The sequence below is a fragment of the Astyanax mexicanus genome, chromosome 6 (genome assembly GCF_023375975.1).
Source record: "Astyanax mexicanus isolate ESR-SI-001 chromosome 6, AstMex3_surface, whole genome shotgun sequence".
Classification (NCBI taxonomy): domain Eukaryota; kingdom Metazoa; phylum Chordata; class Actinopteri; order Characiformes; family Acestrorhamphidae; genus Astyanax; species Astyanax mexicanus.
Genome location: NC_064413.1, coordinates 28,508,097 through 28,580,185, shown reverse-complemented (window position 1 = coordinate 28,580,185; position 72,089 = coordinate 28,508,097). Strand labels below are relative to the sequence as shown.

The following is a 72,089-nucleotide window of genomic DNA, read 5'->3' as shown; positions in this document are numbered from 1 at the left end:
GCCGGTCAGGAGCCTGATAGTGCATGCAAAAAAAAAAAAAACGAGGGAGCGAAACCAATAGTCAAATGTAATTAATGGCTTTCCCATATGCATTTGGAGGATAATTAACTATTCACAGGTGAGAGGGGCTGATAGGAGTGGTCTTCCTGCACAAATCGAATGAGTCATGATAGCATCAGTGGATCCACACCCCCCCTCCCTTTTTTTTGTTCCCTCCTTTTCCTTTTCTTCCCATTTTCCCACCAGTGTCCTTTGGTTATCAAATTATCAACAAAATTTGTCCACCGTCCCTCTCTGAGAAGTCGGGGGGGGGGGGGGGGGGGGGACTTTAATTACTGGCCTCGTCCAGTGGCAGGTCATTAATAAAACCTAGTTATCTTGGCCCTGGAGATGGGGGTAGCCTCTCTCTCTTATCCTACTTATCTCATATATATATATATATTTTATTTTTTTGGTTCCATGAAAATAATTCAAGATCATATCAGGCCAGATATTCAAAATGCAGCAACAAGGTATTGGGTGTGACGGAGAGCTTGCATGTGTGTGTTCTGAGGACAAATGTTGCCGGATTACACGGCCTGGCTTCATAAACATTGATGGATCTTACCAACCTGCGAATGCAGATAAGGGCCGAGTCACGGCCAGCCTCGGCTCTGCCAAATGTATATTTAAAGGCCTATAGGTTACATATGCATTACTTATTCCTTTTGCCACATACATCAATGCCAAGGTGGAGAAAAATGAATAGGCAGTAATAATGTGCCGGCTTGGCCAGTGCACTCTGACCGTGCATAGATTACTCTGTGGTGTATCACACAGAAATAGTGGGTAATACCAGCTTCATTTCCTAGAGTGTAACCCCAACGGCCCGGACGCTGCGGCGAACCTGAGATAGAGAGGCTAGCTGTGTACTGCATCAGCGGCCTGGACACGAACATACTGTTTAACCAGCTCCCATCTATCTCTCCCAGCTGGGGCTCAGCAGGCCAGCGGCAGACACAGCATTTCTCTTAACTGCTGCTAAAGGCCCAGACATCAAGAGGCACAGCCTCACGTCTGTATCTAGTTTTGTTACAGCATGACAGAAATCACCACCTGTGTGTCTTTTTTTTCTGCATTTACTACGTGGCAGTTTGGCATCTGACAGAGAGATAAAAATCTTAAAAATCTTTTAAACACATTTTAAATACACTTAAAGTATATTATAAATGTACTACTTTGCATATTAATGCTACTGGGGAAAAATGCACATTAAGCAGTATTTAATGCCACCATATAAATATATATGTTTTTTTACCAGCACAACATATAAATTAAAGCATTGCTTAAAAATACATTTTATGGAAATACAGAAAAAGTATATTTAATGTGTATTTATTTTCATAAAGTATATTAAATAGAAAATACACGTTTAGTATTCTTTACCTAATTTGAACATACTAATAATGCTCTTATGTATACTTCCTTTTCAAAAGGATAATCTTAGTAGCCACTTAAAAATAATTTCAATTCAATGATCTGTTCTGTGTCAATCTTCAATTTTCAACTTTAACATCTTCAGCTAAAGCTGTTATTGTTTTGACAATTGCCTTTTCTTTACTCTGCCCCCCAAATCATCTCAGACAATCTTAAATTTAGGGATTGTTTGGGTGATTTTGGAGGCCCTCAGCTCTGTAAAAAAAATAAGAGACCACTTCAGTTTCTAAATCAGTTTCTCTGATTTTACTATTTTACTATTTATAGGTATATGTTAAAAAAAAATAACATTGTATTTTTATTCTACAAACTACGGACAACATTTCTCCCAAATTCCAAATAAAAATATTGTCATTAAAAGCATTTATTTGCAGAAAATGAGAAATGGCTGAAATATAAAAAATGATGCAGAGCTTTCAGACCTCAAATAATGCAAAGAAAACAAGTTCATGTTCATAAAGTTTTCAGAAGAGTTCAGAAATTAATATTTGGTGGAATAACCCTGTTTTTTAATTACAGTTTTCATGCATCTTGGCATGTTCTCCTCCACCTGTCTTACACACTGCTTTTGGAACTTTATGCCATTCCTAGAGCAAATATTTAAGTAGTTCAGTTTGGTTTGACGGCTTATGATCATCCAGCTTCCTCTTGATTATATTCCAGAGGTTTTCAATTTGATAAAATCAAAGAAACTCATCATTTTAAGTGCCCTCTTATTTTTTTAACAGAGCTGTATATGCTTCAGTTTTGATGCATAAAAATGTATCTACAATATACAAAAATATATAATACAGAAAAAAACTTGGATTGTGACACTTGTGTAGCTCATAAGCTAAAAAATATATATATATATATATATATGAGATCGGGTTCCACCAATTGAAATGAATACTGTAGGAATGCTGTGATACACACCTTATCACTTTCCTGTGCATGAATTTATTACACCGAGCCACTATAAAATATGTGGCTCATAATCCTATCTGCAATCATAACGCAATACAAATACACTGTTCTAATAGACTCGTCAGCTTGATTTATAAGGTCCGGGTGAGAGATAGGGTGGAAGTGGTGCTGGGTTGCAGTTGGCTGCTGCTGACCTAGGAGTGGTCTTGAAGGGGGAGAGAAACCTGATCCCACATTTGCAGCATGAAGATGCACTCCCGTTCCACTCTTCTCTGCCTCTGCTTACTCAGTACAGGCCCTCTCCAAATTTGCTACAAATTAAAGATACTGTACATTAGAAGGCCTAAACATCAGTGAAGTAGCTGCAGGACCAGTGCAGCTAGACTATGCAGATTAACCCTACGATTATGTTCATTTTTCAGGAACAGCAATGGTGTTCCAGGGTTATTTTGAACTGGTGCATGTTTAATTATACATAAGATGTCTAAAACCCCCCAAAAAATCATACAAGCAGTGTAAATATATATTTTACTAACTCCATTACTAATTATTCTATCAATATTTAGTGCAATAGTGTTCCTTACCTCTAACAGGTAGTGTTTCAATTAGGATAATTCCCTTATTTTTCATAAAACAAAATGTATGTTCCAACTTTTTTAATATTTCTCTACTTTATTACTTTGAAAAGACTGACAGATAAAACAACAGTTTTACACAACATTGAAACATAACCTTGCAATTTTTGTATTAGTTTTGTTTTTGCAGGGGGTGGTTGCAAATATGTGAGATGAGCCATTTTAATATTATATGTTGATTACACTAATTAAGGCAAGCAGAAAAAGTTTCTATTACTATTTTTCCTAGATCTTCAAACTTTAGAACGGGTCAAACTGACCCGGAACATAACAGAAGATGCCTGATGTTCTAAATTCTTGATCTATAGCAATGCTAGCACTTTCACATACAGATGCAAATGAATTTGTAATACAGTTTATGACACTACTGCGTTGGTAATGGTGCACCAGCCAACAAAGTGGCTTTCTTTTTTGACAAGTTTTTTTTATTTTTTTTTATATATATATATATATATATATATATATATATATATATATATATATATATATATAAATATGATTAATTTTACACTTATCCCAGGTGTAGATGTTTGAGAAGACATGTTTTGTGTCCACATTGTGCTTCCTTAAGGCCAATTTATAATTCATACTTACAGTTACATTAAATTACATTACAGCTTTGATTTAAGAAATAATTCAACAATTCATAAAAATAGCAAGATTTACAATAAAATAATTTAATTCTATTGCTTTGTTATAATTACAAATTAAAAAGAAGAAAAGTTTTAGAAAATATTTGAGCCACAATAACATTTTAAATAAAAACAGCATTTACATTTCTGAAAAACGTAAAAATATTTTAATAACATCAACCACTGACAAACAAATCAACAATAAGTGATATTGTGTGGAAATGCTGCAACTATGACGGGATTACCCATTGTAAAAGAAATTAGTATTAAGTACATTTTTAAAAGTATACTCTACATGGGAAAGTAAAAACTGTACTTTGTTTGTACTCAAATGCATACTAAATATGCTATTTTGGAACAACTTATGGCAACTTAGGTATATTTCAGTTGTAATTAAGCTATATTTAAACATTAAAATTTTGAGTGCTTTTTTCGTACAACTTCTGTGAACTTAAGTATATTTAAGTATGTGTTTTTAACCACATTTTTTATACACTTGAAGTACATTGTGAATGCACTACTTTGCGTATTGATGCACAAATTGTGTACAGCATAATGCTACTGGGAAAAAAATACACTAAAGTGCAGTAAGCAGAATTTAATGCCACTTCAATATTTATTTTGTTATCAACACAATCAAATTTATATAATGTTACACTTATACCTAGTGTAGATGTTCTCTAAAACATGTCCATATTGTGCTTCTTTAAGGCCAATTTAGACTTTGCGTCAAACCTTCGCAGTAGCCTGCGCGTATCCAGCGAGAGTGCGCTTTGAGCGGAGCGTGTTTATACTTCTGCATGCGCGTATCAGCAGTTCTGAGTCGCTCTGCAGTTTAAACCGTAAAGACGGGAATGTTTGGGAGATAATTGGGATATAATTGGTCTTTAATTTATAACACTGGAACTGCGGGACAGACTGCCTTATAAAAAGTCCTGTACCTCTTGGTGAGAAATCCCTAAATCCTGCTAAACATGCCTCTTTGATGCACAGCTACCATCTTGGCCATCAACCGGTCAGCCACTATTGCCATATTTTGCAGTGATGTCAGGAACAAGAAACCTGGACTGCTTCAGACTACATCAACTTCAGCGTCCAATCCACAGCTTCGGATTTAAGAATGGAGGTCTTATGGTGAGCACTACTACCCTACTGTTGAGCAACATACTGACTCAACTGCTGGTGTAATGACCTGGGAATCCATTGCATACAACAGTCAGTCACCCACAGCACTACTGTTTTCCACAATAGTCGATGAGTATATATTACACATGTGTATCAGAATATTTTGCCCATCCTCCCATTATGACACAAGTAAAAAATTATGTTAAAATGCATGTAATCACATAACCAGTACAACTGTAATAAATCTGTACAATAAATACATACTTCACTAGTACCCTGTTATTATATGATTGTTAACATATAACGGCACAGTTATTAGAGACACTATAAACTGTGATCTGATGTGGCCATCACACCAGGCTGAACTGCTTGAATTTTTGCACCAGGAGTGGCATAAAGTTATCCAAAAGCAGTGTGTAAAACTGGTGGAGGAGAACATGCCAAGATGCATGAAAACTGTGCATTAAAAACCAGGGTTATTCCACCAAATATTGATTTATGAACTCTTTCTTTGCATTATTTGAGGTCTGAAAGCTCTGCATCTTTTTTTGCTATTTCAGACATTTCTTCTTTTCTGCAAATAAATGCTCTAAATTACATTGTTTTTTGGAATTTAGAAGAACTCTTGTCCGTAGTATAGAATAAAACAACAATGTTCATTTTACTCAATCACATACCTATAAATAGCTAAATGAAAGAAACTGATTCAGGAACTGAAGTGGTCTCTTCATTTTTTTTCAGAGCTGTATATACTACACTCTACCTAAATCTCATAGTCTGTCCTGTGGACACTGTACTAATCCAAATGCAGGACAGAAGCCTGATAAAACACATTCATTCACTGAGAAGAGGTTGAAAGAATAGTCAGCTTTTCAGAAGAGACACTTGATGATTAGCATCTCTGACTGTGGGAAAGCGGACAGTGTGTGGCTAGTAGAGATTATCGTCAGAGAGAGAGACAGAGAGAGAGAGAGAGAAATTGAGAGAGTCATGGAACCCCAATCGCTTCCTCTTTTCTGACTAACAAATACACAGAGCAGCCTTGTAGCCTTTTGTCTTGTGGGCTTGGTAATCTGTAAGAAGTGGACACAGCCAAATCCCCCATGTCACAGCCTTAGACTTGTACGAGGGAGTCAGATACAAGCCAGCATGACACGAGGAAAGACACTGAGAGAGTGAGTGAGAGAGAAAAATAAAGAGAGAAGAGTGTTTACTGTTATCTCTGCCTTCAGGTTGTTGCTCCTATTAGTGGATTGTTTATAAAGGCACACATTCACAACAGCTTTCACAACAGCAGTCTTCTTCATTCAGCCATGCAACCATTTGTACGCTGTTGTATTAAAATATTCTTATTCTTTTTCCTTTTTCAATAAATAGTAAAAGACAACTTTAATTAAAGCCTCAAAAACACTTAAATCATTTTTTATCTCTGTTCTATATTTTACTGTGAAAAGTGCGTGTGCGTGTGAACATTACTCTACCATAACGAGCCATAATTGTATCATTGTCCAGGACTTCTGTAATGTTCTACACAGACTTTTAAGATGACATTTACTTTGCTGTGGAATTTCTGCTGGATGTACTCCTAGGAGGTCTATCTGGTTAGTGGTGAGTAGTGAGTCAGATTTGGTTAAAAAACAAACTATTTAGTTTCATTAACACACAGAGTGCATTTAGATTTTTGGTTTTGCTGCAGATATCCAGTGAGGGGCCTGTATCTTTATTGTGTATTTAAATTACAAGCGTTTTTCTTTTTTTTTCCATGGGGGAAAACACCCTCAGATATGGGCCTATCACAAGGTACAGGCCGAAAATATAGTTGATATGACCTGATTGGCCCTCAGAATCTGCTGAGGCAAAGAAAATCATCTGGTATTGATACATAGCTTATCTACCCAACCCTATCTTCTTCTTTCACCCTTAGTGATGATTCTGTATCTCTCAGCTTGTCCAGAAATGCATGTGTAAAATGTGTCCTTAAAGGGTGGCTCACCCTCACCCTAGGCTCCACCTACACTTCCTGGCTGCAGGTGGAGCTTAGGTGCAAGAAAAATCAATACTAGCAAAATTAGAGTAGATCAGCTACAATTTATACCTGTATCCACTCATAGACTATAAATCACTATAATCTAAAACACAAATATCACACAATGAATGTCCAAAGTATTCACCTAATAAGACCCACAAGAATGGCATTTGCTAAAATATATGATTGGTGCTTGAAGGTGACCCTTCAAGTCTAAAACATAGAAATATATGGATTTTGAATACTGAGAATATATGGAGTCCCTTTATATCCATCAAAAAACAGAATATATTATAAACTTACTGTTTATAAGATTTGTATTTAAAGAACCACCAATTGTCACAGATTTGGTTATATATCAGATTTCTAAACAGACAACAAGAAAACTGTACAGAAGAAAGATGAAAGTTCAATTGGATAACACTGGATATACCGTTATAAAAAAAGTATATTGTTTGTGTGCTTTGGATCATTGTCCTGCTGCAGAACCCAAGTACGCCTGAGCTTGAGATAATGACCAGTTGGCCGGACATTTTCATTCAGAACTGTCTGGTAAACAGCAGAATTCATCTGTTACAGCAAGTTGTCCAGACCCTGAAGCAGCAAAGCAGCCCCAGACCATCACACTACCACCACCATGTTTAACGTTCAGTATGACGTTCCTGGGGATCATCAAGAAGTTTTTTGCCAAATGTGTCATTCTTATTATTAAATCATTAACACTGACCTTAACTGATGTGAGACCGGCAGTTCTTTAAATGTTGTGTTGGGTTCTTTTGTGACTTCCTGGATGAGTTGTCCATGCCCTTTAAATAATTTTGGTCGGCCAGCCACTCCTGGGAAGGTTCACCAGTGTCCCATGTTTTCTCCATTTGTGAAGAATAGCTTTTAGTGTGGTCCAGGAAAGTCTCAAAGCTTTAGACAACTTTGATTTTGTAAGTTTTTCCAGACTGATAGATGATAAATGACTTTTGTTTTCTGTTCCTCTGTTTTTGAATTTCTTCAGATCATTTTTTGAGATATTTAAGCTGCTTCATGTTGTCAGAAAGGTTCTATTTAAGTGATTTCATGATTCTACAGGTCTGGTAGTAATCAGGCCTGGTTGTGGTTAGTAGTGAAATTGAACTCCGCTTTCCAAAAAGTCTGATTAATCACAGAGTCAGTTGGTTTGGATAGCTTTTTTGTTGCTTAATAAATGAAATCACTATTTTAAAAGTGCTTTTATATGTACTCAGGTTAAATTTGTCTGATATTAAAGTTAAAATGATATTAAAAACAAAAATGCAAAAACAAAATAAATCTGTAGTGGGAAAATTCAGTTTTTCATGTCAATTTATGTACAGCTTACTAAACAATGAAGAATTTAAAACAATGAAAATATATCACTCTCCGCATAAAGTTTAGTCAAGAACTTTTTAATCACACTTTTGTCTTGTCAGCTTGGACAGACTGTGATGCGTGATAGATGTCATGCCGTCCCATGAGTTTTGGTATAACATGTATCAGTGAAATCAGTGTGTATCAGTACAATCTTCATTATTGTCCCAGTGCAGGTTACCTGAAGTGAACCGTCTCTGACATACAGGCACACAGAGGCCTACACCGATACACACTCACGGGTTCATCCGTCCTGAGGGGTGACAGAGGAAAGGAAGCAACGGCTCCAGTTATCAAGGAGTGTAGCATATCCACTGTTCCAACCATGAGGCTCTTTCTACAGCACAGAGCAGCAACAGCGTTGATCTGGGGTGCCTGAGCCTGGCTAGTTACTGTCAGCCACAAACACACACACTCTCTCTCACCCTCCATGCTTTCTGCTCCGGCTGAAAGAACATCACTAGAGCTCCTCCAGCTGGCTACAGTCAGTACTGAACCTCCTGTTCACCACTGGGAACTAGTTTCTTTATTATATATATTTTAAAAGTCATTTAAAGTTGATTTTCCCAGCTTTATTCAGTATTTAGTCATTGCATTATTCCTGTTGCTATTTATTGTAATAATGATCAGGTCATAGGTGAAGCATCACATGGTGGTATACGTTTTTCTGCATGCAGTACAAAATAAAATTACATTTTATAATGTTTTCACCTGTATATTGTGGAACTTTTCATTTGTTGGAGTTTAGTGTCTAATTTGTAAGTAACTTTGCATGTATGTAGCCAACACTTCATTTGTTCACTGTCATAACTATATAGTACTACACAATAAGGCTGTTAAATGATAAAAAAATAATAATAATTAATTAATAACACAATTTGCTGGGATTAAACGTAAAAATCAGTAAAATAAAAATATCAATGTAAGATTATAACAATGAGATTTTACAACAGTATATGTTTGTTTAGTTGTATCTTTTTAACTTTGAACACTAATTGTACTTTGTGTCCTATGTTGCTGGGATTTGCTGATATTAAACGTGAAACTGTAAAATAAAAGTATCAATATAAGATTATTACAATGGAATTTCATGTGTAATCAAATATGTTTGTTTAATTGTATCTTTTTAACTAAAAAGGAAGTATAGTTAAGAGTTAAAAGCATTAAAAGTATTTTCAAATCAGGTAAAGAATACTAAAAGTGCATTTTCAATTTAATACACTTTATAAAAATACACATTAAATACACGTTCTCAGTTTTTTTCATAAAATGTTAGATTATATTATATGTTGTGTTGATAGAAAACACATGTAGTGGCATTATATACAGCTAAATTGCACTTTAGCGTATATATATATATTTTCCGGTAGTATTAAGGTGTATACAATATGTGCACCAGTATGCAGTAAAGTAGTACATTTTTAAAACAAGTGTTTTAAAAATGTGTTGAAATAACATACACTTAGATCTACTTAAGTTCACAGAAGTTCACAGAAGAAAAAGCACTTAAAAGCACAACCTAATGCTTTTATGTTGTGTTTTTAAATATAGCTTAATTACTTAATTAATACGTTTTTTTTTATAGTACATTTATTATGTATTTAAGTACATACATATATTTTTTAAGTATGTACTTTTCCATGTTAAGTATATGTTAAAAAATTTACTTAATACACTTTTCTTTTACAAGGGTTTAAACACCGATTGTCCTTTGTGTCCTATGTTGAAGTAAGTAAGTAGAATTCTACTGAAAAACATTGATTTAAAACACGCGCGTGTGTGTGTGTGTGTGTGTGTGTGTATGTGTAAAAGAGAGACAGAGAGACAGAGAGAGAGAGAGAGAGAGAGGGGGAGAGAAAGAGAGAGAGACAAAGAGACAGAGCTCTAGTGAGGTTTAAGTACATGAGTGTTAGTTATTAGATTTAATCTATATTAATATTTTCTGCATAAATAAAAATGATCTATTTTCTGAACTTGACAAGTTGATGTTTGTTAAATTAAAACACTAAAACATCACACGTAAAAACTGAAACCACAATTAGTAAAATCGTCAAACATTCCAAATTTCCAAATAGTGTTAGATTAATCAAGTGCATTAACTCATAAAACAGACAGCACTACTAGAACTGTTAACATCAGTTTAATAGGCCCTGCAATAGAACCCTGTTTGAATGCCACAAGATAAAGTAATGCAATATATAGTTAATACATTAGGACTTTATTTATTTTCTTTTGTCTCTGGCTTTCTGAAATATCTCAGTAGGCACATTGCACTGACCAGAAACAATAATCAAACATCCCACTGTGTTAGATTACAGATACAAAAATAGGGCAAAACGTTTCACACAACTGGTAAGGAATCATGGACAAAAGGAGGCAACAATCAGCCTACTGTGTGTTGGTGTGGAAGTTTTGGGTTTAACATGGGTTGTGTGTGGTCCAAAATGTTTGAGAACTACTGATTATTAGAGCATTAATGGAATTCTATTCATGTTAGAAGTTTAATTCAACCTGATTTACTCAAAAAAGCATAACCGTCTACAGACTAGCTACCTTTTCATATCAGACTAAACAACTGTATGTTAAGACAAAACATATCCTTGTTTCCTGCTCTGAACATTAGTTTAATCCATGTAACAGGCTCACTCAACACCCACAAACACACATGATATAACTGAATAACTCCCATAAAGCTCCAAGCAGCTGGTCTTAAACTCAAGAGCTTTTTTTAAGGCCTTGTTGAATCCACCCATGTCTGTTTAACATTGTTCTGCAATTGTCCGGGGCTCAACTGGCATTTCAAAGTGCTCCCATGTCACCAAACTCCACCAAAATACATTTGTTGGAGCAGCAGAGAGGAGGTAGAAGTCAGTGGCCCCACAGTGCAGCATAACAGGGGGCTTTTGTCCACTATGTTCGACACCTCCTGCAGGAAATGTGAGAGGAATTTCTGCACTTTGATATCGCCGTCATCACCACAGATGCTCGCTGCATTAGACCGAAACGCTCCTGCGTCTCCTCGGCATCGTCTGTACAACAAAAGGGCCCCATTTGTTGCAGCGTTGACAGACTAGAAGACGATGAAGGGCACCTCCCTGCGTCTCAGCGAAAGGATCGGGCAGGCTGGGGCGGACCACTCCGGACTACACCGGACCCTGAGCCCTATCAAAGCTCACCATTTTGTTTTTGGCTTCAGGGGTTTTTTGATCTGCCTTGTCAAGCAAGCGCAGCCGCTTTCTTCAGCCATGTTTGACATTGGGCCGTCCGCTGACAAACGCTGGGGCCGACCCTTTAATTTAGGCTTTTTAATTGTGGAAAAAACACGGCTCCGATTGACCGACTGGCCCTGTTCTCTCTGCCCCTGTTAATTGCACCCACAGATGAAGGCCTACAGTGGATTTGATCTGGAACACTTGTCTTACAAATCGGCTGCTGACCACAAGGTCACTCCAACCAGCGGAGAGTAACAGAACGCATTAGCTGAAGACTTAAAGGCAGTAACAGATCTTGAGTGATAAAGGTTTGATTTCATTCCCTTTGTTCCCAAACTGCTCTCGCTCTCATCTTTAGAAACTGAACACTACAGGGACACACAGTTGCAATAAGAACTTCCCATTAACTCTAATGCAGCAATTTCATTAAACATAATCATACACTGCAAAAAAAATCCGATTTTCAGGGGGACTTAAAAAAACGTAAAAAAAACGTTTGCATCTGGATTGCAATTGAAAAAACAGGAGGACCAGTGAGTTTATTTTGGATTTCTCGGTCACGACATCATGTTCAGTAGCTCCTCCATTTCCACTCGCTGTTATTTTTAAGTGAATCTCCGTGGAAACACGAGGTGATGAAAATCAGAGATGTGCATCCGGACAGGACTAAAATTACTGGAGGACCACGAAGTGTAGGAAAACCAGTAGGAAATTCAGTCTGTAATTTTCTCAGAGGACATCTGAGAAAAACACATACATGGTCGTTCCGGACGGGAATTAAATCACAGAGGACCTCCCATAAAAGAGAAAATTATCCCAGGACCCCGTGAGAAACTAATCCGGTCTGGATAGGTTTTTTACAAATGTTTGAATGTTTTTTGAATGAGTTAATTGAGTAAAGAGCCTCAAAAGAAGTCTGAACCAAAATATGTATAAGTTAAATTTGGTATCAATCTGCAAGAAAACGTTAGGAGAACTATTGTCACATTTTTTTTGTTATTGTGGTTGTTGTGCATTGTACTTTTGTTACAGTGTAACTATTTCTTGAAATTACAGCTTTAAAAATTTTGCAAATAATGTGCCGGAAACAAAACAACCTGTAAATCAAACTCATAATGTAGCAATATATTGGCATTCCAAAACTCATGGGACAGTAGTGTGTAAGGTGATTAGGAAGTGTTACTTTGGAGAAAAGTCTGGGAATGCCAACACCATTATATAGTAAGTTGTGAGGTGTTATCTTGTGAGTGAGGTTGAACGCTGGCCAGTTCAAATTCCATCCATAAAGTCTGTGTGAAACTGGAATACGTTCAGTCACAGAAGGCATTACCACTCAATAGAGGTGTGCCATATCCAGGAGCATAACTACATACTTTTGGGGTGTATGCAAACGTAGTATCTGCGCCCACGAGGGCGGAGAGAAACGTTTTAAAGTCGTCAGCGGGGGGGTGGGGGGATGTATACGTTTTAAAAAACAGACAGAATATATCTGACTAATATATATATTTTTTTTACATAATTCCAAGAGTGCATTATAAATATCATGACATGTTGGATCATTGACTTCTGTTAGAATCTGGTGAAAATGTTTAATATGGGTGTGCCATATCATATCGTACACAATTATATTTCATAATAAAATATAATATTCATTTTGACTACCTTCACATTACAAGCCAAACTGATTTTGATCTTGATGATTCACATTCACAAATGACCTGTATCTCTTTTTAATGTGAACAAATCTGTCCCTGAAACATTTCACATGCGCACATTGATACCTGTATAAGCGTCGCCTTCTTTACCAACAACAAAAAACGTCATAATTGAGAGATGACTCAAAGTTTTATAAAGGGAAATGGATGCATATGTGAAGCATCTTTTGCTGGAGTGGAGAGTAAACAGCTGGTATAAAGTACTTGTTCAGGTCGAGGAGTTGAAAAACGCCAGGCGGTTTGCTTTGCTGTTTTTAAAGCTATAGCTGCACAGTTGCACCAAGAGACATAGGTATGAGAGAGAAGCACGCAGCACATGCATAAAAGAAAAAAGACACATAAATTCTGATTTGGCCGCTCATATTTATATCGCATGTCCATGGTTCAGATATGTATTTGATTTAGGACCACATATGAAAGTGACTCATGTGATTTGAAAAAATCGAATTTGGCACATTCGCACAGTCATAAAAAAAATCTGATTTGAGTCACTTCTGCCTTTGTTTCAGTAACATATTCTTGAAATAAATGTAAAAAAAAATCAATGTTTTGTCATATCACTAAGAATATTGTTATCACAAAAATACCCTGAAATACTATTGTGTGATATTATTTTAGTGCCATATCACCCAACCCTACCATCGAAAAGTGGTCAGTTTAGTTGGTGAAATAATTGTGACCTGCTATCTTGCTCAAACTGTTCAAATTACAATTATCAACATTCAATATATCAATGTTTCGGTCTTTAACTTACAAGGAATATGACAAAAATCATGGGACCTGATACAAGTTCCTGTTCCTTAACACCTTAATTCTGCATTTCAGTGTATAATTACTGTAGATGTAAAGTAAATTAAATAAAAAGAGCATAATGGCAATAATAACTCTAGACTCTTAAGGGTTTAGCTCAGTAAAGTGTCTGAATCTGAGGTGAAAGGAGATGGAGAGGCTGTGCTCTGGTGCTCACTTGAGGCCTGTGAGTCTGGATAACCTTAAAATAACAAATGATGCCAGGGTCAATAGCCTGAGCTCTTATCTGGCTTTAAACGCAAGCGGAGCTCAGAGCGCACTCAGCTAACACTCAGCTCTGTCGATACACAGCACTCGTTTTCCCTCCTGCATCACTTCCACTCGCATTCTCAACTCATGAGCCAGTAGACTGAAGAAAGCACTGATGTGTCCAGCGTGCTGCTGTTGGGAAAGCAAGGGGGAGAGGACAGAAATGTCATATAAATACGTGTAAAGAAAAATGTGAAAAAATTAAGAGACCACTTCAGTTTAAGAGACCATCAATCAGTTTCTCTAATTGTGCTATTTATTTATATTTAAGTAAAATGAACATTGTTGTTTTATTCTATAAACTACAGACAACATTTCTCCCAAATTCCAAATAAAATATTGTCATTTAGAGCATTTATTTGCACAAAATGAAAAATGGCTGAAATAACAAAAAAGATGCAGAGCTTTAAGACCTCAAATAATGCAAAGAAAACAAGTTCATATTCATAAAGTTTTACGAGTTCAGAAATCAATATTTGGTGGAATAACCCTGTTTTTTAATCACAGTTTTCATTAATCTTGGCATGTTCTCCTCCACCAGTCTTACACACTGCTTTTGAATAACTTTATCCCACTCCTGGTGCAAAAAATCAAAAGCAGTTCAGTTTGGTTTGATGGCTTGGGATCTTCCATCTTCCTCTTGATTATATCCCAGCGGTTTTTAATTAGGTAAAATCAAAGAAACTTTCATCATTTTTTAAGTGGTCTATATTTAATCCAGAGCTGTATATGGATGCATATACAGTCTACAACATGGTAAAGGTATTGGGACACATACCCATTCAGTGTTTTTGCTGAAATCAAGTATCATAAAAGAGTTTATTCAGCTTTTGTTGGAGTAATTGTCTATACAGAGAAGGCTTTCTATTTTCTATCTTAGGCTTTTCCAAAGGGCGGAGACTTGTGGAGTAAATTAACCAACTGTCATTGTATAAATAAGTGTTTAAATGAATGGTCTTTTGATTATAATAGTTAGTAGTAGTAGTGTAGAGATTATGTGTGCAGTTATTAATTACAGTATGGAAACTGTGCTGTATGTAATTATTATGAATAGTGTGGAAATAGTGTGTAATGATGAGGTTGTTGGAAAAAGACAGGTCAATCGTCCATTCTATAGGTGCGCTATGTGCGCTGCGTGCGGCCAGCGCCTATAAACCCCCACTCGTTACATACACTCAGACTCTCTGCAGAGCACTAACATGACTTTTAACTCAACAATAAACAGAATAAAGAATAAAATAACATTGCTGTTTCAGCATGAACGCACAGGTGAGTATCCTCTGCTTAGACGCACAAAGCGCCATGCTGTTAAGATACGAACGTGCCAAAGTCAGAGTGCACCTCGCTCTTAAAGTGTATGACAACGGCACACTAATTGGTTCATTTTACTTTACGCCCAAAACACACCCTTGAATAATTAAAGAAATGACTCCATGCCTTTTGTGCATTTTGAGCTGCACAAGGTATATTTTTGCGCCTTTGCGATACCAAAGACAAACTGACACACCCTAAATCCAGCTGCACCCTACGCAATTGACTGATGTGCTAAAGATCGCTAAAATAGAGCCCAATTTGTGTTAGTCATCCTCTCGACTCCCCCCTGTTGAAAAAGTTCAATGTCCGGCTGAAGCTGGTTGGCCAAACTTGGATCATGCTGTATGACCAATGTGACTATGCTAGTTGACCAGCTTCACCAGCAAAACCAAGCATAAACAAATTGATATACATACCTTATGTTGGTCAAGAGCTAGTTAAGTATATAGATACCAACGTATGGTGTGTTTTTGAATTGATAAACAGCATTTCAAACAACTTGATCATCAAAAAGCAGCTTAGAATAACCAAAACCAGCTACCAGAAAAAGCTGCTGTAGAACTAGATTTTTCAGCAGGGCCAACCTAAATGGTCAAAATTCCAAAATTTGGGAAAAAAATATTTTAGTTGACTTTGGAACTTATGTATGTGAAGGACAGTTGCTGTGTTTAAATTATATTAAATAAAAAGAAGGAGATACATGTTTTTGTGATACATGTGATTGCTTGTCTTAGGCTTTTTCCAAAGGGCTTGACTCAAAGTTAACTGTCATTGTAAAAAAAAAGCATTTATTTAAATGGGATTATCATTATAGTGATTAGTAGTAGTGTGGACATTTATTTGTGTAGTTTTTAATAAATATAAATAGTATGACCTTTTAAAAACACCATGCTGTTCTGATATTTTACACTTTCACATCCAAAGCATCTAAATACAGCCTCCAGTCTCTAAGCAGGCTTTGCCAGGGTCAGCGAGTGAACCCCTGCAGACAGCTACATCAAAAAGTATGCAAGCACATTCGCGGCTGACACAAGGCCTCGCTCTGGGTGTAGAAATGTGTTGGAAACGTCCGCCCTGACCCCGAGCTAGGCCTTCTCCGTCTGAGCCGCTTTTCCGTGACACCTGCAGAGAGCAAAAGGAGCAACCTGTCGCACTGTGTAATCCGACTAAGCAGTTATCCATTTCTGCTCCGTTTAAAATTACAGCGTACAGGTGTTTTTCGGGGAGGCCGGCCCTGACAGACAGGCATGTTAGAGGACAGCCAAGCACTTGTGTTCACCACAAAGATGCCTCTTGTCTAACAACAGCCTGGCCGGCGCGCGCCGGGGTTCGGGTTACCCTCTATCGCTCTCATCTCTCTTTGAGGACGTCGAAGGTGCTCTTCCAAAGGATCGACTGAGTTTCAAAGAGCAGGACGTGCGCTTTTTCCCTTTGCCTTTTTTTGTGTGTGTGTGGGTCTGCTGTCTGCTGTACGCCGCACCTGTCACTGACATACAGAGCGCTCGGCTTTGCTGCCAGCAAGAGCTGGCTTCAAAAACCAGCGCAGATAAACGCGAAACGGTCTCATCTCATGAGAACATCCATCGAGCCGAAGCGCTCGCTGAATCCCAAAGCACATGAAAAGGGCTCGGCGCAGTGTTTGCCCTTCAGATGACTTTCATGCGAAAGCTAATCGCTAATGAGAGGCCTTCTTTTCAAATGAACCACAGCAATTTAAGGTATGGAAAAAAACCCTGCACATAAACATTTGAGTATAGTTATATTTAGACTTTAGACAAAGAATAGCCTGTCGTTTTTTATTTATTTATTTATTTATTTATTTTTAATTTGCGTCGGTGGTTTGTGAAATTGTAAGCCAGTAAAGGACAAAAGAACAAATACAGTCTAGGCATACCTAGACTGTACATATAGTTTTAGGCCATTTTCAGCCAATATGTGATACAGAACATGCGATTAAAATCCAGATACTAATCATATGAAGAGACCAGGTGTAAACAGGGTCCAAAAATAAAAAATAAAACACAATACAAATAAACAAAAACATGAATAAATATGTTGCAGCTAAAGTGACTTATATTAGCATTATAATAAGTTAAAATTGTTTTGCAAGGTTTTATCCAGGGTGTCCCCCTCCCAAACTTAGCTTGTTCACTGCTGATCTGTGCATTACTATTCCAGCCATAACATGCTGTTTCCAGGCTTATTCTCAGACTCTTTTTTCTTCTTAAAGATTTGCATGTGTGATAAAAGACATTTTAAGCCAGTAAAGGACAAAATAATAAATACAATCTAGGCATACTATGGCTTACAGTAGTTTTATGCAATTTTTAGCCAATATGTGATACAGTACCGTAAACCAGTATATTTTATAATATAACTATATTTAAGATGATTATATGATTTCATTACCTTGTAAAAACATAAAAAAATAATATATTATAATTATTATTATTCTTATAATAAAGTCCTTCTTTGTTTAATTTCTAACTAAATATGTGATGTGTTTTTCACCTGTTTACTTCTTGTGTCTTGAGTATTAGGATCATTTCTGGATGTGACCAATCCACATAAAAATGCAATTAAAAATACGCAGAATACATATTTAACATTTATTTTATTTTCAAATCATGGAAAGGCCTCCTTGAGTTTTCCAGTCAGTCTGTGGTTAGAAAAGTCAAGTTATATCTTACAGATGAGAATAGGCAGTAATCAAAATGAAAAGATGACATGCACGCAAGTGATTTTTTTTTGTTGTATTGTTTTGTTTTTGTTTATTGTTGATTTAGAACTAAAAAATTGAGTTAATCTAACTAACTACAGTTCATTAAAAACAATACTCTGTATATATATATATATATATATATATATATATATATATATATATATATATATTTTTTTTTTTTTTTTTTTTTTTTGATCTATTTTATTTCAGGTTGTCCTGACCCAATACATTTTCTGTGAAATCTAATAGGAGAGTACTAAATAGCTTAAGGTTTATTAGGTAACTTTTTTTTTAATCCGTTAATTGATTAAACGAAATGTGCTGCAAATCATGTACACAAATGTACCTGTACAAAAAAATTGGAGTTTGTAAGTATGAAAACAGATGTATCGAGTGCAACCCGGAGATTGTGTTTCCTAGAGCTAATGCATGTTCGCATGTTCGTGTTTGTTGTTGACTACGTTTGGAGCAGGTCTGCATTTGATTGACAGCCAGCTGCGCTGGTAAAACACAATATTCTCTGAAACAACAGCCAGTCTGTCGCTGGCCATTCATTCCTGCCCCAAGGGGGGAAGCGTAATGTGGCAGAAAGCGTGGACCTCGCAGTTTCTCTCGCAAAACTTACCAGAGGTTTAGTATTACTTTCAAATATCCTGCTGCTGTTGAAGCTTAAAGGTGAGGGGCACTGCCCTTTGCACGCCACCTTTTACCAGCAATTGTTGTTGGCGGTGCACAAAAAACAGTGGGATCGGAGCTAGGATTTCATACATTTCATAAACGGAGGGCCTACAAAGTGAATTGTGAATTGATTGTGGTATTTGTTTTTTTTTTTTTTTAAATAAATGTATCCTATCATGAAACAGTGGTCTAAAATGATTTTGAAGTGTTTGAATTCCATACACATGTTGACAATTCAGCCTGTCATGTAGAACATCCAAGCTTGTGTCTGTTTACTTCTAATTCATGGGAGATTTTAATGTGCAATGAAATGTACAGAGGTAAAGAGGCCAGCTAGCAGAGATAAACATTGTATTACTGAGATCGTATATCTGTTATCTATTGCTTTACAACTAAAACTAGTCCTGTAAGTTGTTGGGAGACGATTCGCCTGTCGCCGCACTTGCAGAAAATAGCTTGTCATTTTCTGACTTTTTCCTGTGTTGGGAAACGGGTGGCTCGCTGGTGGTGTATAAAGCCCCTGATGTTTCATTCTCCGAAATGTCATATGGATTGATTTTACACTTGAATTACAATTCTAATCAGTGGTGTAGAACCACATGTTAAAATGCGCTGGCCCCTGGGCTATGAAGGAATTGGACAAGGCCCAGGAAATTGTGTCCACGGCAGAAACAAGTGTTAGGTGATTGTTTACTTCATGTCTTTAAATTGCATTTCTTCCGTTTTAATTTCAGCGGTGGCGAGCAGGGAAAGGGAGGCCTGTTTTTTTTTTTTTCTTTCGCCAGCTTTCCCCCTTTTCCCTTGCCATTAATCCAGCCTCACCGATGCTCACCGTATGCAAATGTCACGACCCGATCTGAGCGGCCTCAGGCTAGCTTTGACAGCACTGTCTCCGCACAAAACTCAGGGCCAAGCTGAGGGACACTCGGCGGCAGGTGAGTCGCTTTTGACACTTTGCAATTACGAAACACAGCCTCCTATAATGTGGACGCAGAGGACTGTGAAAATGAGGAGGGTTAGTGGGCCGCTCTGGTTTGTTGTAGGAAAGGATGTATGATATTATAACTCAATACACCACCATGTTTTCCACTCCAGTAGGCAAAGACACAGGTTTAGCAAGGCTGCTCCAGCTTTCCCTGTGCTGAATGTGTGCATGGATGAAGCGAATAAAGTAATCTGCAAACATAATAAAGTCAACATATTTTACAATCATACCTCAGACTTGTCCCCATTATTTTTTTTAAATCAAACCTTGACAAAACATCCTTGACAGTAGACAGCCTACTATACCTTTCTAAAGAGGCCTAAAGAGCCTGATAAATGTCTCACATGCTACTGTATATTTTGAATGAGCTAAAAAGTTAAAATGGGCATGTAAAGTACTTCTATGTTCAACCTCATAAGCTATCACTTTAAAATGCAAAAAAAAAAAGACTGAAAACAATAAAAACGAACAAAGTGACAAATGTTTGCTTCTTATATTGGCCATCTTAAACATGTTCCATGCAGTCCACGCTCAGGGGGTTGCATAACATACTGTATACAAAAATATCAAGCAAACATCCTGACATGAAAAAAACAGAAGAAACAGTCTATTTTGTATTTATTTTGCTATTCACTGTATTGACTTTTATTTGTCTGTTAGCAGTTTATGTTCACTAAATATTCAACATCATAATTTTGTGGTAAATATATATATATTTTTATTCTTTATTGTGGTCCATTAATAATTTTACAAATTCAGGGGTAATACTATAATATTTTTAAATATTTCATATTATTTTGTTGTAATAGTATGTTCCACCTCAAATATGGTTAATATGGGTGTCTTGTCTTGACTTATGTGGGTGACAATTCCGAAACCACCACTGGGGGAAGAAGACAATAATGAATCCATTCCATTCATTAATTTGTTCAATTTGTAATTTCAAGTATAAAATAAAGATATATGTATTTCCCCCTTCAGTGTAGGTGCTGTTAGCTTATCATGATTCTGTAAAAAGTGTCCCTGGGTCAATAAAAGAGGAGCTTTAAGTGTACCATTGAGAAAGGACAAGGGGATTCCTTGGAACTGAAGTAGAGAGTGAGTGCCAAAGGAAAGAGGATTGGTTTGGTGCACTCAGGTGACAACATGTCCTAAAATGAAAGAATAAATCTAGTATTTTATATGATTAAAAATGTAAAACATTAATATACATGATACGTTCTAATTTCGAACATCCTTCCAAATTAAGGGATCAGATCAGTAACGTCCAAGAAATAATTCTAAGATACCTAATTTGCCTTAATAAGTCATGGCCATGCCTTAAGTATCTCGTTCCTGTGCATTACATTTCTTTTCTCCACGCCTTAATAAGTAATGGCCATGCACTATTTTTCTTTTAATGATGTCACCTTTGGGGCTCCATAGAACACAGCAAAAGAGTGCAAACAGAATCCTTTGCTACTGCTTGTTTCACCTCTCTTCTTACTGCTTTCTTCTACCCTGGAGGAAAGTTGGATAAATGGAGGACAGGAAAGAAGCAGAAGGAGACAAGAGAATAAGTAGTATCCAATCCAGCTGCAAAAGAAATCTGCATAAATACGTAAACCAATGTACTACAGTACATCCATACATATTGCCTATACATGCTTTTAAATATCATAAATAATTTAAATATAAATGGGTATCTGTGGTTATCATTTAATGAGATATGCGCAACATGATTTACATGTTTTATATGTATATCAGTTCAGTCCAACATTAATGTTAAGTTCCATCATCTCTTAAAAGAGCTTGATAATGTTATTAGTTTACTCATGCTCTAGAAGTGCTCAGAATCACTAATAAAAAATACAACTTAGAAGCCATTAGTATGTTTGTAAGTTTGTTACTTGCTTACTTACCTGCCTATGTATGATTCAGTCGTTTCTATACAGTGTTCCAAAAGGGCAGTAATTTAATAATCCCAATTATTCTAACTAATTTTTTATGCGTTAGCAAGATTTATGTAAAAATCATAGATTACCTTTATATTTTGAGCAAATACATGGTATGTAAAAATACAACATTGCTGAATGATAGTTGACAGTTCATCTGTGCACCATAAGAGGGCTCTCCAGTCCCTGTTTCCCTCATTTATTCACCCTTTGTTAATAAGTTGGGTCATTATCAGAATCCTGTGCCTTTTGCCCCCTGAAAACTTTCAAAAGAATGAAAAAAAAAGATAAAATTTGAATTCTATTGACTATTTATCATATTTTTGAGACTATAAGACTACACAAATCATATTTTCCAACCTAATCCCTTTTTATTTTCTCTTATATGCATATGCACCTGTCTTGGCTAACTGTGCACATTGACAGGGTGGACAACTTTTTGGAAATTGGCATTTGATAAAAACATGGTTGGCTTGGAGTTGCAACGTTTTCAAATTGTTCATGATGACATTGTTCTGTGTCCATTTAAAATTTTTTACAATATTTTAAATACTGTTATATTTTATCACGACATGGTGAAGATTGGCTTAAGCTTTACCTCAGCTAAGTATGAAGACAATATGTTAAATATTAGCTGAAATTAATATTATTAGTTGCTGAACATGCAGCATGTATTTTTAGCATCTTGGAAATAAAACAGGGTGAAGGTTGTAATTTCAGTGAAAGGTAACTTTCTTAAAGAAAGCTTTATTTCACAGTTATCAGTCAAAAGTTTGGACACCCTTTTAATTCTGTGTTTATTTTATTATTTTGAATTAATATTTTGTGTTTGAGGGCATCAGTGTGTTGGGAGGAGGTAGAGTTGGTATACAGTGAATATGCTCTAATCCATATTATGGCAAAAACTACTCAACTTAGTAAAGACTAAAAGACAAAAAATGCTTTAGAAAATGAAGGTCAATCAATGTAAAAATAATTCTCATGTGCATTCACAAAGATAGTTATCAAAAAGGTTATGATAAAACTGGCTCTTATCAGGACCACCAGGAGTTACCAGCCTCAGAACACGCAAGTTAACAGCACCCCAGATAAGAGCCACCTAAATGCCTCACAGAGTATTTTAGTTAGTTTAACACTTTTAAGTTACTACATGATACAAATATGAAATTTTGACTGGTACTGTATATGTACAACTTAACCAGGCAGCACTGCAGACCTGGCAAAATATATATAAATATATACCGTCACACCAAAGAATGAGTGATTTACTTCACTTTTATGAAATGTTAACAATTATGTTGTAGACAAAAATATTATATTATATTTTATATAAGTATTAACCCAGTAATTGAATTTAATTCCCTGAGTTTTAATGTGACGAGCCTCAGACAAAACACTGTGCACCACCACCCACTTGCCCACACTTACAGACAAAATTACACAAACCTACTATATGTAGCTCCTTATCCATTTAAAAATAACACAATGAAAGCACTCAACTCCATCACAAATAAAGAAGCTTAAGGACTGTGGGAAATCTCCTCAGTGTAAACTGAACAGTTGGCATGTTTTCTACACAGCAGCAGATGGCAGCATCCCGGTATATTATTCTTTACCTTTAACAACCACAAGATGGTGACAACACCTCACAGAAATGTCTGGCAATTTAATTATTATTATTTTTTTTTTCAGGTAGTTGAATTGTAGTCCATACAGTGACTGGACTAAACAGAGATGACCTGACTGCACCTCATCTTTTTTCTAATTGCAGCCCATCTATTGTGTGAAATATGTGATTGGTCAGTGCAAAGCAACAGAGCATGATTCATTTTCTGATATGACAAAACAAGATGGGTCTGAAATGGGCAACCATGATAGAACCCTTAATATACAGCCTATAGGGGGTCCATGTATCCTTAGCCTAGTTAGCCAATGAAAGCCACAATCTGTGCTCATACCGGCAAAAAAATATAAAACCCAGCATGTGTGACCCATTGGGGCCCCACACTCTTATCTATTTTATACCCATCATTAACCCACATGGGCCCATATGAGTATGTTGGCTGCAAGGGCTCCTACACAAACTCCATAAGTATGAAAAACTTTGTAAAACTGTGTAAAACTTTCCTATTAGGAAAGCCTGTTGCCGTTTTCCTCTACTTACAGTGAGCAGCATCATTTTTCTGATAGCCAGTTTGCAGGTTTATGTTTTTTCTTTAGCTTTATGTATAATTATATTCTTTAAAATGCAGTCGACAGATTTTTAATATGCAGCACACCTACAGATAAGGAACCTAACCTATGCAGCTCTATACATCCCCTCCTCCGTCCAAAAATATCATGCAGAAATTGCTCAGCTCCCATCGACACAATAAAGGAGATCAGTACTGAAGACAGAAATAGGCCTTCGCCCACTGCTTCAGATGAGCTGAAGTTTCTGGGCTAAGAAAGAAGGGTGGTTGGTTTGATCACTCCACATCATTAGATACAGACAGAACAGCTTACAGGGAAGCCTGTGGCTATAACAGATTATATGTATGCTTCTATTGGAGTGTAAGAATCTGCTTGAGGTATACAAGTCTGTTATGCTTATGCATTATGCAGCCTTTTTGATACACAGACATACGAGAAAATCATATGTAAAGAGATGTATCTGGGTATTAAATAAACCATTCCATCAAAGAAACCTTGACTATACATGACTGATTTCAGGTCCTAAATGAGGCCATAAAAAACACTAATGGTATGAACAGTAAACCACAGATAAACTAAAGTAATTTGACATGTTTTTGTTTCAAATTAACCACTCAGAACACTTTTATTGGTAATTTCATTTTACTGTTCAAAACCATGACATTTTCACATGAAATGAAGGACAAAGTAAATAAAAGAATAAAAGATATTTAATATTTTTTTCTGTTTTCAGAAATGGCAGATAAAAACTACTTTTCTGGTAGTTGAATTATAATACTATTACTAAACTACAAATAATAGCAGCTTCATCTTTCTTTCTCTATAAAGTGCTAATATTTGCTTGTTTTTGCATGCAAGTTGTGGTACACAATACATGAAACAGGCTGCAACATTCATATGAATATATTTTTTTGTAATACACAAGAGTTAAAACATCTCATAGTATAAACACAAAACAACACACATCCCTCCCACACATGCTCGGCGCATGCGTTCTTGAGACCCAGCGCGCATGCGCTTTTTAACCACTCACAGCGGCGCAGGCGTGGTTAGGCTGGCTGTGTCCGACTCCTGAAAGCTTCGGTTCATTAGAATCGATTCTTTTCAATGAATTAACCCGACTGACTCAAAAGCAACAATTTAAAAGTTTTTGGAAGCATATAAAGAGGAATGTTTGGGTTTGAATTTGGGAGTGACTGTTCCAGAAACCCAACAATCCTTCCTATTTTCACCCAACATATTTACTGCACAAAATATTGCCGTACATTAGCTAATATTTAGTTTTCATGATCCCACATGAACTGAAAGGGTTTTGGAGCATTGAATTTGCCATTTATTATCAGTGTATATATTGATTTATTGAAAAAATAATTCAAACTAATACAATAATAAAACAATAAATTAAATTAATACATTGCTTTGTTTTTGACTGATTCTTATAATTCATGTTGAGGAGATAACAACTTCACACATGTGCACATGTTTTGTGAATCAGTGAATCTGTTGTTCGGTCCTCAGTCAAATTCATTGAGAAGACCGTTCGGAAGAATCGGTTCAGTAAGCTGAATCGAGTTCTCCATCACTAGGAGCCGTTCCTGTAAGCCAGTCTTTTCGGGTGTCGTGCCTCGCTCTCTTTTTACTTGCCCCATCGGGACTCTATTGCCCCCTGCCCCGCTTCCACCACATGAGCCGCTCGGTCGCGAAAAACAGCGCCAGGTAAACCCACAGAGAGCCCCGTGGAGACGATGAGAGTGGCCGGCAGCAGACGGAGCTCGGCGGACGGGAGGAAGGAGCTGGCTCTCCCCGTCACCAACCCTTTCGTACACGACCTGAGGTTCACCCCATGGCAGAAGCTCCAGGTACGAACCATGCATTACTGCAGCCAGACCTCCATGCACATGTGCTGCTGCAGCTCGGCCTCGCTGCGTTTAGCCAACAGATCCATGTGTTGTGTTGGCTAACTAGCTTTAACTAACCTAACTAGAGTTAACGCTAACTTGGTGCAAACAATTAGCTAGTTGGCTAACGTAGCTAAATAGCAAACAAGCGTTATTTCAGAAAACAACAAAAGGCGTTTTTTAAAAGCTCAGCTTTTAAGTGCACATCTGTTTAGTTAACGTTAACTAGCTAACCTTGCTAGCTAGCTAGAGTTAACATAGCCACATGAGCCTTGAAGGGGCCACAACCATGTTTCTTAATGTGCTTTTTATGTAAGGAATATTTACATAAAAGTCCATGGTAGCTAAGCACTTCATTATTTAATAGTATAATGAAGCATAACGTCTGCTAGTAAGCTGAATTATTATAAGATGTTTTAGGTCTCGTGTATTATGAAAAATCATCTTAATATGAATGTTGCAGCCTGTTCATGTGTTGTGTACAACTTGCCTGCAGAAATAAGCAAATATCAGCACTATCAACCTAATACTTATTGCTTATCTATCTATCTATCTTATGACTTACTAACTTACCCTATACTGAACTGTTTCGCTGGCTGATGATAATAAAGTAACGTTATTTTATTGCTAAGCATCCGTTATTTATGTATGGCGATTAAGAATGTATAACAAGCACCACAGGCGTTAAATGCTTGTGGAGTTTTCTTTAATTGTTCTCCTATAATAACAAATATAGGTAACAGCTAACTGTTAGCTAGCTAGAGATCCCACTTCAGCCTTCATTACTGTTAATCTGTTATAGCTAAATGCGTGTTTCTTACCCCTGGTCATGGAAACACACCGCCCTGCATATTTTAGTGATTTTTGTACTTTAACACACCCTCTGTCAATAAGTCAACAATGGACTGTTAATCAGTTATTTGATTTGGATCAGGTAGCTAGTTAAGCCGTAGGTCTGAAGTAGGGAAAGCACTACAACGTGCAGGGTAACGTTAGTGTGCCTGGAGAAGCAGAGAGAAATAGCGTTAGCTAAATACTTGCTTTAGATGCAGTTTTGGACAATAAACTGTTGAATGAATGAAGGCCATTGCTGATTTCACATGTATATCAGTTTTTTTTTTTTTTTTACTAAATTTGCTATTTATTATCTGGGTTCCGAAATATCACACCGTTATTACCTCTAAACTAGGATAGTTAAGTGGTTAAAGCTAGCTAGCTTAGCTAGCTTCATATCTTTGCCAGCAACATCATTTATCATTTAGCTAACTAGCTTAGCTAGCGTTAGTTAGCCGACTAAAGCACCGGGGTGGCTAACAGTTAGCTAACGTAGCTAACACACTTTTCTTCTGTTTAAGGATAAACAATCTCAGATATTCCCTCAAATCAGTTATAGATTGTAGTTCTGCAATTTGTAAGTTTTAATTCATACCAGAAGTAGTAACGTTAATGTTTTGTTTATTTGCAGTTTTCCGACCCTCGCTAGCTAGCTTTGTTTTATCGAGGGCCTTTCATATGGACGTTGTAACGTTAGCTTGCTAGATAGATAAATAGATAGCTAGCTTAGCTTGCTAGCAGCCCTCACTTTATTGAGCCTGTGGGAAACTCTAAAGACTCTAGCTCTAACGGTTTATAGTCCGAGAACTTGACTTTCTTGACTAAATACACAAGTAGTGGAAATTCGTGTCTGGTAAATTATTTGTATAGCTGGCGGCGCTGTTACAGTGGTTAGGCAGGTCGGACAGGTTCCTAGTGTGTAGTGTGTGGGATTGAGAAGGCGGGGAGCAACCTGGTAGCTGCTATAGGAGTAACCAAGCACAGGAGTTTTACTGAGGATTTTGCTGAGGGTCTTGATAAAGTAGCTAGCTAACTAGTAGGGCTAGCTTTTATGAGCACAAAATTAGCACATATGGTTTTCAAAATGTGTTTAATAGAGTGGAATGGGAGTTATGTGTAAATGAAAAGTGTAAAAGTACTAGCTAAGTTTGTCTCAAGACAGACAGACTGGCAGACTTTGACAGCTAGGTTAGCTTAGCTAACTTGCTAGTTATCTAGTTTACTAGCTACTTTGCTGGGTTTTTGTAAAATTATAAATTACTTGAAGAGAATATTTATGATGTGGCCAAGCTGCTACATCATAAATTAACACTGGTTATCAACATAAGGTGAATTACAAGCTTCCACCAATCTATTTTCTATTTTATTATCTTGCTACCTTCACCACCAAAGACTAGCTCAAACCATCCAAAACCAGCTGGCTACCACCAAGGGCTGGTCCCAAGGATTTTTTTTTAGCATAGGAAAAGTGCACATCTTGAAAATACTCGTAATAGGGCAGGTCTGTTAGCTCAAAAGTAATTAAACGATACATACTCAATTACAGAGTTCAGGATCTTTAGTGAAATCATCAGTTTTTGGATAGAGAGGAAAAAACACTCCTTGGTTTGCATGTTGGGCAGCAACAGTTTAATCCCTCTTTGGTTCTGATTACGCAGATTAAAATGTCACTAACGCTATTTAGCTGACTAGACACATGTCCTCTGACTAGAGAGAGCATTAAAGTACTAATCTTGGCTCTGTGCTTATTATGTTCTGTTTTGCCAGACAGTATCAGTGTATAGTAACAGTTTTACTTTTTTGTGGTGACAAACGTGATAATGGCACACTGAGGGCCTGTTCGCAGTTTAAGAATGTCTCTGGCGAGGCAAAGCAGAGGTGTTTTATGGTGATGTCTTCAGCGCTAAATAAAATTGTTCTTTTTCCTTACTTTTAATGGGATTGATGGGCAGATTGTGAGCCTATTTAGTGACACCATGGGGCTACTTTGAACTGAGACAGTGGTTGACCACAGTTCAAACTCCCATTTAGACCTTTGCAGTATTGCACTCCATCAGCAAATGCACAGAGTTTAGATGCTTCCTTTTCAGTCGTGGAGAAGCAATTAACATGGCCTAAACAAGATGTCCAGAGACCACTTTTTTTGCATTACAGTGTCTGGTCATGGATGGGCTCTCAGGTTGACTGCCTCAGTGCCTCCGAAATCCCCTAAGCCTCACTACTGCTAATTAAGGAACACAATTCAAGGCCTCTGGTGATTAGTTGCTGAGGACGCTCAATGGCGTAGGCTGCGTTTAGACCTACATGGGAAGTGAGTGGTCAAATGCCACTACTGCTAAGTATATACTTACAACTAAGGAAACACATTCATTTTTTTTTTTTTTTACATTACATTACATTTGGCAGACGCTTTTGTCCAAAGCGACTTACAATAGTCAAGTACAATGTAAAATAAGTTTAAAGGTAAAATAAGTTTAAAGGTAAAATAAGTTTAAAGGTAAAGTTTAAAGTTTGAGGGTTCCGCAGTTTAGCAGTGCTTTATTGTGGTTTTGCAGTGTTTTGTAGCCTACATAAAGACCACAGGTACCATGTAAAACCTGCTAAGGGGAGCAGTCCACCACAAGTGCATAACTTTGGTTTTCATTTGGTCTTTGCCACGTCGCCGGAAACACTACTGTGTGGTTGAGGGCAGACACAAAGGATGGTATCATCTTTCTAGTAATTGTTGTCTGTTGCGTTCTTTGTTTTTCCGTCCTTTATTGCTTTGGCCTGAAGGCATGGACAGCAGTTAAGATGTTTGGCAGGAAGTATTTGTAGAGAAGCCATGATTTATTCAGTGTTTAGTTAATAAATAAATCACATTAAACCTTTAGGAGTTGGGACTTCTTGTGAGATTAATCTTTTGTTTACTCTAATATGAACATTTTCATATTTTTTCAACTTTTATTTCTCATATTTTAGAGCTGCATGTGAATGCTGGAGCTCTGTCTGCTTTCAACCTGTATAAACACTGAAATCAGAATATAAATGTGCAGAACACAATTAACCTTCCCTGTACAAAAGATAAACTATCGCATTTTCAACATTGCCTTGAGTTAAAATAGAGCAAATGCCTCAGGGGGCATGGTTTGTGAATGCCCATACCTGTGCAAGTTTAGGTGTTATCATGCAAGCTGTGTGAGTATTTAATGTCAGTCACACTTGTAAATCAGATACAGAGCGGTAATGATTATGTAAACGGCTGTGGCTATCTAAAATTGTCCATGCAGACAGTCAAGTTACTTTGGCAGGAAATCACATCCACATTCAGTGCAGGAGGTTTCCAGTGTAGCCTTGTAACACAATACTACTTCCTGTCCCATGACATGTGGCTTGTCAGTGTATAATATCAAGGTTGTTTAAGATCGTTCCTGGGATTGCAATAGAGACTTAACAGATTATTGAGATGCATAATGCTGAAGTAATATTAAATTAATTTAAAATATTAATTCCACTTTTATAGTAGCTGCATGCCTGTGTCAGCAGGAACCTGGACTGCATTATTTTGGTTCCCTATTTAATCCAAGTTTGAACTGCTTGTAATGTAGTTTTAAATCAGTACAGTTTGAATAGCTCTGTATAACTGATTTCAGTTTATTATCTGTGTGAAACTGCATGAAAACGGCAGCTTGTTCACGTTTGGTTTGTGTTTCAAACTTTCCTTTCATGTTGGAAGTCTCCTGAGAACCATTTAAGCTCCAGTTTGGAGTGAGTGGCTCCACGTTATTGATTTCCCTTGATTCTTCTCTGTTTCTAAAGGGTTCAGGATTCTGTACTGTGTCCAATTAGGAAGAGGATGGACAGGAAAAGGACATTCACTTACTCCCACACACAACAGCTAGCACTCCACTTGCTACACTAAGCATTGGCCAGCACTGTTCTAAACGTAATTTAGAGTAGGAGGGGTCTATGTTAAATATCTTCCAGATATTATATCTTGAAACAGGTTTGCACTGTGGAATGACTTCCCTTTTGTTTCTTTTCATTTTACAGTGCGTTATTGCTATTGTGGAACTGAAATTGGATAGTTTTGGAATGCTGATCATGCTTTTGAAAGCATGAATGGATAGTCTGAGCTGAGAGTGTGAGTTGATTGGCTGAAACATCTGTTGCAGCGACCATGTGCCACAGATAACTTTCAGTTCTTGCTGACTGATATAAGAAAAGAGGATGCTAGAGATAAATCTAGCCAAAGTTTTTCCCATTTAATCATGTTAATCATGATTAATCATTGATTAACATTTTTGGATGTGACTGGTTCATACATTTTTTATAAAAATAATAATTAAATAAAGAAAATATAAAAAATTGAATAGCTTTACTGCAGTAAGCAAACATTTTAATAATAAAAGTATTGATATTGTGATGTAGGAATAGAACACTGGCATTGCCGTGCCATTTTTCTAATTATGCTTGAAATTGGTATTAAAAAAGGATGGAAGAAATTGATAGATTTTCCATTGCACTATTGTGTTTTGCCATATTTCATCAATTTTGGAAAGCACGGTATCATGTAATGTAATTGTTAGGTGTAATTATTAGTTTATATGTTAAGATTTGTGGGAGATGTTTTGTTGTGTTGTGTTTAAATCCACAGGCAGCTAGAGAACCATGTAATGATTGCAAAAAAAAAACTTTTTTTATTATTATTCAGATATTTTGTTTTCTATGCTATGTAGTAGTGTGTTTTTCTATACTGACTGTTTATGATGGTTGGTTTAAGGAATAGCCATATGTTAATTTGCCATGCCTTGCAGTATATTGTGATCTATATTGAACCGTGGCCCCTGTATCTGCTTAATATTAAAAGTGATTCGTTTTACAATGCTGTGTCTATTTGGACTGACACTGTAGTGTCAGTTAAAAAGTAAGTTTGCAGAAGGTTCACACGTTAAGTTAGGAAATCTTATTTTTCAAATGTGCAGATTAAGGTTGGGCATTATCCAATGTTTTATACAGTGGTATGGGGGCTACATTACCATCAAACTCTGGGTTACTAAATACAAATGTCAGTTTGTTTTCAATTAAAAAATGTTTAGCACAGTTAATCAGAGGTCTTTACTTGGGTAGCCACCACAGATGACACTCAAGTCAGTCTGACTTAGAGTTGCACGGTGTACCGAAGGTTCGATTCTTTTTCGATACTACGTCATCACAAACGATTCGGTTCTTTAGCGTTCGATGCTTTCGATACTATATAGCCCAGTCACTAGCTTCAAATGAGCCAAATTAGTAGGCGCGATTTGATTCAGTTCATAAGAAAACTGATTCACACCGCAGCAGTCGGTGTGGCAGGATTCAGATAAACTTAGTGTTCTGAACAAATGAATCGATTCACGTGTGAATCGATTCATTTGACTCGCTTGAGCGACACACGCACGCGCAAGCCAGCAGAGCAGCAGCGAGAGAGAGCAGCGGCGAGTGTAGAATGGCGACGTCTAAAATAACAGATGTCTCTCGTCCGCGACTTGTGGACAAAACGGGCGCGAGGAGTGAAGTGTGGGCAAATTTTGCTTACATCGCTGATGAAGAAGGGAATCCGACCAACACCACAAACCCAGTTTATAAACGGTGTTATAAGTCTATCCAGTGCAGAGGAGGGAACACCAGCAACCTGGCTACGCATTTAGCAGACAAGCACCCTGATCTCTACAAAGAGCTGAGAAGTCGACAGGTTAGTGGAGTTAGTCAAGATACACTCTGTCTGTAGCGTTACTAAGATTTACTAGCCCTGGCCCGCCGGCGGGCCAGAAATTTATAATATTTAATATCTGGCTGTGTTTATGAATAGTTATAGGTTCAATATAGACACCCAATATGCCATTTTAAAGCTTAGAATCTCGGCTTTTCAGTTATCTAGCCTATTTAGCTGGATCTCCTTTCAGAAAATAAACATTTAGGGCGAAATATGCCTTGCTTCTGAAAATATGAAATCATAATTTTCATATTTCCGTTTTTCGTACGTCCATATTTGATCGAATGCGGACATGTTATACACCATTCGAACCGTCTGTCTCTCCGGATTCGCTCCGTTTTACTGTAGGATGTACGGTTCCTGAATTAGAGCTGAAAGAGCGCATCACAGCGCGTGTTCAGAGTTAAAAGCTGCTTGTTTTTCGCTGCAGGGTTACCTCAGGTCACTCCCTCCACCCCCTCAACCCCCACCAGCGGCTCCCCCACGCTCTTACCTTCAAAACCAGACTTAAGAGAATCCATCAATCCAGTCTCCTGCAATCCCCAATTATATACAAACAGCGCATGAAATAAACTGAGGCAGAAAAAAAAATAATATCCACTTTATCTCCTTATTAAAAGCGTAATTTTCGAGGCTGCATGTGATAACGCACGTGTGGTTAATCTGCAGTCCAAGGAGAACAAGGTTGACAGAAGACCATGTGGACACACTTGTTTTCCTGGCTAAGAACCTTAAACAGGCAAAGAAACTTCCCACAGTGTAGTTTCAGAAAAGAAGAGGTTTTAGTTTTTAGGAAGTGTTTAGATAATTATGTTATAGTTAAGGTTATAATAACGAAACTTGTTTTTTGTTCAAATGTTTCATTTTAGAATAAAAACGTTTGCACCGATTGTTCAGTGTTCAATACAGTCCAATCAAAAATAAACATTTTATGTTCAGATATTTTTATTGTTTTTTTTTCTTCCAAGTATCGTTTTGGTATCGAGAATCGTGATACTACAGTTGGTATCGGTATCGAAGTCAAAATTTTGGTATCGTGACAACCCTAGTCTGACTAAAACTCCACTAGTAAATGTTTACACAGAAATGAAAGACTGACTAGATGGACATGCAGAAATTAGTGATTGGTGTTGGGTTCTGAAGCTTACTTGCAAACAGCTCATAGAGAGAAGTCTTAATTAACGTTAGCTAACAGGCTAGCAGCTAGTGTAACCCTACATTACAGACTGTGTTACACTAAATGCGGCTCAAATCACACAGGTTTAGAAGATAAAGATTTGCACACAATCAAGTGAATATTAAGAGTGATTTGAGCCACACCTAGCACATTCCCACGTCCAGGTTTAGTGGATTTTCTTTTATTTGAATGGAGCACATTGCTCATGGTACAGTGGTTTTCAATGAGCACCCCTATCCTTTGTAAGGTTTGAATTGTTATACATACACAGACAAAAGGTTTAGTCAGACATGTGGTCGTATTTATAAAATGTCGTCTTTGTAAATACTTTTTGAATGTTATAATACCTCTGTATATGATATTTTGTAAATATATATGCTAGTAAATTGTTTCTAAATGTAAAACTGGGTGTAGCATGAAATACAGGAGATTTGCATCGGCTCAGAATTCCCACATGTGCCTCCCTGTTTTATACAGTTCATATCAATATCGGAATTATATTGTTTTAACCGAAGTACAGCTCTGGGGGAAAAAATAAGAGACCACCTAAAAATTGAGTTTCTTCAGTTTTACCAAAATGAAAACCTCTGAAATATAATCAAGAGGGAGCTGGATGATCACAAGCCTTCAAAACAATCTAAACTGCTTGATTGTTTTGCACTAGGAGTGGAATAAATGTATTCAAAAGCAGTGTGTAAGACTGGTGGAGGAGAACATGCCAAGATGCATGAACACTGTGATTAAAAACCAGTGTTATCCAAATATTGATTTCTGAACTCTTAAAACTTTGAATATGAACTTGTTTTCTTTGCATTATTTGAGGTCTGAAAGATCTGCATCTTTTTTGCCCTTTCAGACATTTCTTATTTTCTGCAAATAAATGCTCTAAATGACAATATTTGTATTTGGAATTTGGGAGAAATGTTTTCCGTAGTTTATAGAATAAAACAACAATGGTAATTTTACTCAGACATATACCTATAAATAGCAAAATCCGAGAAACTGATTCAGAAACTGAAGTGGTCTCTTAATTTTGTTCCACAGCTGTATATTGTAATATAAATTTTGGCCATTTAGTTCAGCACTAAGATACATGAGCATAATCTATTGCCCTCATGCTGCTATGTGAGTGCATGCATGTGAATGAGAAGAGATTTCAGAACAATGTCAATTCTTATTTTTCTTTCATTGTTTAATGGGCCACGATAGCCTGCCTCAACTTCCTGTAATTGGTCCAAAAGTCCAAACAATCTCAAAACCTGCCAACTAACCAGCCCGTGGTTGAGATGATCCACACAGGCCACCAATATTAATGGGTGCAAATTCTTGACCTTTAGTTTGTACTGTGGTTTGCAGCACATTTTACATCTGCTATTCTTAATGTGAGACACAAGGGGATGGGGTTACAGCTCAAGTACGTAAAGAAGCACTATAGGAACCTGCAGTAAACTGGTTGTGTAGGTGATAATAGATGTAAAGGCTTGACGTAAATAACTGTCTGATCACGTACTGTAACTGTGAAACCAGAACACGCCTGTTCAGTGTATATTGTCAGGATTACCGCAGGTGGAGGTGTGGTGAGGGATGGAGGGGTGCAGTGACATACAACCCGTGTTGATGAGCTCATTGCAGTGTTGTGTTTCTCTGGCACTGACCTGTAGAAGTGATACTACAGACACCCAGCTGTGTCAGACAGGCCATTGTTCACACACTCTGTTGCTCTCTCTTAGCAAACAGATGATTCAAATACAGTTGAATACTGCACTGCTTTGGCCTGGGGTAGAAGCATTCTGGCTGTCATGACAAAAAGCATTCAACTTCTGATTAATTATTCATTCAAATATTGATGATGTGGGATGGCTGTAGTGTGATCTTGTTCATCTTTACCTTTGGCAAGGCATTATTTCACATATTTCACATTTCTTCTTTTTAAGTCAGTTCACAGGCGAATTCTGATATTGATAGGAGCAATATTAAAGTGACACAGAATGTAGAATGTTATGAGTTCATTGAGTTGCTCTTCCAGATGTTGTGTGCCTGGCAGCAGAATGACTATTAAAGATTATTCTCATATTTCTATGTGTAAACAAGGTTAAACTGCTGTTACAGTACATAAATTAATTCTCAGTTAACGTTTGTGTCCGTACTGCTGTGTGATTCGCCAGCACACCAAGGGGAGTCGGATTTCAGCGCAACACCAGTTTTTTTTTTCCACTCTGGTTTGTTTAAAGACTGCCTCAACTTCCTGTAATTGGTCTGAAAATCCAAACCATCTAGAAAAGTGCTTTCACGCTCCATATGAACAATCTCTTTTGGTCGCACCAAACTTTGGTTCTTTGGTCGGTTCACACCTCCTTCTTTGGTACAAAAGGTAGGTGTGAAAGCACCCTCAGTGACAGATGCTGCGTATAATTAAGCAATAATACACAAGAGCGAGTGCTATAACGTGTAATATTGGCCTGCGGCCTCGTGCCTACGACTGCAGCACAGCAATGCCAGTATTACACATTATAGCATGAACCTCAAGTGTATTATTGCGATTATACCACAGTTCCATTATTGCTGGACGAGGAGGAAAAAAAACGATCTGTTAGGTTTTAAAAACTCTACGAGTTAAAATAGTTCCATTGCTGCTCCATTTGTAGCTGCACTGTTTGGCTTGTAAGCGCTTCATCGTTGTTGGGTTACCTGACTCTGCAATGTAATTGGCTGAGAGACCTTTTATGGGTGCCATTATCAGCCGATACTGCACTGTAACCAAACTCATTACTCTGCCACATACAATGCAGTGCTTGCAAGTAGGCCTGTCACAATAATTACATTATCGACTTATCGTACAAAAAATGGACTTGACCTCGATAATATTTATTGTGTTTATTTATATGTTTGTGCACATATATAACACTGAAGAGTATTTTAGCCAGCAATACCAGACCAATGCTTCAATAACTGAGACTCCATACACAAAGTGTTGCCTGCAGTAGGTGAAGAAAAAATATTTATTTCCCAAACTATGATTACTAAATAGTTTTCTTTAAAAGGGTATAATTTCTTTAGTTATTCTATTGTGTTATCATTATATCAGTGACATTAAATGGTCTTAAAACTACAATAAAATCGATTATCGCAATAATTTCTGGGACTATATATCGGCCACAAAAAAAATCCTATCGTGACAGGCCAAACAATATACTTACAAGCCAAACAATGCAGCTACAAACAGAGCAGCAATGGAACTATTTTACTATTTTTTATTTTACCTCACGAAGTGTTTATAACCAAACAAATCATATTTTTCATCCTGTTTAACTCTAAATCTTTTAATAAGCAGCAATTATCGAACTGTGGTAAAGTCACAATAATATTAACAATATTGGCACTTCTGTGCTGCAGTTGTAGGCACAAGGCCACAGGCCAATGTTACACGTTATAGCACTTTCTCTCATGTATTATTGTTAGATTGAATTATTTGAGTTGGTGTGTTATGCTGGCATGAGTGGTTTAAACACCTCAGTATCACAGCTGAATTGAGAATAGTCCAACAACATCCACAAGGTAGAAGTGTCTAACAGAGTGGACATTGAGTGTACAGTGTTTAAAAACTCAAGCAGCACTGCTGTCTCTTATCCACTCGTACCACACATTGCACACTAACACAACACCATGTCAGTGGATGGACAATGAGTGTAGCAACAAGGTGGTCATAATGGTGTTTTTGATTGGTGTATGTCAGCCAAACAATTAGTTATCATGACTGGCCTTGTCCCAGCAGGGGCACACATTGGCATTCATTCGGTTTGCCAGGCCTGTTGACGTGACTTTCCTCCCTGCAGGCCTATCTTTGCATCTTGTGCACGCTTGAGGACGTCAGTGCCTCCTCACACTGGCTTTTTTAGCGTAAAGGAATTCACTGGCACGCACGCACGCACGCACACACACACACCTGGTATTGAACATCTCTTGCTGTGCTAACAGCTCGATCTCCTCCTGCTCTTCAGCTCCTGGGTTAGGGTAGTAAGAGAGAGAGAGCTAGTTTTAGTGTGTTATCTCATGTCTGTGCACTGATATGGGCTTTGGCAGCCCGCTGGTCTGTGATAAACTCAGATAAATCAGCACAGTGGAAACCTCTAAAGCAATCCAGGGCACTTGTTAGCTCTGCATTGCCGCTCTTAATTGGCCACTCTGAAAGTTATCAATGCGTGAATGTGGCCAAGAGCTGATAGCATTAAGGTAAATATTGACCCAAGATAGCTGGCATGCTCTAAACAGCTGTTAGAAGATAAGCACCTCAGATAAGGACTAATAATTCTGTAAGCTTTATGGGCCGTTAGATCACTGGGATCTTTCCCAGAGTTTTTTCAGGAATGGTGAAAGTTGCTTATTGTCATTGTTTTGGTGCAGCATTTCCACTTTGGAAATTATTTGCCTGTTTAAACTGCACAGATAGATTGGCTATTTATTTCTGTTTACCCAAGATAACCTCTCCTGGAATGGTCACGGGAAGTCGCTTCTGTGTTACGTAAGCTTTCGAGTGCTTTTTTCAGTGTAGGGTTGGGATAATCCATCGTGTTTCTGTAGAAATTTAGTCTTTTCTGTCATTATATCTTCAGTTATTTTTAACCATGTTTCCTTAAGGCTGCTTTTTGGTTGTCAGGCCAGTGTGTTAAAGTTGTCTGCGTTGTTTTCAGAGTGTGGGTTGCAACGGTGCAAGGGGTGTATTGTAAGAAACACCCATTCATGTTTTGTTTTTTTGTGGGTGTATTAATTTTTAAAAACATATATTCAAATGACTGTTTTACATGTTTAACAGTTGTAAAACAGTGGTACTCTGTCATTAGTTCCCAATGTTCTGACTGGATATATTTAATCATAAGCCCTGCATTGTGATGTGTATCAGTAGGTTCTTACTAATACAGAGTTCTAGTTTAAAAGGCATATTTCTGTTTATTTTCCAGTAATACTCCAGTGAAAAATAGATCACGAAAGATTTTAAGACACAAACCCGAATAGAGATTTCTGCCTATATGAAAAAACCTTGCACCATGTTGGGAGGTTGTAGCAGCATTTATTTATTTATTTGAAATAAATGAGGATGATAATAGTTTTTTTCTGCAGTACAATAAATATAAGGTTTTAATTCATCAGGTAAAAAAAATAAGTCTGTAAGTACTGTAGAGTTATGTTTTTTTTTTTCTCACAAAATATACAATATAAAAAGTAATGTTTGCATTGAACATTGCATAATGTGAACTATTCTTTTTAAGATTTATTTTACTAAAGTATTAAATTGGCTCTTGATCAGTCGCAGTTCCCAGGGCTCTCATTGCAGTGGGTTGTAGGGGCAAAATCTAAAGATATCTGTAGATATAAGTGACTAAAGCTGCATTTACACTTAATGCAGAACATTTGCCTCTGCTTTTAAATGCATTTTTTAATGGAATGGTAGTTGCAGACGTGGAATGGCTATGCAAAACTCTGTGGTAGGCACAATGATAAACAGACTCTGGTGCATGGCAAATGCACAGGGTCATATAAAACTCAAATAATGTCTTCAAATGGCCAGTACATATAGGCACACTTTGCAAAAACCTTGCGAAAACCTCCCATTTTTGCACCCAACCAGTAGGTGCCACACCCGAAAGCAGCTTGCACGGGTGTGGAGCGCAGCACATACTTAGCGTTCAGTGTAAAGACAGTGTGTGTCTAATAATTGTGTAGTTGCACATTAACAAGCCATGTAATAACAGTGTAACTACTGGTGAAGTACGCATTGTTACAGATGTATTACAGTTGTACAAGTGTATATGTGTCAGCAGTATTTTTTACTCGTGTTTAAGAGGGTATAGTGTGTGAATTTTCACATGAAATAGTGTGTGATATATGTATATAAATTTATATTTCTTCAGCAGCCTTTGTGTGGAGGCCTGTGGTTGTTTTAAATACTATTTTTTTTTCTTTATTCAGATTTAATTATAAGATGTACAAAATATTCTGCTCCGTGTTACTGACCTTAATGCATATTTTAATCAGTCTGTAACAATGTGTACTTCACCTGTAGTTACACTGTTTTTACATGGAAAGTTAGCATATAACTATAGATGGTAGAGGCTTATTATAAAGTGGGACCTTTATAAAATCTAGAAACCAATTAGACACAGTAAACCTCTCTTTTTTTTATTTTTTTGTTTTTATGTTAACGTTGGCTTTTTAACCACTAATATTGTGCAACTGTAGTGTATATGAATATGACAATAATAAAGGAAATCTGTTATTAAAACACATATCTTTAAAACTTCTCTAACTCTTAGGGTTTAAAAAAAACATGCGTCTATATTGTACAACACTAAACTTTATTTGCATTTTTTTTATTACATAACACTATATAAAAAATTCAAATTGGAGGACAGATTTTAAATAGGATATGCCAAATACCAGAGCAAAAAACAACAAGCTAAATAGCCAAGATGGGCAAGATTACATCTAATAGAGGTTCTGAATGTCTGTGTCCATTAATTGCCTAGACCTACCTTGCATTACATGATGTTTATTTCATATTGTGAATAGAGGCCTAAGAGAGAGAGATCATCTTCGCTTAAATTGTAAAGATTCTCATTTGATACCAATTGATACCAAAAACCTCATTTGATGCTCTACAGTTTCAGAGTAATGTGTAATTCTTGCTTAAGGGGCTTTTAAGAAAGTCTGATAACAGATCAGAGGTTAGTGCTGAACAACCTAACTAATAGGATGCAAAGTTGTATATAGCAAATAAGTGTGATTTAATAGTATTAGTCGTAAAATTCATATTAATTTTTGAGTAAACCAATTGCTAATTGGGTAACTTTGTAGGTAACCTTGTTTTGACAAGTTTAAGTGTAACTTCTCTTCACAAAACATTAAGTAGGACCAACACTTAACACAACACGTCTACAGATGAGGTTTAGTATGGAAATGTTTGTATCTATAGGTCATGTTGGTTATTACCCGAGTTTGCTGGTCTGTGATTGCTTGCTCATGTTGGATTGTGTTTGTTGTCTGCAGATTGGGGTGATGACACTGACACTCTTCCCCATCCGACTCTTCGTTGCTGCATCCATGATGCTGCTGGCATGGCCCTTTGCCTTCATTGCCACCATGGGGCGTTCTGAAGAGGCTGTGGAGCCACAGTGCTTATGGAGAAGGTAAGAGAGACCCTAACGACTTAATATATTTTACATTCATTTTTGAAAATTTGGGAAAGATCATGTAAATTTACAAAGGCTCGAAATCACGTGGAAAATATTCAGATTAATGATTTAGCAAAAATGGAACTATATGCTGGTACTCATCGAGTTTACTATAGACTCTGCTGCAGGTTGTGCTGTGTTCGTGGCAGCTCATACACACTGGCTATGCAAGCGCTTATAACCTCTATTGAAGCTCCCAGGTAAACTCAATAACTCAGCACATTAGAATTTTTACATTTAAAAAACAAATAAGTCTACCCTGAAATTTCATAATACATTAAAAAAATTCTAGCCTAAATCTTGTCCACCAAGCCTAATTTACACTACACTACCCCTCTTTAAAAAAAAAAAAAAAAAACTACCAGCATTTAGAAAAAAATATATAAAAATCATGCTCTTAATTATTAACTACAAAATTGTTGTAGACATCATTTTTGTTTTTTTAGTTTGATTATTTAGGAAAGGTGCAGATTTAAATAAATCTTTCATATGGTCATTTAAAACTTGTTTATTTTTTGCTTAAAATTGGCTTTTTATACTGTTGATTCAATAATTTAAAAAAGTAAGTATTTAAAAGTAACTTAACAGACAAATTGGATGTGTTTTTTTTTTTTCATTGCAAAAGAATTGGGTCGGGACTCTGTATCATTAAAAAGGCAAAGTTTAATAGACCTCAGATAGTAGTTTGCTTTCTGTTGCCAGTCCTTGTGTGGCAAGTGTTGAAGCGATTCATGTTAGCAGAATGGAAACCTTAAGTAATAGTAACATAAAAAGTACATGGAAAAAAGCAGATAATTCAGCTGCCATGCATACTGTACACTTGGCTATGATTTAGTTCAGCTAAAATGTTTTCATATTCAGTTGTTTGAGTTAATTTGAGTTAATTGACTTTTATATGTGGTCTCTAACTGTGAAACGCTACAACAAAACGTACAGGGAAATAATAATTAAATTGTTAAATAATAGTTTCAGCACTAGTTTGACTCCATGCTTAGGTGTAAATCCAGGCTTGGCTACTAATACAGTTTGTTTACCTTGTTGATCTTGGCTTATCATGTTGACCTGAAGAATCTGACCTTAAGAATCATAAATATTATGCACCATCTCTACCATATTGAAGGACATTGTTTTTCATTATCTTAAAGCCAACGTAAAATTGCACCTTTCAGGCTGAAGCCAATTTCTCTAAGGTTTCCTTTCCTTACTCTTGTATTAGTTCAGTTGCCTTTTAAGTGATTTTAATTGACATTTTACCTCAATAATAATTTAATGAACAGTTATTTTAAGGAATTATTGTTTTTTGTCTTTGAGTTCCCCATGTTACTTGCAGTTGTATGTGGAGGAAAAAATATATATAAAAGTTAATAGTATGGTCTGTCTATAGGTGTTTGGAATAAAATAAATGATATTGGGTAGATATAATTGTTTATCTGGTGTTTTATTTATTTATTTATTTATATAACTAGACCGCGGAGCTTACCGACTGTAGCACGGAGCTTTTTAACTGTCCAGCAGAGCTCACCTACTGTTTTTTTTTTTTTTTTTTTTTTTAAGCTTGACGAGAAATATCGTAACGTTTTAATCTCGCGAGATCTCGTCACACCCCTAGTTGGTTTCGATTAAAAGCCATTAGAAGACTCATTAGACATTAATCAGTACTGGCCAGGCATCTGTGTTTACTGTGACCACTCATGAATGGTTCCTACAGTAAAAGAAGATCATGTCCAGCAGCCTCGTGACTCACCTGACTGCCACTGATCCCACTGTGCCATGACTAAGTCACGAGTCTTTCTAAGGACAGTTGAGCTTCCTGATTCTCTGAAGACGCTCTGTGTGATCTTCAGTCTGTGAAGACTCATGATGCTCCACACACACACAGACAAATACTGCACTGTGTCCAATAGCATTACATAACTTCTGTCACATGCCTCCTATATCCAAAATATAAATAAAGCCTATAAAAATGTGTATATTCAAGACATGTGACTCTTATATAAATATGGTAAATTACATTTAAGGAGTTGTTATGGGATGTTATGTGAGTGTACTAGTACCAGTGTAAAGAGGTCATGGTGTGATGCATGTGGACGCACAGAGAATGCACAGCACAGGCTATTTTAACAAGTGAACAAGCAAGGGGTGAGTTGGGGAGGTGGTGGCATAGAGAGGCAAGTTATCTTTATGGGCATGACTGTAATGGCAACAATATTTTCAACAAACAAATTTAAAAAATAACAACCAAAAAAAAATCTCTCTTTTATATTGTCTCTCTCCCTAGATGCATGCGTGTACATTTTGTTATTCTTTCTGCTACTGTCTCGTCTGGTACAGATGTACAGATGCTGTAGTCCGATTAAAACACTTTACGCTTACAGCAAATGGACAAACTTTGCTCTAGCACTACAACTCCTAGAATGCATGGGCTCATGGGACTCAGCCGGACTTACAAACTCTGCCTTCTACAGTTTCCAGAATGCATCTGCCAGGTTCATGTTTTCAGACAATCATTACTAGGGGTGGGTGATATGGCTCTAAAATAATATCACTGTATTTCAGGGTATTTTTGCGATAACGATATACTTGGCAATATAGGAAAACAGAAAAATAATTCATTAATTTTAGGAATATAGTATAATTGTATAACAGTATAATCAAAATGTGGCAAAATAAATAATATAGCATAAAATAATATAATGCAGCAAAAAATATTGCAGAATATTTTCATGCATATAAACTGCAAACTAAAAAAACATTATACAATAAATACACCTAAAGCTTCACAGTAAATAATGGACTACTTTTAAGACAAACCATCCCTGTTATCACAATATGGATTTTTAGTATCATGATATTTCTGTGTGACGATATATTGTATACGATATAATATTGCCCACCCCTAATCATTACATTACATTACATTTGGCAGATGCTTTTGTCCAAAGCGACTTATAATAGTGATGTACATAAAGTAATAGAAGTTAAAAGTAAAAAAAAAAAACATCTTTAGATCTTTAGTTAAAAGAGGGCCAAAGGGAGATAAAGGGATAGAGAAGTGAAGGAGGGGAAGAAGGAAATGAGGTTAGAAGTAGTTAGTGTGTTAGAGGTGTTAAGAGAGTAAGTGCTCTTTGAAGAGCTCTGTCTTCAGGAGTTTCTTAAAGATAGCGAGAGATTCTCCTGATCTGTGGCCAAAGCACAGTGGCCACTGTGGCACAAAGTGTGTTAGTGTTACAGTTTCCTGAGACAGTCTATGCCAACACTAGAAAGCATCTATTTCACCACCGCAGAGAAAAATGGGTTCCTCTGTGAACCAGGCCTTGTGACTACAGCTTTGCTTCAGGTCGCATTTAAGGAAGGAGAGCAGCACAGAGAAATGCAGCACAGGGAGATGAAGCCCCTAAAGGTGCTAAAACAGAGCTGAGCATATCAAATTGTTTATGAGCCTGCCATGAAAGGAAAATCAGTGTTGTCTGTCTTTATTTCTATGAGCAGCTTGTAGAAAATATTGTCCATCATCCATCGTTCATTTAAAATACTTGGAGTAATTAAATATGAAGAAATGGTGCTAAATTTATTTTGGGTCATGATATGAGTGTTTTAAGTTGTTTTAACCTACATTATTTTCCAAATCTGTAGGTTTTTGAAAAAAAAAAAACAAACAAAAAAAACCAGTCCTACATTGTGGGTCGTGTGATGTAGCTTGCACTTGTGCACATTGTGATGACTGTTCTCAAACAATGTATTGTGCAGCTCCCTAAAGCATATACAGTTTTTCTGCAAAATCATGTACCTAGCTAACAGTAACCACTTTGTTAACTTCTAATTCTGCCTGATACTCAATGCAAACAGAATTCAGAGCAAAAGTTTTCGACAGGCAATACTATAAGCTTAATATAGCTGAAATCAATGCTATAACAATGTTTGAGTTAATAATGAGCTTCATTCTGCTGTATTTGTGTTCATATTTCCACAGATCAGTGTTGTAGTTTAGGTGTATGAGGTGGCAGTACTCTACTGTAATATTCAGTGTTTCTTATGCTGTTTATTTACTGAGCCTTTAATGTTTTTTTTTTTTTTTTAAGAATGTTATGTTGTGTATATTTGTAAAATGCTGGTTAAATTGACCGTATATTTTGTCTCTTCTTCCGCAGGGTGGTGGACATTATTCTGCGAACCATAATGCGGGTCATGTGGTTTGCTGGTGGCTTCCACTGGATCAGTGTGAAGGGCAGGCAGGCTCTGCCCGCTGAGGCGCCCATACTCACCCTCGCCCCCCACTCGTCTTATTTTGACGCCATGCCTGTCACTATGACCATGGCCACCATCGTTATGAAGGCTGAGAGCAAGGACATCCCACTGTGGGGAAGTAAGTGAACATTTGTGTGTGTAGGTGTTTTATAATCAGAAGGTTTAAATGAAATATAAACAACCAACTGTTTCCGAAGCATGCCTGCAGTGCAAGAATAGACATGGCTGATTGACACTGTGTTTATTCATAGAGATTGAAATCATGATTGCTTTTATTTGTTTTGTTTTTTTTTGTTCTATTTTATTACTGTTGTTCCTGGTTTTCTCACCAATTTAGCCATGCCGATCATCCCACCCATTTAGCTGCTTAGCTGTATTCTCCCTATCACTAGCAATGCCCCAACACCAGGAGGGATGCCCACCGTCTCTTTTCGAACTGCTGCTGATGCAGTATTTTCAAGTAGCCTGTGCGCTCGGAGGAAAGCGCAGTGACTCTGTTCTGATACATCAGCCCACAGACACCTTGTGTGGCCGACATTACCCTAAGAGTTAAGTTCGGGAAAGAGTGCCATCTACCCACCCAGAGAGAGCAAAGCCAGTTGTGCTCTCTCCTGACTTCAGCAGCTGATGGCGAGCTGCATGACCGGGATTCAAACTAGCGATCTCCCAATAATAGGGCCAGCTCCTCAGTCTGCTGGACCACTTGGAGCACGTTATTTAACCAACTTAAATTGCCTTTCTTTACTTCACATTTTGGCGCTAATTAAATTAATAGGGTAAATCTAAATTCTAAGTTTATTAGTCAATCACATTATCATGGTATCATTATGGGCAGTGTGATTCCCACCCTTAACTACTCACCTTAACTTTCCACTAGTTTCTGCTGTGCTTTTGTTGGGGAAAAAAATGTGGTTTGTACCATTTGCTGTTGGACATGACTTGCTTATTTCTGAAAAGAAAACAAATAATAATTTACATGTTTTTCACATTAGTCATGTGAGAAAACATTAGATGTGTTGAAGTATTACCAGGTTTTGCAGTTCTTTAATATTGTATTTTCCATGCTATAAGGCGCACTTAAAATCCTTTAATGTTCCCAAAAATCCTCAGTGCGTCTTATAATCCAGTTAACCTTGTGTAAATTTTACCAGTCAGGTTGTAAGGAGCAGTAAAGCCAATCCGCTGAAGTACAGCGTTATACAGGAGTTTCAGTTTAGTTCTCCAGCAGTATTAGCATTAGCCACTAACAGCGCTAAGTGCTAACTCTTTTCCCATTCAAAAGTAAATATTATTGGCCTGTAGCCTGCTGCTAACACTGGCTAGCAATGCTGCAGCAGCATTAACTGCTAACCATACTAAGCACTAGCTGTTTTGCTGTTCGGAGGTAAATATTATTGGCCTGTAGCCTGCTGCTAACCCCGGCAAGAACTGCTGGAGCAGAATTAGCATTACCTTCTAACCTCTAACCTCAATACTAGATGTTTATTGATAGTGCTCCTTATAATCCAGCGTGCCTTATAGTGCGAAAAACACAAACAGACATAGTCTGATTTCATGTGATTGTGTGTCTATGCTTTGAGAGTTGTCCTAAAATTTGATGGTAAAAAGCACAACATTGTTCTGCTTGTGTTATCACATTATATCACAGTATATTGAATTATAAGAGCTGCGGTGTGGCCAGGTTCTTTCCGGTACTCAGCCCTAGTGGTGTTCATGTGCTCATAGATTTGCTGCTATTAAACACAAAGATAAATGTACATCTCAATAAAAAAATATATCTTAACAGGTCTCACATTAGGTCATGGAGGATCAATGATGGACATTTTACAAGGGTCATAGTATTCCCTCTCTCACTCTCTCAAACTGCCACAGCTCATGAGCAGGCGGAGAACAGCCTAAGCAGTGTTAAGCAGCATGTGGCGTAGAGAGTGGCGCATGTGCGGTTATTTTAAACTCCCTTAGGTCTTCCAGAGAAGGCTCTAAGTCCTCTGATGATCCTGGACAGCTCTGAGCCTCTCACTACAGTCTAATCCCTGCAGACAGAGAGCCGCGCCTGCCCCTCCTCCCTCTTCCTCTCTCTCTCTCTTTCTGTCTCTTTCTGTTTCTCCCTCTGCCCCTCCCTCTCGCACTCCGTCCTGCACTCGTGATCTACTCTCCTTCCATCAGTCTGCATCTCAGTCAGCAGCCCACCATCCAGACCCTTTCCAGCAGTTCAGAGGGTGGAGGAGGTTGATGGATGAGACACTAGAGATGGTGAACTCATTCGAGCCTCAGTGGGATGGGCTAGGGACCTCACACTCCTCCAACAGGGAGAGAGAGAGAGAGAGAGAGAGAGAGAGAGAGAGAAAGCGAGAGCAGGAGAAAGAAAAGATGACAGGGGGATGCTCAACATTGTGGTGGAATTAGTTCAGCCAAAATCTGTAATGAAAAGATTCTTCCAGGAAAGCACCAAAATGTATTATATAAAACATGGCCAAAGGAGTAAATACGGAATATGACTTTTTTTTTTTTTTTTTTTTTAGAGAGAGACACTAAACATTAGTAATATCCCATCCCACATGCCGAGAACGATTTCCTCACAATTTGTTCCTCAGCAGTGCTATTTTAATAAAACGTTTATTTAAAAAAAGTGCAATTTTAATTATGAATTTACCTTAGCAGTGCTATTTTAATCATGCACTTATTTCAACAGTGCCATTCTAGTCACACTTTCAGCACTGCAAATGGTCATAAATGTCATTTTTTCTGAAAGTTTGAACTAAACGGCTCTCAAACCAAGGTTATATTCTCACATGGTTCGTTTTAATTCATAGTTAGTGCTCTTGTATATTTACTTTGTGAAAAATATAGAGAAAGTTCTCCAAATTTACAATTTTGTCAACTGATTTAGATAAGAGCAAATGAACAACAGGTGTAAAAAAAGCCCTTTAATATTTAAAATACATTTTTAGTGTAAATAAATAGTTTGTAATCGCTCTTGTTTGCACACTGTTAGAGCTTTCCACTGGTGTTTCAGTACAGTGGTGAGTGTAGGTTGTGTGCCACATTACTGCAGGATCTTCCTTGGCCCCCTTAAGATAATGTTCAAAGGGGAGTGTGTGATTGTGTCCTGCTACATTTTAAACATGACTTTTGAAATTAGGGGTGCACATATTTTTTTGTTTTGTTTTTATTTTTTTTGGATGAAAAAGAATGAGATGAAACATTGACCAAAGGCAGAATACAAGCATGTTTTTCTTTTAAGAAGAGTTTTATTGTCACAAACAAGCTGTTAAACTGTTACAATGAAATTCTTATTTTGCAGTTCCTAAATTTAGTCAGTCTTAAACAAATAACAATATAAAAGTAAAGAAACATATGAATAGGCATCTGCAGTGCTATTCTAGCCACACATTTACATAGCTATCTAGCTGGCTACCATAGCAATGCTGTTCTAATCATACATTGACTTTTTAGCAGTGCAATTGCAGTCATACATTTACCTCAGTAGTGCAACTCAAGTCACACAAGAGTGAAATTTACATAGCAGGGTGTAAACGAATTGGCAGTAAAGGCCTTATTTTGCTTCAAGTTTGAAATCCATCTTTCAAAAGTATGGGTGGGTTCTGGGTATGTTTTCCAGATTTCATATGCAAGTAGGCTTACTGAATTAACTAAACAGCAGGCTGATATCGAGAAGTGTAAATGTAACAGAAATTTTGTGTATCTGTGTATGACTTGTTAGATAAGCCTTGTACTGAGAGCAATATATTATGTAGATAGTACATAATATATTCTAAAGAATGAGCCAACTCAAAAGTTTCAGAGAACCAATCAAAGTGGTCAAATGCTGATGAGAGACCAGCAGATGATCATTGTTTACTTTATTCTGGAGAAAGACTGTTGATATTTGAACAGCAAAACAAATACTCCCTTCCTTTAGTGCACATTCAGAAGCTCCACCCTTCCAATTTTAAGAATTTGCATTGTCAAGGTAAATAATATTAATACAGCTCTTGTCCTGGCTTCACCTGTGTGCTTCACCAACAGTCAACCCAAACTCTCTTCAGTTTGTTCAAAAACTGAAATATAAGTAACATTGTATATAAGGTGCAGTAAATAGGAATTTAACACCAATACTACAGTGTGCTGCGCAGGTATGCAGAGAGGAGTGTGTTTCTGGTGAGGAGTCAGAATTCAGCACAAAGCTGGATTAATTAAGTGATCCTATTTGAGGCAAATGTCAGAACACAATGTCTCGATAACGCACCTACTATATCTGCCTGTGTATGACGATGTAGCTGATGACGATGGGCTGCAATGTTTAGTTATTTGTTGACTCCAAATGTTCATTGTCGACTAAACTAAATAAACTACACCAAGTACTGTGGACAGTCGTAGTTTACACTCACTTTAATCTCTGTTTACATAATCTCTTTAATCTATGATTACATATTTCTTCACTAATTATCAGCACTATCCACATTTAAAGGACAATGTTCTGGAAATTTAAATCCCTGTTTAGCTGTTTCTATTAATTTAAAGTAAAGACAGAGAAAGCTTGAAGCGGGAGCCGTACTCACGGCAAGCAGAGATGGAGGATATGGCTGAAATAATCGTTAAATAATAATTATTAAAATATATCACCAGATTAGTCGACTACCAAAATAATCATTAGTTGCAGCCCTAGTAGCCAATTAACCTTATAGCTTCAGTGCAGACATAAATCAGGGGTCGGCAAAAGGCAGAAACATCTGGCCCGTGAGGTTGTATGAACTATAATGAACGATAATTAAAAAAAAATAATAATACTTCTCTGGTGAGCTTTTGTTTACATTCCTTCCCTCTCTCTCTGATGCACTTGGCGTGACTTTAGTTTATGCCCGTTCTCGTTTTTCCGCCCGTTCTTGCGTTTCCCAATTCCTCATAAGACCGTTTTCCCCAGACGTGTCTCAATTTACCAGCTGGGGCAGCGTTAGTATATTGGAACGCGACCCTGACGACACAGGTTCAATCCTGCGTGAGTTCTTGGGTAGGTAAACCTTTGAGATCAACTGTTCTGCAATTGGCTTCAACAACCCTCTGGGCTGGAGAGCTACTAGTCTGTTGCCCTCCATCCCATTACATTTAATTTTCCTAAACAGAAACTTATTTCCGACCCCTGTTATAAAGCAAGCATCGTATACTGGGTGTCTGTCTACATTTAGGATAGTGGGTCTACTAATCTGCTGCTTTTATAGTAAAGAGAATATTGCATAAAAGTGATTTTTAGATTAACTGCTCTTAAAGGAGTCTGAAGGAGTGTTTGATTTGTAGGTCCTGCTGGTTATTCATTTTAATGGCTCTCACAGGGAAGTGAAACAGGAAGCTGTATTTATGCTCTCTGCCTGTGAGAGTGGAGACACGTGTTTGTATGTGTACATTATAAACAGTGTGTTTGCAGAGTCAGGCGTGGGGAAACACTGTAGTGGAACCTTTTATAGTGTGTCTCTGTGTTTTCTATTCATACATCCTCTTCACTGTGTTAATTCTGTAGATGTGTGTAGTGAAACCAGGTTGTATTGTTTGGGGTTTGTAGTGTTGCCTCTATGTTTCTATATATTCAAACACAATTGTGACGGATATTATAAAATACATTTCATTCCATTTTGGTTCATATATTAGTAGTACTAGATGACTGAAGAAGTAAAGTCAAAATTGTCTGCCATGTTATATATTATGCAGTAAAGACCAAAGGAGAATCCAGGCATAAACAGTGCTTTAAATAAATAATAAGCATTGCTACAATAGCTTACAGTAGACAATTAACTTTTCTGAGGTGCTTGATCTTGTGTGTCTTTTAGGGCTGTGCTATATCATATCGTACGCGATAATATCGCCAACATCTTTGAATATTGTGAATGCTTAAATATCATGCCATATCACCCACCCCCAATGATCACATCAGGATACTACTTTATTTATTTATTTTTTTTTTTGCTGTTTTTAGCAAAAGAAAAATTCACGCTGTTTTCATTTCCCATTATATATCTACTAGAGACAGATTATATCTGTCCAGTATAATTATTTTACTTTAATCATGGATATATGGAGATATTTGGAGTGCATTATTAGTATCATGCTGTTCTGCATCATTGACTTCTTTTTTAATATTTCAGTTAGAGGTGTGCCACATCATATTGTATGCAAAAATGCAAAAAAAAAATAATTTTTATTTTGTTGCAGTAGTGTATTCCTAAAATACTCTTTTTATTCAGTGTTTTGTCATATCGCTAAGAGTATCGTTATCGCGAAAATACTATGAGATATCGTGATATTATTTTGGGGCCATATCACCCACCCCTAGTGTCTTCCCATAATTGTACCTTATAGTAAGAAAGTAACAATTTCATGATTGTCACTCAGTGTCTATTAAATCAATTTTTTTTTTTTTCTGTGAATCATTTATGTAATGAAGACCTAGATTTAGCAAATATTCTAACAAAGATTGAAAACTGTTTATGGCCAAATAGTCAACATGAAAAACATGAATATGAATAAAAACGCTCAGACTTGTCTTTTATGGTACTTTGCTTTATTGTATTACTTGTGTATACTGTACTGTAGGTATAGGGAAGTGAAAATTTAACCAAGAGCATTTGAATAACCCCTTTTCCTACTGAACCCTTTTCAGTCCTATTTTTGTTTGTGCAAAACATTTATTATTGTTTATAATGTTTAAAATGTTTGTCAGAAAATACAAGAAGTCCTAAATTTAACTTTCTCATACTTGCAGGTTGCTTGTGCACGGTTTGTGATGCAACTGTGTTTGACCCACTGCAGCATTTGACCCAACATGTCATTCCAGAAATGGCTTAAATATTGTTTTCTGCTTTCTTTTTATATATAGCTGGAAATACCATTCCAGCTAATTGCTATGGTACCTAAAACTAGCTTGAAAGTGCTGCTAACAGTAAATATCCATGGTGGCGGTGTCTGTAAGATTGTTAAACATGGAAAGCATATAATTAAAGGAAACAAATGGGTTATGCAGCAAGACAATGATTGGTAAAGCAGAAAAACAAATGTCTGTCTAAAAAGAAAAAAAAAAAGAAAAGAAATTAAATCATTGTTTTTGTGTCAACTCTGACTTAAACCTAATTAAGAAGCTGTCATGTCTTATTAGTGTTTGACAGTATAGTTATGACAAATAAGCAATATGTTTTTCCACCCCATTGAATTTAAATGCAAAGTTCTAAATCTGAATTATCACATGATGGATACAAATGACCAAACTGGTAATTTTTGGTTTAGTCTGTAGAGGTTTTTGTCAAGAAAGCTCATCACAAACACGATCACAAGCTGCTTATTAAGTATTTTTGCAAACTTTCTAAAATGTCTCAATGTCTTTCTGTCCTGCAGCCTTGATAAAATACATCCGACCCGTGTTTGTGTCGCGGTCAGACCAGGACTCCAGGAAGAAGACTGTAGAGGAGATCAAACGGAGAGCTCATTCAGGAGGGGAGTGGCCTCAGGTGAATCTTAAAGCAGATGAAAAATCTCATAGTAACTTGTAAAGTTGCTGTACTTTCTATAATAGATTGTGCAGTATATTCTCAACCATGACTGTGGTACCGTGGCAGTTTGTAATACATTTTTTTTCCGTGTTTGCACACTGTTAGAGCTTTCCACTGGTGTTTCAGTACAGTGGTGAGTGTAGGCTGTGTGCCACATTATTGCAGGATATTCCTTTATCCCTTTTCAGATCATGATCAGGGGGGAGTCGGGAATTGTGTCCTGCTACATTTAAAACATGGCTGTAGCTTCAGTATAAAACATTTGGTAAAAAACAAATAATATTAAAAAGGTCAGAATGTTGCTGAAATGCTTATATTCATTTACATTTACATTTTTTTTTAAATAATGAAAGAAAGTGCAGATTATATGAGTGTAATACACTCTGTTCAACATATATTAAGAGAGAGATAAAGAGGAGCACTTGTGAAAGGTACTGTATTTACCCTAAATGTGTGTACAGTGTATTCTCTTTGTGACTGTGTAAATTAGTATCGAAGCGTGATAAATACACTTACGATACATGTCCACTGTAAATAAGAGAGCAAAAAATAAGCTTGTCTTCAAAAAATGCTTAAAGTCCTTTTTTAATATTATGTTAAAGACTAGTATATATTTTTTTCTTTTAGTGTTGAAAAAGGAAAAGGGCATCATGCAAAACTTTGGGGACCACATATATATATTACATATATCTTAATCAAGGTCTTAACTTAATTAGCTCTTTGGGACTATGGCAGTTGTTCAGTCCAGATGATACAAGTTCTAAAACTTTAAGGATAATCAAACTTTGTCCCAGCATTCACATGCTATGTTCTCCTCTAATCAGCTGCCTAACACTCTGAGGTGGGGAAAATATTCCCACAAAAGCAGGTAACGGGTATAATGTAACATAATGTAGCAAACAAGCAATGGACACATTACTTTAGTCAGTTAGCTACTCAGTTAAAATGCATATCTAAATCATCACACTCCTGACAGTCCAGTTAATATAAGATAAGCCTATTGCAAAGTTACAGCAGCACAGAGATAAGCCCGAAGTAAAGAAAGTAATCACTTTATATGAAAAATACAAGAAAACATGCAGTTGAGATAAATTATATCATTTATTACAGTCAAAACAGCATCATTTACAAATATTCAAAAAGTGATCATAACTGGAAACTACTCTTCATACGTATGATTTGGTTTGGTTGTATCCTTATTACAATTTTAATCTATGTGTAAAACTAACGGCTTTTTTAGGATTATTTTAGTGATATGGCGGAAAATTGCATATATTTTAATGTGAATGATTAGTATAATGAATAACTTTGTCATTTCATCAGATTTAATGTTGTTTTCATTTTTGTTCTTTCCAGATAATGATCTTTCCAGAGGGAACATGTACCAACAGGTCCTGTCTGATCACATTCAAACCAGGTCTGTGTATGAATTGCATTTAAACATGTCAAAACTCCTACAAACTCACACTTCCTTCCTTTATAATTCAGCTCTGCTTTTGTCACCGTCTAACCACAAACCTGAATTTTAATTGCTTCGTTCTTCTCATGCAGCCAGGGTATTTTAACACTGTGAAGAATAATACCTCTCTTTTTCATCTTCTTCTTCTCGCAGGTGGATTTATTCCAGCAGTGCCAGTACAGCCTGTCGTTATTCGCTACCCTAATAAGCTGGTAAGCAGTCATGAACTTCTGGGGGCTACTCAAAAAATGCTGTATGCTGCAGTCAACAGAATAACAATAGTAGAGTGACAAACAGCTTTGAAAATAGATGGGACGAGGTTGCGTGCACTAGATGCCACTTAATGCACTACTTTCTATTAATAGAAGAGGGTTCCCCATGTCTCTAACACAACTGCTCCTGCCAGGAAAATGACCTATGAGCTGTTCTGGTGTTAGACCCACCATTATCATTCCACAAGAGAATAACTATAAGAGCAAAAATGTAGTATTAGACTATTTAGTAAGAGTGTCCTGTGACTCTTTACCCATTGAACAATCCTTAGTTTTACTCATTAGGCCTTTTTCTTTCATTTTAATTTTTAACTCAGTTTGAAGCAGCTGTTTTACATGTTCCTTACTCAAGTGATTTTTGTGCATTTCTATTGATTCATTTATTCTGAAATTTGTCAGTCTATACAAATGCTAGTTGTGAAGAATGGCTGTCAGATTCACATTATGTACAAAAAATAAAAGCAGCTTAAAGGAAGTTGCAAGGTTTTTGTGTGACAGCAATGAATTTGACAAAAAAAGTCCATTAGTCTGCTGTCATATTTGGGTGTGGGGATTTTTTTATTTTTATTTACCTGCATGTATAAATTTCCATAATGTAGCTATTTGGTGGAGAAAGCCTGTTTGGGATTATCAAATATCGTGTTTTTCGCACTATAAGGCGCACCGGATTATAAGGTGCACTATCAGTAAGCGTCAATTTCCTGGTCAATTTTCATACATAAGGCGCACTGGATTATAAGGCGCATTTTAAGAGACACTATAAGGAACTTCTAATTCAGGTCTCGCCGCTGGGTGGTGCTGTGAGGGGTATCTCATTAAGTTAAGTAAAGATAAGCTAATTACACAAAACTGTAATAAAGAGACTTTCATTTAAAGTCAAATGAGCGCTGGATGTGAATCTAAACAGATTTCTCTTTTAAAAAAGTGTTTATTTGGATGAGTAAAGCGCTTCCGTTTAATTAAAGTAAGCTTAGATTCACAAATTTCTCCAGCACTAAGGCTGGAGCATTAGCATTAACATTAGCCGCTAAGTGCGCCTTATAGTGCGAAAAATACAGTGTTTGTATTTGTGAATACATCAGTTTGAGAATATAACTTATCATCCTTTAAATACTAAACTAAGATGCCAGATGTCATATAGCAGTATTTAGATCATGAGTTTGATCAGGAAGTGTTACCTCAGGGGATGACTTACAGCCACCCATACCTGTATAAGTTGTGAGGTGTTATCTTAGCAATGAGGTTAAACACTGGTCAGAGTGTTCATGGCAAGGTGATGTGAATTAGAGTTTAGATTCTTTGCCCAAGGCTGACCCGATGACCAATCTGAATTTGTGCGAGCATTTTAGTTAAAAATTACTCAACCCACAATGTCATGTACTGGCATTGCCACAAACAGTGGACTGCACAGGTATGGGTAATAATTGTCTGATTGTGACTTGTGGAAGCTGGCTAGAATTGTCCATCCAGTCAGACAGATAGCATACTTTAGCTTTCATAGGACACAGCAAGTCATGGGACACAGTACCAGTTCCAGTCCCATGACATGTGGCATGTATGTGCAAAAATGCAGCATGGAGGTAGAAGAAGCAAATCAGCAATCAATCCTTCATATATGATCCTTCATTTACAGTAGCCACAATCAAATTCTGAGAGACCGTCCAGCTCACTACACACGCGCACGTTTTGCATAATGCCAATGCTGACGGACTGCAACTTTGCATGATCTTTTACATCAGTTGTGATCGCAGAGAACAATGGCATCTGGGATTGCACGGTTGGAACCATAGTGGCTTTTCATGGTGTTCAGAAAACAATAGCTAATGTATGATCTATACTATGGGGAGTAAGGGCGTGTCAGGACGTATTGCATAAGATAATATTGAAAAAAAAAAGAAAGCTTATTTAAATTATATTCTTATAATAGCTGTAATCAGATCACATTATTTGTTACATGATTTTTATTTTTATTAAAATAATAATCTTGGTATGTTACTGTCAATATACTAACACATTTTCTCTAGTTTTAAATGAATGTTTAAAATCATGTATTTTGTTGCAGTAGTATATTCTTAAAATGAATCAGGTTTGTCAAATTGGCAAGAAGAATATTGGTCCTAAAATATCTGAATGATATTATGTTATTATAGGGCCATATCTGGTGTTCTATCTTAAAATGTCTTATGCATCTACTTCTACACACTGGAAGATTGAAATGTTCAGTTATAGCATTGCAGCTGCAGTGCTACAGGTATTTCTGTATTAGTCACTGCAGGCTTTTGAATGGACCACACACTCAAGAAAGTGCAGTGAGAGGCGAATGTAAAAAGCTAGTTTGCCGCTTTACTGTTTGTTGCATGACACATACAACCACAAGTAGCTTGTACAGCCTTGTTTAGGTCTATTGTAGGTCCGTTTCTGTGCTCTGTAACATGCAACGTTACCTGTTGAGCAATATGAAGAAGGAAGTTGATTAACCACTATAACCATCAGCCAGTAAACTGGGTGACAAAAGAAAGCAAATTGGATCTATAAATAAGAACAGGGGAAACTTAACTTTAATATTGAAACTATGATATATGTAAAAATGTGTAGCAAGAAAAAGCATAGACCTAAATAAGCTGCAATAGTTGCTTATTGTATATAATCGCTGAAAATGTATCTCCATCTACATTTTTATTTCAGTTTTATTTAAAAACAGTGTTTTAATTTTGTTACATTAATTTAGTATACATTTAAAAATGTGTACAGCTCTGGAACAAAATGAAGAGACCACTTTAGTTTCTGAATTATTTTTTTAGGTATATGTCTGAGTAAAATGAACATTGTTGTTTTATTCTGAAAACTACAGACAGCATTTCTCCCAAATTCCAAACACAAATATTGTCATTTAGAGCATTTATTTGCAGAAAATGAGAAATGGCTGAAATAACAAAAAAGATGCAGAGTCTTTCAGACCTCAAATAATGCAAAGAAAACAAGATCATATACATAAAGTTTTAAGAGTTCAGAAATCAATATTTGGTGAAATAATTTTTAATTGGTTTTTATTCATCTTGGCATGTTCTCCTCCACCAGTCTTACACACTGCTTTTGGATAACTTTATGCCACTCCTGGTGCAAAAAGTCAAGCAGTTCAGTTTGGTTTGATGGCTTGTGATCATCCATCTTCCTCTTGATTATATTCCAGAGGTTTTCAATTTGGTACATTCAAATAAACCTATCATTTTTAAGATGTCTCTCATTTTTTTCCAGAGCTGTCGGTTTTTCTAAGGCTAATTTCTAAAATGTATCATTTTACATTTTTTAAATGGGTAGTAATAATAAGCCTAGCCCCAAGTGAGCATAGTAGTTTTTATTGTATAATATTGCTGTCTGTGTATCTCACTATTTTTCTGTTTTTGCGTGAAGTGCTGTAAAATCTTTGGAATTGATATAACAGTGGACCAACACCAGCAGATGACAAAGCTTTCCAAACCCTCACTGATCATCAGTAAATTTTGCCTTTGGTTTGTAAATCAAAGAACCAGAGTCTAGAGGAAGAGTGGAGAGACACACAGTTCAAGCTGCTTGAGGTCTAGTGTGAAGTTTCCACCAATCAGTGATGGTTTAGAGAGACATGTTATCTGCTGGCCTAGCCCCAAGTCAGCATAGTAGTTTTTATTGTATAATATTGCTGTCTGTGTATCTCTGTGTTTTTCTGTTTTTAATTTTCTCGATCGTTTGAACCCTCTTGCTGCTCTGCACACACTGTATAATTAACTTTGTATTAATGTGCCATATATTTTAGTATGCTGAAATGGTTATTTCATGTTAACATCCATTGTTATAGTACAGTGACTATTATTATTTGTAGTAGTAGCAGCAGTAGTTACACACATAGGCTGTGTATAAATTATGATTGTGTGCTTCTCATCAGGACACTATTACCTGGACTTGGCAGGGCCCTGGAGCGTGAGTACTGACTTTACATACAAGCTTAAACTGCTGCTGAAGCCAGACAGAAACTTTAAAACAGACACTTAATTTCTAATGTCATTTTCACACCCAATAACAAGACAATGGTTCATGTTTTGTAACACTGTATACGATCTACATACTGCAGTTTGATCATAGAACTCTTAAAACATTTGCTACATCCTGTCATCATTAACTAACTGTATGCTCTGTGGCTTCTTGGACTTGACCTTAATTTGTTATTGGACAAATCTGCATGTTGTCGAATCAGCGAGGTGCCTTCCAATTCTTTTTTTCTCCCGTTTGTTTAAAGGATGACGATAGCTTGCCTCAACTTCAAATTGGTCAAAAAGTCCAAACTTTGGATTGTTCAGTCAAATCTGGACTGAGGCCAGATCTATAGGTCATGGTTTGCAGCATCTTTCATCTAGTCCAAACTAAAAAGTGTTCATCTGCCTTTTTCTGCCTTTTTGACTTTCTCGGTCACTTTGCACATTGTGTTGTCATGTGAGGAAATAATAAGGCGCGTAGCAGTGGACAAATGGCTATTTTATTAAAGCAAAGAGACGAAACTCAGATATGTGACTGGACGGGACTAAAATTACAAGAGGACCATGGAGTTCAGTGAAAAACAGTAGGTAATTCAGTCTGTAATTTTCTCAGAGGACGTGTGAGAAGAACACATACATGGTCGTTCTGGACGGGGATAAAATCAGAGGACCCCCCTATTAATAAAGAAATTACCCCAGGACCCCCTTAGAAACTAATCCCATCCAGATAGGGCTTTAGTTCTGTGTTTGTTATCTTAAATTCAGCACTAAATGCTGCTGTTACCCCATATACTCTACTTTCAAATAAAGAATGAATTATTATTATCATTATTATTATTCATATTGGTCAGTGATTTCTCCTGGCTGCTGCTGTTGATATTTGTAAAGTGAGGATTACCACTTGCATTCACCTGTACCTTGTTTGGTGTGGACTTTTGGATTTTACAGTTTGGTTTGAACCACCAAAGCAGGTTTGAAAGGTGCTGTGATGTAGGGTCTAATCCAAAGGACCAAAATTTACTCACTATTCAATCTCATTCCTGATCAAATAAAACCATGATCTTGTTCAGTTTTGTGAAACGGAACTTTTTGCTGGACTTTCAGAGCAATTACAGGAAGTTGAAAAGGCTATCGTAACCAATCAAACAATATGAGAAGAAAAGAAATTGTCTTGTGCAGTGGCCTGACTCCCCTTGCATGAAAGCTTGTCACGTAGCAGTACATGTGTAACAGAGTACGCTGAAAAACCCATATTTATAAACAGAAATAGTGGAATTCGCTCTTTATGCTGTGTGTCTTGCATGCACACTAATGTAGTTGGATTCCGGAGTGATGCTGAGTTAGGCACGCAACCTAAAAAAAAAAAAAAAAGGAGCTTGCCAAATTGACTACATGCTGCCGTCCAATACACATGCTTTAACAAACCAATGAACGTCAAGTATAGGGAGGCTCAGTCCACATAAGTGATGATGCCAGGACATATCAGAATTTGTAACTGCAGTGTAAAACTGAACCTAACTGGGCTGAATATATACAATGTAACAAACACATCAGTATAGGTTCTGGCTTTGGTTTTCTTAAAGAAATGCATTAAATAGTATCTACAATTGCATGGGCCCCTTTCATTGTGTAGTTATGCTGTGTCTTATTTAAGATTTATATTACCACAGAGTTATATTTGCATTGCCTGTAGTCCAAATTCTTTTTGGGTAATCCTGTGTTTACGCTGGCAGGCAAAGAGAGCAACAGGCGACCAATCATTTCTTATTGGAGGTCACATTTATTTCTTTGTATTTGCAACAGAGTGACGAACGCAGTTGACATTTTCTCAACTTTATGCAAATGATTAAGGACACGGTGCAGAGACATTGTACATTGATTGACCGAGCACATTTTTTGAACCAATCACAAACACAGGGGTCGGAGATCCTCACATTTCTGCACTGTTAACGTTTGATTCATACTGTTTATACTGTTTATATTATGCATATTTGCACAAATACAGGGGCAGTTTAAAGAAAATTTAAACATGATTGAATTAACTGATGGCTCGATTGGTAGCTTCCTATATTAGCCTCGGTGCTACCCAGCAAAGCGATACACATCCACAAGCAAGACAGCGTGAGTGACTTGTCGCCTGCCAGTGTAAATGCAGGGTAACACTCATCTACACCTGGAAAACATAATTCTCTTATTCTGCTCCTTAATTGGTTTTGATTGGTCAATAGTGCCAAATAGCTTAACTTTTTTAGCTTTAGAAAAATACTTTTCCCTCTGGGCTTCATGCTGTTTCCAACCAGAACCACATGAACACAATTCACCTGATTATTGTGAGTAGTAGGAACTTGCAGGCAGCATTACTTCCGCTAGATATGGTTTTATTGAGAATAATAAGGAACTATCTGCACAAATGATGATATGTGTGTCTTTCTAAAAGGTGTCCCTCAAGTTCTAACTGTAGTTTGGTATTGTTTTCCAGGTTTAAGATACTGTGGCTCACTCTTTGCCAGTTTCACAATGAGTTTGAGATTGAGGTAAGTGTGTTTAACCCTTCTGGGGTTAAGAAACTCATGGGTTGTGGGTTTTAAAACAGTATGTAACTAGCTCTGAAATAGCTCCAAAAAGTAGTGGTACTTTTAGCAGTGTGGGCAGTGTGTCAAGTCCTGCTGGAAAATGAAATTCATAGAAGTTGTCAGTAGAGGGAAGCGTGAAGTGCTGTAAAATCTTTGGACTAGACATAACACAGTGGATCAACAAATTGTGGAAAAGTGGAAATCAAGGAACCAGAGTCTGGAGGAAGAGTGGAGAGACACACAGTCCAAACTGCTTGAGGTCTAGTGTGAAGTTTCCACAATCAGTGATGGTTTGGAGAGACATGTCATCTGTTGGTGTTGGTTCACTGTGTTACATCAAGTCCAAAGTCAGTGCAGCGTTTTCCAGGAAAATAAATGCTTAAAATAGATGAGTCTGTGTGCAATAGATCTCTATAATATATTAATTTCACATTTTGAACTGACTTACTTAAATAAAGTCGCTTGTCAGTGATATTCTATTTGTTTGAGATGCACTAGTATATGTAGCTGTATGTTGGACTAATTAACATCTTTAAAATCATATTTCAGATTCATATTTCAGCCCCAGATTAATAAAAAACTAATAATGCAATCATATTGCATTATGTCCACTATATGTGACTATATCCCTCAGATTATTTAGTGCCCATGTGACTGATTGGCTTCCAGAAACACAGGTAAACAGTCACTCTTCTAAGACTGTAGTTGATGTTTTTTGTTGTTGTTGTTTTGTTGTTGTTGATGTTCAGGGTTTATTACCCTCTGCCCCATGAGTCACATGAGCAGTGATTGGATGCTGTCTGCTGTGCTGCTCCTTCAGAACATTGAATAATGAACTCCAGACTGACTTTTTATCATGTATTAGGAGATTGACGTCAGGCGCGCGATATGTCTAAAGAGAGGGGTTATGGTGCATTAGCTGGTTGGCCTCTGTGTTACAGGAGATGTTTGTGTAAGAGTTTTAGTGTTGTTTTGCTTTCAGTTCCTTCCCATTTACACCCCCAGTGAAGAGGAGAAGAGGAACCCGCCTCTGTTTGCTCACAACGTGCGTCGCCTCATGGCCAAGTAAGACCAACGGAGCTTACTGCTGCTGTACACACACACACCCAAACAATTTGAGAAAGACTAAAAAAAAAAAAAAGCAACATGATTAAAGAAAAAACAACATGATATAAAAAAAAGCAACAACATTCCCACAAGTGAATGAAATACAGTGCAGATAACTGAAGCCAGCCTTTGGTAAACAAATACTAAGATTAAGTTAGTTAGTTAATGTGTGTTATTTAGTTAGTTAATTAGTTAACTTGTGAGCCTGCTGCCAATTAAAGAAAAAAAAATGACTTTACCCTCCTGTTATGTTCACAGCAATGGTGTTCCTGGGTCAGTTTGACCCATTGCATATTTAATCATCCAAAAAATGTCTAAAACCAATAAATCCTAACAAGCAGTGAGAATATTTAATTACTCACTACATTACTAATTATTCTATCAATATTCAGTGCAATGCTATTTCTTACCTCTAACAGTTAAAAAAAAAAATACATGATCTAACTTTTCACTACTTTTTCATTACTTTTGTAAGACCAATATAATACACAATAGTTTTACATAACATTAAACGTAACATTGCCATTCAGTTTTAGTTTGTTATTGCTGGGCGTGGTTGCAAATATGTTAGAAGAACCATTTTCATATTATATGTTGATTACACTAATTAAGGCAAGCAGAAGAAGTTTCATACGGAAAAAAATACTTTTAACTATTTTTCTTAGATCTTCAAACTTTTAAAACAGATCAATTTGACCCATAACTTAAAAGGAGGGTTAAAATAAACGATTTATTGTTGGGTATACATTATTTGAGCTTTTCACAATTTTTTTTTTTTTTTTTTTTTTTTTTTATAATTATATATTTACATTATATAAAGGCCCCCTGCAAAATATTAGCTATTTTTTACGCTTGTTGTAAAAAAGTCCAGAAATCATTGAAACTATATATATATATATATATATATATATATATATATATATATATATATATATATATATATATATATATATATATAGTGAACATCATACTTTTTTACAAGGAAAATACTTATTTATGGGGTTCTTTGGGCGCTAGTGCTGCCATCTTGCCAGTGATTCTCATAACCCTCTGTTTTGAGTGTGCCTCTGAAAACTCTGTTTGAAAGGTCAGGTAGGCCTAACCTGGTGGGGCCAGGAGGTTAAATGGGATTGGGCCATAGGGTATAGATATAGAAGAAAATTTCAAGCAAATGGTGTGTGTGCGTGCGAGTGTGTGTGAATGAGTGTTAGGCGTGTGTGTGAAAGACAGAGAGGAAATAGAGAAGGGAAACTGTAAATGAGATGAATGTTTTAAACTGACCTCTGCGTGAGACAAAACACTAAGGTTCATAGCTCATGTTTCGTGTGTGTGTGTGTTTGTGTGTGTGTCCACTCAGGGCCCTGGAAGTCCCCGTGACAGATTACTCCTTTGAGGACTGTCAGTTGGCCATGGCAAAGGGCCAGTTCAGGCTGCCTGTGGATACATGTCTGCTGGAGTTTGCTAAACTTGTCCGGAGACTGGGGTGAGTCTTCACTGCAGGTGTAAAAAATGCAACAGTGCATCGTGAATTATTCAGCTTGTGACTTTTAACAGCTGTTGATTCTGGAATTGTTTATTTATTTATAATAATAATCTCTGAACTATAACATATTACTTCCAATAGAGATCAGAAAGGATTCATAATACCATACCATGAGTTCTGCTTTGTATAAAAAATATTTGTCACACAGCCAAAGCCCAAAAATACAGTCACTCTGAAAATTGTCACATTCTGTTTCACACTCCCACCACTACTAATTGTGTGAGGTCCTTTTTTAACCACATTTATTTCCACTTTACTCTCACACACACACCCCTTTGTGTCTTATTAATTACCCAGTTTTGAAGATGTCACAGTGAGGGAAAACATGATTATTCACGAAACAATATTGTCACAATATAAAAAAGGGAATTCTAGGCGTATATGATATGAACACAAAAGGCAAAGTGTGATCATGCTCTGTGACATCCCAATATTGGTATGAAACACAATAATTAAAATCCAAATCGATGCCAAATAATATGCCTATGACAGAAGGCAGTTGTGTCTACAGGTTGTGCGTCATCCATGTAATAACTAGCTGAGAAAAAAAAAACAGCAGTTAAAAAAAAAAATCAGAAAACACTCATAATGACAGTGTGTGTGCTTTTCAGGCTGAAGCGGGAGAGCTCTGATAAGCTGCTGAAAGAGTACGGGAAAAGAGCGCGTAAGCTGCAGGGTCAGAAGCAGACTTTGGAGGAGTTTGCACAATTTCTGGACCTACCGATGTCCGATGTGCTTCGAGACATGTTCGCTCTCTTCGATGAGGTACGACATTCTCCTTTTACAATATATCAAAAAGATTTTTAATCAGAGATATTGTCTATTTTTAATATGTTGGCTTAATATGTAGGACAAAAGCACTGATATTTCCTGTCCTGAAGTATAGGACGTTTTTATTAAGTGCTGAATCATCATTAGTAGAGGTTATACTGTAGGTCTTACTGTAATACTTGCAGTTTTTAAGCAGTGAAATTACTTGCACAAACAAAGTAATGCAAACTTGGATATATCTGGAAATGTTTGTTGTTTTTGGACTGTGTTTTATAGAAATAGATTCTCAGGATTGGTATAAACAGGTATGTTTTTTTTGCTCTGCAGCATGAAGATGGCACAGTGGACATCCGGGAGTTTGTGATCGCATTCTCCGTAGTGTGCAGACCTGCCAAAACACTGGAAACTATCAAGTTGGCCTTTACGGTATGTACTTTGTTTATGTATATGATTCTTTCTAAGATTACTTATGTTTGAGTTTTGATTATTAAAACAAACAAACAAAAAGAAACAGTATAGACCTAATAAAGATTTTTTTTTTTACCATTTTGTAAAAATATATTTTTAAAACCAACATAAAGTGCGTCCACCAACTATTTGAATGAGGTGTAACAAAAGTGGAATAAAAAAAAAAAATAATAATGTAACGCTGCAGAAAAAAAAAACTTTTTTATTTAATTAAAAAATGTTTCGGCTTATTTTGTAAAAATATATTTTATCGTCAACCAGCTATTTGAATGAGCTGTAACAAAAATCAAAATTTAACTCAAAAATGGAGTAAAAAAAAAGTTATGGAATCAAAAATGAGTACAGCAAATAAAAAACAACAAAACAAAAATAAATAACTACTATTCTTGTCACAAATAGCAAAATATTTTGACTTGGGGAAACCTCTTAAATAGTGTCTTACAAAAAAATAAGTATATCAAGGAGCACCTTGCCATTTTTTTAAACCTTCTTTTATATAATTTTTAAATGAAACTGCACTGAAATTGCAAATTACATTATATGCGAATACATTATATATAATTTTCATCACAAGTGGCAAAAAAAGTATGTTATCAGCGCTTTTATTTACTCTTAGTAGTAAATGCCACTGAGAGCATGTTGGTAGGACAGTTATGTGGACGGCATGTGAAGTTTATACTAATCTCTGAGTTGTAGTTGAAAACTTTAGTCTTGCAAGTCTTAACCTCTTTTGCCAGAAAAAATGCTGAAGTCCAGCAAATGTTCTTTTCTGTTAGTGGTGGCCAGCATGTTTTTTTTTTTTGTTTTTTTTTCCTGACTAATTAAGCCACACTTTCCTTAAGCCTTATTAGTGAATGACTGCTAGCTGTCTGTACACACAGAGAGCTTAGCCAAACACTGACTTACACACTGCTTCTATATCTGCACGCAACTGTTATACATATTTAATATTCAATGGACATGTTAAGACTCTGTTGCTTGTGCAGGGCTAACTGTGCTGACTGTATCTGATGATTGTTGTTGTTGTAGATGTTTGAGGCTGAGGAGGATGGGGCGATCACAGAGGATGAACTGGCCTGTATCCTGCGGACTGCTCTCGGGGTGGCGGAGCTCAGAGTGTCCCGTCTATTCAGTGCCATCGATGTGGAGGACAGTGGAAAACTTACATTTGGTGAGTCCCCTCCCCCTAAATTACACAAACGCATGCTGTATTTTACTCAAGTGGTCCAACTACTTTAGAGCGGTGTTTTTACTAGTACTTACTAGTAGCTCCCATAATCTTATAAGAAAAAGCATTACTTAAAAAATAGAATCCTGTAGAGAAGCTGCTTGATGTTTACTAAAGCGGTCTGTGTGGATCTACTAGAAAATATGATGCGTAGAACACACTTACTCATGCACTAGACATGGATTCACACTAGTGTTTATTCTAAACTCTACTGGTTTGGTTTATGCTGCCATATGTAGAGCTCAGGATAGCCTGTGTATAAAGACTGTCACAAGTGCAAGCCGCAAGCCATTCACAAGTTAACAACATGTGAAGCTAAACTTGGCTTAGTTTGACTCCTAGTTTGTGTCTCACAATGACAAGAGCAAATTGCAAACAGATAACAAGCAATTACATTTTAAATCAAGTTTTTTCTCATTCTTTTTCTTCTTTCTTTGGGATGGTTTGACTTGAGCTACATGTTTTTGTATGTATAGTACCAGTCAAAAGCTTGGACACTTCCTCATTTAATGTTTTTAATTCTATTTTTTTTTTTCTTTTTTTTTACACGCATACATAAATGAATACTGAAATCACCCAGGCTATAATGGAACACATAAGGAATTGTGTAGTAATCTCAAAGTACTTTGTGAAGCATTAAGGTGCTCTTATCTGTGATGCTGTTAATTGTTAATGGTTTCTGAGGCTGGTAATTCTGTGTAACAGAGGTAACTTCTGGTCTTCCTTTCCTGGGGTGGTCCTAATGAGAGTCAGTCTCATCATAAAGTTTTTCATGGTATTTGCGACTGCACTTGTGTAAAGTTTCAAAGTGGTATTTTTCAAAGTGACTACCGTATTTTTCGCACTGTAAGGCGCACCAGATTATAAGGCGCACTATTAATAAACAACTATTTTCTGGTCTGTGTTTTTTTTTATATAAATATGCATAAGGCGCATAAGTGCATTTTATAAAAAAAACTAGTAACTAGTCATAGGAACAGGGGTGTAGTCATGGTTTCCTTCTAAAGTACAGGCTACAGTCTCACCTCTGAAGAGCAAAGGCGCTAGCTCTGTGGTTAGCAGGTAATGCTAATGCTGCTCAGGCAGTGCTATCCGGGGTTAGCAGCAGGCTACAGGTCGATAATACTCACCTCTGAGCGGCTAAATAGTTACCGCTCAGCACGGTTAGTGGCTAATGCTAATGCTGCTCAAGCAGTGCTATCCAGGGTTAGCAGCAGGCTACAGGCTGATAATACTCACTTATAGATGGCCAAAGAGCTAGCTAGCACTTCACGTGGTTAGCAGCTAATGCTAATACTGCTGGAGAACTAAATTGAATCTTCTGTATTACGCTGTAATTTAGCAGAGTGTCTTTACTGCTCCTTACAACCTGACTGCGAAAATTCACACATAAAGCGCAACAAATTAAAAGGTGCACTGACAATTTTTTGGAAAAAATTAAAGGATTTTAAGTGCGTCTTATAGTTGGAAAAATACGGTACCTTACTTGCAAGATTGCAATATTTTGTTGTTTGCAACATGCATTGCTTTTGGTAGAGAAGTCATAGAGGGAAAATTCATGCATACTCATTTTCTCTGTGATGCTGCAAGTCCTGAAATGTGAATATTGCACATACATTGCGTTGACTATGCTGAAATAATATGTTGTGCAGCCCTGGTTTAAACCATAGTGTGAATCACACCGCAACTTCTGATTTGCCATCACACCGTCCAACATGTTTTTTTTTTTTTTTGTGATTTTCTTATGATCCTGTATTTGCTTGTTTTACAATAAGTCGTTTTTAGTCATGTGATAACATGCAGGTAAGACTAAACATGTTTTATCCTGTAGTTCTGCAGTTCTTTGACCGTGTGAACACAAACACTGTGCATTGCTGTTTCTAACTGTCATTTTACTTCTCCCCTCTCTACTTCTCTTCTTATTCTCTTGCGCCTCCTTGTGGCAGAGATGTTCCGGAGCTTTGCAGAGCAGCGGCCGGACTTTGCTGAGGAGTTTCTGTATGCAGATAACGCAGGCTTCTGGGGCACCCCGACCTCCAGCGCCTCCAGCCCCGTCTCTAACGGCTTCTGCGCCGATTTCACCCCCAGCGAGCATCACGCCACTCACAAGAAACACGACTGAACATCCCGCCCCCCCCGGGCCTCTGATTGTGTGCTGTCCGGTTCTGGAGAAGAGACGGAGAGAAAGGAAGAGAGAGCATGGAGGTCACTGGACTGCCATTGTTCTAGAAAATACAAAGTTTACTCCTGTCAGTCAGGACATTTGTGTGGTTCTTTGGTAACCTTCACCTCTTCTCCTCTCTTTCTGTCTTGTCTTTATTCTCGTTCTCTGCCCCTTTTGTCTGCTTTTTTGTTCTGTTTCTGTTTGTAGTTTTTTGAAAAAGGGAAAACCATTCTGAGAGCCAAAAGATGGTGGGGGGAAATTTGCTTACTTGAAGGCCAAGCACTTAATTTTTTTATTTTATTATTATTATTTTTTTTTTCATTTGTTGAGGAGGAAACGGTTTCATAGGTTAAGGAAATTAAACCACAAAGTCGGTTCAGATGCGAAGCTCCTCTCTCTCGCTCCTTTTTTTTTTTTTGGGAGGGACTGTAGATGCCTTTCTTCTAAATCTCCTTTAGTAAGCATTGCATGGGCTTGATGCTTGTTAACAGTATTATTCCAGTATTTTGACTGAAGGCTCACAAAAGCACTGGTGACAAATATCTGGCTTCCATACACTAAGAAAGGAGGATCAGATTTGAGGTGCATTTTAGCCTAAATCAATATGCTGGTCTGAATTGAACTGAGCCAGTCAATTTTTTTATGATGATTTGTTATTATTTCTGAATTTAATTTGTTGTTTTCTCTTTGTTTCTTTAGTGTTTTTCTGTATTTGTTTGTTTAATTTCTGTTTTTATTTTTAAGCTCAGGGGGGTTGGTTAGTAGACTGAAGCTTGTGTCTTGTTGAGCACCATGTGTAAAGGTAGCGGTGGTGAGTGCATGTGATAGTTAATGGATCTCCACTACTTTGAGAAATGCAGATTCTTTTTGGCATTTGGCCAGGTCAGTTCCTCCCTGTGACCAGTACAGTCTCAGCTGTGTGTTGAGAATTCCAGACTAGCTGCAAGTGTAAAGGTCAGTTTAGACTTAAGACGGGGATTAAGCCTGGGTGTTCAATATATTTTCCTTACAGTGGAAAATCTCCAGTCAGAATGCTGTGTAGTCTAAGACTAGGCTTAATCCCTGGCCGTAAGGGTTTACTCCTCTCTTTACTACTCTTTTTGTTTCTTGATTTGATTTATATGTATTTTTTTTTTTTACCCCTAACAAAATCGACCATCAGATCAACAAGGACCAAAAGTCTTCTACTTGCATGTAATCTGTGGTACTTCTCTAGCATCCACCAAGATTCTGAAGAGTGGCAGGGTTGAATAGAGCGGTTCTTAGCTGACAGATCTCTGTATCTATATTGCGACATGTTAGCATTCCTGTATGTCTATATTTTGAGACTTAGCTCCAAGCTTAGCCTTGAGGCCGTCCCTGCTGGAACACAGCATCACATAAGTATGCCCTTTTTTTTTTTTTAATAAAGGAAACTGAGCGAGGTTCAGCGGGTCTGTTGCATCGCTCCTAAAGAAGCAGTTTGTTGTAATCCAGCGTTTCTCAGCCTTGGTCCTGAAGGCCCATTGCCCTGCACATTTTAGTGCTTTCCCTGCACCTAGGGACACTTACAATCAACGCAATCAAATACTATCAACTGAACAAAACACAGGACACAGGAATTCCAGTCAATATGTGGGAACACACACACACACACAGACAGTTTATAATTAATTATAACCTGCCTGTTTTCATGCTTTGCTTTGGGAGAAAACCACGTGGACACATTGACATTCACCCAGACTTGAACCCATGATCCCAGTGCTAAAAGGAGAATGTGCTAATTACTAAGGGAGCATCACAGTACATCTAAAAACTGATATCACAATACTGTACTCAATATAATACTCAATATACTGTACACATATATATATATCAGAAGACAGCTCTCTATAATAATTATTAATTAAGAGCATCTATGTTTCAATAAAAATACTAATATTTGACACCGTATATCGATACAATATAATCAAACCTATGCAGTAGGTCACAATTTCGATATATTGCCCCACCCCTAAACATTCCTACTTTAACTTATTAATGGACTGTTAATGAGATGCTTATCATCATGATGATGATGACTATTTGTATTTTCTTATTTGCTTATTTAGTGCCTTTATAGAACCCAGGGGCACTTACAATCAATGCTTTACACAATCACTCTATACCCACAACTCAACCAAAACACACAGCAGCCAGAACTGACCTTCAATAGAGCACAGCATGCTCTTAACCAGAAACAACCACACTGACACAGGGCCGAGTGGCAATCCATTTCTGGAGATTAAAATTTACCCAGACAGGGATTAGAACCCAAGTCCCCAGTGCTGACAGGAAGATGTACATACTATTCAACAAGCCACTATGGTACATTTTTGATCACTGTACTGTAAGTTAAATCAGGTGCAATGAGAGCATGGAAAACACTAAACATATGCAGGACTGGGCACCTCCAGTACCAGTGCTGAGGAACTCTGACACTCGGATTTAATCTATTTAATTTCCTCCTTATTCTCCTCACACTAAATGTAATCATTCAGCCAAGATTCAGACAACAAAATTCAGGATTCAGGACTTCAGGATGGCTACTGCTATTGTTTTAGCATTGTAATTAATGGTTTAGGCACACACTTTAAGTTACATAAGTACAGAAGCAAACTTGAAACATAAATATCTTTCCTATCTTTGGGATAAGGGGACATGTTTTTCTTTTTCTCTCTCTTTTTTTTTATTTTATATAAAAATACAGTTTTTCTAGTCTATGCCTACTAATCTGAATTGGACCTAACACACTTTCATCCTACACTGCCAATGTTTTTTTTTTTTCCCCTGGTAGAATGTGTGTCCCTTGCGATTCTGATCAAACAGCTGCTCATAAAACATAAGAGGAGCTGAACATTCACGAACAGCAGCTTTGCCACCTTTTCACATAAAATTCCCTGCCCACTGCCGCTAAGTAGCATGATTATTATTTGATGACTCCTTCATTAAACTTTGATTGGAAATGCTACTTATAGCTTCTGTAAGCTTTAAAACATGGCAGAGCTTTCCCCGTAACCTTAACCCGGAGCGGCCCACTATCGCTAGGATGTGAACGTTGACCTCGTTCTATCTCTTTGAATCAGTTTCTGCTTGAGCTTTTCCATTTTTCATTAACATCTGGCATTTTATCGTTGTGTTTTCTGTTGCGGAATTCGTTATGACTGAATTGCTACTGGTGCTAAACCAGTCAAGCTAACTTTGACAAAGGGATGTCAACTTTTAGGTAGATGTAGATGACGAATGAAAAATAAAATATACATTATTTTCCTAGATGTACTGTTACAAGTGCTACACACCTATGTTACCCCAGCTGATCAGCCAAGACGTGTTTGCTGTTGTCAGCCAAGGGTACATAGATTAAAACGGGCTTCATGTTAATCTGGATTTTGGACCATTTCTGTGTACAGCTCTGGAAAAAAAATAAGAGACTGCTTAAAAATGATGAGTTTCTTAGATTTTGCCAAATTGAAAACCTCTGAAATATAATCAAGAGGATGATGGATGATCACAAGAAACCAAATCAAGCTGAACTGCTTTAATGTTTAGACCAGTAGTGGCATAATGTTATCCAAAAGCAGTGTGTAAGACTGGTGGAGGAGAACATGCTAAGATGCATGAAAGCTGTGATTAAAAACCAGGGTTATTCCACTGAATATTGATTTCTGAATTTTTTTTAAACTTAATGAATATGACCTTGTTTTCTGTATTTTTTTCAGCCATTTCTCATTTTCTGCAGATAAATGCTCTAAATGGCAATATTTTTATTTGGAATTTGGGAGAAATGTTGTCTGTAGTTTATAGAATAAAACAACAATGTTTATTTTACTCAAACATACAC

At 36.9% G+C, this 72,089-nt stretch overlaps 1 protein-coding gene across 1 annotated transcript; it reads left to right on the top strand.

The window, feature by feature from the left end:
* The first annotated feature begins 25,524 nt into the window (after window positions 1–25,524).
* LOC103025629 (lysophosphatidylcholine acyltransferase 1) lies at window positions 25,525–69,654 on the top strand. Its single transcript, XM_007254532.4, has 14 exons — window positions 25,525–25,848; window positions 40,674–40,813; window positions 45,007–45,221; window positions 52,484–52,596; window positions 53,995–54,055; window positions 54,251–54,309; window positions 58,289–58,323; window positions 60,856–60,910; window positions 61,932–62,014; window positions 63,414–63,539; window positions 64,211–64,364; window positions 64,698–64,796; window positions 65,868–66,009; window positions 68,013–69,654. The coding sequence occupies exons 1-14, from the start codon at window positions 25,735–25,737 to the stop codon at window positions 68,186–68,188; spliced, it is 1,572 nt and encodes a 523-aa protein (XP_007254594.3). The 5' UTR covers window positions 25,525–25,734; the 3' UTR covers window positions 68,189–69,654.
* Window positions 69,655–72,089: the final 2,435 nt, after the last annotated feature.

Bases quoted from the DNA above. Each gene is read 5' to 3' on its own strand.
- LOC103025629 (XM_007254532.4), top strand. From the start codon at position 25,735: ATGAGAGTGGCCGGCAGCAGACGGAGCTCGGCGGACGGGAGGAAGGAG. The intron at 25,849-40,673 runs GTACGAACCATG...TGTTGTCTGCAG, and splicing joins CCCCATGGCAGAAGCTCCAG to ATTGGGGTGATGACACTGAC. The intron at 64,365-64,697 runs GTACGACATTCT...TTTGCTCTGCAG, and splicing joins TGTTCGCTCTCTTCGATGAG to CATGAAGATGGCACAGTGGA.